This window comes from Mus musculus, chromosome 13 (genome assembly GCF_000001635.26).
Source record: "Mus musculus strain C57BL/6J chromosome 13, GRCm38.p6 C57BL/6J".
In the NCBI taxonomy this organism is placed as follows: Eukaryota; Metazoa; Chordata; class Mammalia; order Rodentia; family Muridae; genus Mus; species Mus musculus.
This window is the reverse complement of record NC_000079.6, coordinates 49,197,565-49,257,398: the sequence shown is the minus strand read 5'-3', so window position 1 is coordinate 49,257,398 and position 59,834 is coordinate 49,197,565. Positions and strand designations below refer to the sequence as shown.

Sequence of the window (59,834 nt, the reverse complement as noted above, 5' to 3'; positions counted from 1 at the left end):
CTGGACGCAGCGTCTGTCTTTTCCCTCTCACAGAGGATGACCCTGCTGCTCTCTGGAACAGACTCTGCAACACAGGTTCAGGCTCAAGGAATTTATTTGGACTGCAGTCAAGGGAGGTGACAAGCAAGACAATGAGGACAAATGCTGATACAGGGTGTATTGTGTAAAGTATTGATGGTGCCCCTGATCCCTGTCATCCCAGAACCTCAGATGAGGTCATTGCTGTGATTTGTGAGGGGCTTCAGCGAGATCCAGGACACGTGGGGATACTTTGACCAAAGTGGCAAAAAGACGAAGTTTATTACAGAGCCCAAATCCTAGCATATCTCATGGGACCAGCAGGAAAAAGAGCATTTGGGACCTGTATCTTTGCTGGGGCCCACAGTGCTGCTGAGGTGAGTCTCCTGAAACACTAGCTGGGCTCACCTGAAGATGACATAGGGCTGAGGGCCAGGGGCTTGAGTTCCATTTGTGTCTTCTTTCACTTTTGAGACAAAGGAATGACTAAGGCAACTTAAAAAGAGGAAGGGTTTGCTTTGACACAGGATCTGAGGGTATGGCCTGTCAGAGCAGGGAAGTCATGGCAGCAGTGATGAATGTTGGTGCTCAGGCCACATTCTTCTTTTCATTGAGTTCAGCATCCCAGGCCTTGGGCTGGTGTTTTTCTCACTTGGGGTGGGTCTTTCCTGTTCTGAAAACTCCTGCACAGACACATTCAGAGGGGTCTCAATGGTGACTCTTTATCTAGTCAATAATAGGGACAATGGACCATCATAGCTGTCAGGGCCTCAGGGTCAGAGGCAAAAGGCTGAAGGTCTAAAGGAGGAACTGAGGAAGGATACCTCGAGAGATGCAGGTCCCACTGTATGAGCCTGAGACAGGCATGCATGAACGGCTGGGCTGTATCACAGTGAGGGTTTTCAGGATCAACAGAAACTGGGGAGACCCAGGTAGAACCATTCCCCAAAGTCTTCAGAGTGTGACCAAGCAGAAACCTCTGTTTTAGACTGGTAGCTCTAAGTTGGCAGTTGTCAATCTATCGGTCACGACGCCTTTGCAAGTCAAACGACTCGATCGGAGGGGTCACCTAAGACCATCATAAAGCACAGATGTTTACATTATGATTTCCACCTATGAGGTAGCAGCAACATAACGTTGTGATTGGGGTAACGACAGCGTGAGGCACTGCATGAGGGTCACAGAGTTAGGAAGGTTAAGAACCACTGTTCTGAGTGCAGAGAGTAAGCACCTGTGAGCCTAGGCTTGTCAAGTTTGGTACCCTGCACAGAAGGGTTACAAAAGGCTGCTGCTGATTGTGTGATAGGTACACATGTAGGGGTGGGGAAGGAAGGGGGGGTTTGTGGGGGGGAGGTTGCTGTCACAGGTGCTGGAGAGTGTGTAGGTAGCTTGGGAGTTGGATATCGTTGGAGGCTAGGAGAGTTTTGAGGGATGCTATAATGTGGAAATCGTTAACTGCCCCAAAAGTTCACTTATTGAAGGTCCAGTCCTTAGTATGATGATAGAGGTGAGACCTTTAAGAGGTAGATCATAGCAGGAGGTCCTGGGTGTCTCGGAGGTCCTTGGAAAAAAGTGTGAGATCCTAGTCAGACGTGACCTCCTCCCATGAACACACTTACTGTCAGTCTCTCTCAGAGCTGAGCTGATGCTGATGTCACATCCTTGAACCTCCAGAATAGAGAGTGGAGTGAACCTCCCTTCTTTGTGAAATTCACCTGCTTTGTGTGCTTCTTTTTTTGTTTGTTTGTTTGTTTGTTTGTTTTTTCAAGACAGGGTTTTTCTGTATAGCCCTGGCTGTCCTGCAACTCACTCTGTAGACCAGGCTGGCCTCGAACTCAGAAATTTACCTGCCTCTGCCTCCCAAGTGCTGGGATTAAAGGCGTGCCCCACCACTGCCTGGCGATTTGTGTGCTTCTTTAGAGCAAAGCAAAATGCACTAATACAAGCGCTTTAGAGAATCCTAGAGCTACGCACGGCTTTAATGTGGCTTGAACTAGAGGTTCTGCATAAGTCTCTGGTATGTGAATATTTAGTCCCCAGTTGGTGGCTGCTTGTGGAGGATTAAGAAGTGCCTTAGTTAGGGTTTCCATTGCTGTGAAGAGACACAGAAACCAAAGCAATTGTTACAAAGGACAACATTTAACTGGGGCTGGCTTATAGGTTCAGAGGTTCAGTCCATTATCACCGTGTGGGGAGCATGGCAGCATCCAGGTAGATGTGGCCCTGGAGAAGGAGCTGAGAGTTCCACTTATTGTTCCAAAAGCAAACAGGAGAATACTGACATCCTGAGGCAGCTAGAAGGAAGCTCTCTCAAAGTCCAGCCCCACAATGACACACTTCTTCCAACAAGGCAACACCTCCTAACAGTGCATCTCCTCAGGCCAAGAGGTGGTGTGGATGTAGCCTTGCTGCTGGAAGTATGGCACTTGGAGATTTCTAAAGACATTCCTATTCCCATTGTCCCTCTCCTGCTCGTGGATCAAGATGTGAGCTCTCAGTTGCTGCTGCCACTTCTGCCTTTGCACCACCATCATGGACTCAACTACAAGCCCAAGGAGACGCTTCCTTTTGTAAGTTGCCCTGGTCAGGGTGTTTTGTCACCATGACAGAACAACATGTTAGAGACTTAATGACAGTGTTAACAGTGCCGAGGTGATACCTTAAATTCTACTATTCAGGAGGCAGAGTTGAAATAAGCCCCTCCCTTTCTGCTGTGTGATTTCTTAACTACTTTTCAAAGCAAGCAGAAGGTTCCTGTCAGACCCAAGCATCTGAGTATGTTCTAGCTCCAGAACCATGAAAATGTCATCACTGTTTATAAATTACCTGGCTTGTGTTATTCTGTTATAGTAACACTAAATGGATTAAGACAAATACAAATTGCCAAAATTACTTTTGAAAGTGTTCAATATCTCTAAGCCATCAGGAAAATTAACTACTCCGAGATACCTCCTCACACTAATTAGAATGGTCATCATCAATAAATCTGACACAAATTTTGGAGAGGATTTGGAGAGAAATTAATTTTTATTCACTGCTGGTAAGGTGCTAATTAGTACATCTATGGTGTTAATCAGTTTGGAGATTTCTCAAAACATTAAAAAGTGAACTAGCATAAAACCCAGCTATTCTACTCCTGAGCATATACCCAGGAAACTCCATACCTTATCATAGGAATATTTGCACCTCGTGTGTATTGCAAACAGTTGGAATCAACCTGACTGTCCATCAAAAGATTAACATATAATGATAATCTGTTAATGAATGAAAAGAAGAAATAAAAAGGATAGCAAGGACATGACTGCTCCTAGGTATGGTGGAGGGGAAAGGTTATTGTAGCTATATGGGAGAGCACAGCCAGAGGCAGGCACATCTGGGGGAGTCCAGAGCGGTCATGACCAGACTGAGCAAGGCCATATGTGGAGGAGGGAAGGGGAAGGGAGAGGGGAACCAGCAGCCCGGTGTTCCAAAGGTATCAAAAGAATAGAGGGAAAGGACCAAGTAACCAAAACGGTTGATTATATAGGGAAGAGAAGCTAGGGGGGGAAGCGGCCCAGACCCTAGGCTAGAGAGTGTAGGGTGAGAGGCATGGTATGCCAGCCAGAAGGGTCCAGGAACAAGGACTGAGGGATGTAGGAGAACCAGGCAGCAGGGTTCACTTTGAGATGTTAAATAGGGACCTCAGCCATTTACCCTGGGTTTGAAAGTAGTTAAGGTACTACTTATAAAACGGTGGAATCCTATTCAGCTGTAATAAAAACGAAATCACAATTTTTTTTCAGGAAAAGGGGCTGATGTATTAAGCATGGTTACACAATTTCAGAAAGAAAAACGTGTGTTCTCCTTCATACGCAGAACCTAGCCAATATGAGTGTATGTAAACAAATGTACATGTAGGTCCAGTACAACATGAAGAAAAGAGAACAAGAAAGGCTAGGCATTAGAGGTGAGGAGGGACTACTGTGGATAAGAGAAACGACATTTGCTTTGATGGAAGGTGGGTATATAAAATAATATTCAATACTGAAAGTCTAAAATCCAGTGCAATGCTACAGAGCTTCAGAATTGGCTGGTCTAACTGTATAGAAACTTGTTGAGTTGAGTCTTTGAGTCTGGGTAATTTTAAGATGTGCTTTCTTTTCCTACTTTTTAATAATTATGTGTAAGGTTTTTTTTGTTGTTGTTTTTTTAAGGCTTAAAAAGTGATTCTGGTAGAAATGTGGGCATTTATTTTAAGGTTTCGCTGGTGAGGATTCAAAAAAGAGAAGTAGAGAAAGCTCTTGGCTGCACTGGCCTTGAAGAGAACGTTAGCAGAAATGCTGAGATGCGCGGCGCCTGCAGCGTCCTGGCAGGGATGTAACGGGCACCGATTACAGCGAAAGGGCTTTTCTAGAGTGGTGGAAAGCTGGGATGAGCTGTCTTACAGTGTAGGTGGAACGGAGAACCCATCAGCAGTGATGTTGGACATGAACCAAGGAAAGCTTGCTTCAGGCAGGCCGTGGATGATTCAGCCGAGGTTCTCCTGGGTGCTTGTAGTAATCACTGAGCAGTGATGTGTGGCAAAACTTCATGGGGAGACACAACACACACATCTACTCACCCCAGATAGCGAGCCTGTGACAGACCAAAAAATATGGATACCACTAAAGGCCAACGTAGTGAACCAATGAGTTTTATTGGGGTGAGAGGTTACTTATAGGAGCAGAAATAACTCAAAGTCAGCTGCTTCCCCAAAGGCCACCCCAGCATGGGTGACAGCTCACAAAGCTGAGAACCTAGAGTTCACTGCAGGGGCTTCAATAAGTTGGAGAGGGTCCTTTCCAAGCAACACTGATCTAAACTTCTTCCAAGCCTCTCTGTTAGTGTCTGCTTCTTCCAGGTAGCTGGTCTCCTTTGCAGTTTACCTTCCTCTCATCTGAGAAGGACTCTCAACTTTCATTGCTTACTCTGGGAGGGAGGGACCTAGTGAATCTGGTCAGTTTCACGGACTTCCTGAAGCTATTTTGAGTTGTTTACCCACTTGAAGAGCTTCCCTCCAAGGATGAAATGAGTCAATCTCAGAAGAAACTGTTACACAAGAGAAGAGAGAGGCTTTGAAGTAAGGGGTGGTTGGGCATGACTGTATCCTGTCCAGTTTGCTAATATTAGGAAATGTATTGTTGAGAGTGTTTGACTGGGCAGTATTGGCTCCTCACTTTAATCCCAGCAGGCAGGAGACAGAGGCAGGTGGATCTCAGTGAGTTTGAGGCCAGCCTAGTCCGCAGAGTGTGTTCAGGACAACCAGGGCTACAGAGAAAAACCCTTGGGGGTGTGAGGAAAGAAACAAAGTAAACCGGGGTTGAGGGGGACCACAATGTTTAAAGTGTTGCTGGGCATTATTTATTGAATAAATTGGGATGTGGTCCATGGGTAATGGTTCATCTCAGATCTGAAAACAGAGAGGGGATCCAGAAATATCTGGGGGTGGAAGCTCTTGCCAGATGGTATCCACGAGCTACTGAGGACACCGACAGGTTTTCTGAGACCATCACACCAGGAGAAACATGGATAGCGTGGACTGGAAGGCATTGATGGGTGAAGTGAAAGACCTTGGAGGGCTACAAGGCAAGCTAGAGAAAGCAGGCTCATGGCTGCTCCCAAGGCCCCAATGAACAGAGTCTTACTGTGGGCTCAAGAGACAGAGCATCAAGCCACAGGGGATTATATTTTAAGTTCCTAATAGAATTTGCTACTGGGGTTCAGATTTGCTTTGGGCCAAATCACCTCTCCAAACACCGAAGATAATTAATATAAGAAGAGTAAAATGTCATTTCGGAATGTTACTTCGGAAGATCTGAAATGAACTGTGTTGTTCAGGGCTGACACTCACCTGTGCTTCAGGCCTCGATACAGTGGGAAATCTTTAAGCAACTTTCAGGGGGCAGAGCCTCACTACTTAGAGGATAGTGGTACACTTTCCCCCACAGGCCCTAGCCTGGAGGAGTCAAAAATCCCTCCCCTTCTAGGGGAGGGACTTATAGGCCCCTCCCTTCACTGAGATACATTGTCTTCTGTGGTGTTACTATTACTAGTCCTGTGCCTATGTTCCTGTTATGAAACTCACTGGTCCACAACAAAGAAAACAAAAAAGAATCCTTACACTAAGTTGGCTAGCCACAAACTATCCTTTTCACTGAGACTTGGAGAAAGAGACAGGAGCCCCCAAAGGAGTGGAGCCTTACCCAGGGTCCCAAAAGGCCAAGCCCAGCCCAGAGAGAGTCAGAATTGAAACACAGGAACCCCACAGTTGCTAAGAACCAAGCAGCTGCTGCGGGTCTAGCATGTGTGAGGGCATCATGGGGGAGGGAGGGCAGGACTGTCATGCTTGTCTGGAGACAACCTGGCCCTAGAGGCCAGCCCTTCTCAGTAGGTGGGTGCTAGGTATCAAAGAAGCTTAACAGGCCCCTGAGTATTAAGCCTCTGGTGACCCTTGAGCTACCAGGTCACCTTCTTACCTCCCAGCTTATCTGGGAGCAGCCTCCAGCGAATGAAAACCCAAGGCTGCCTCTGGAAAGCTGTGCTTAGGGGGAAACTCTTCAGATCACTATAACGAGGCTAATCCTTACAACCAAGTGACCTTGGACCAGACTGACCCTTCTCTCAGCCTTGGTTTCCCTGTCTGTAGAATGAGTGCCATCTCATAACTTGCTTGCTTTCTTCCCTCCCAGTTTTTGTTTTGTTTTGTTTCTGGCTTTAGTGTTGGTTTTGGTTTTTGAGACAAGGTCTCCAGTACAGGCTGGTCTAGATAGAACTTCTGATGCTCTTGGCTCCACCTCCCAAGTGTTGGTCACAGGCACGGATCACCATGATCAACTAGCCTACATCTTCTCTGACAAGTACAGAGCACAGTGGCTTTGGGGATGTTTGAGATTGTTTACGAGTACGACGCTTTGAGAAATATCTGTTATGGAGAACTGGAGAGGTGGGTCAGCAATTAAGCGCACTTGCTTCTCTCTTGCAGAGACCCGGAGTCTGGTTCCCACCATGCACATCAGACAGCTCACAACTGCCAGTAACGCCAGCTTTCCGAGGGTCTGGTGTCTCTACAGACATTCTCACTTCCTCCCTCCTCCTCCTCCTCCTCCTCCTCCTCCTCCTTCCTCTCCTCCTCCTCCTTCTTCTCTTCCTCCTCCTCCTCCTCCTCTTTCTCCTTCTCTTCTTCCTCCTCACATATTTGTTTCCTGGTTTTAAGATTTTAATTTAGCATGTGTGTGTGTGTGTGTGTGTGTGTGTGTGTGTGTGTGTGTGTGTGTGTGAAGGCAGGGGATTACTCCGTGGTTCTCTCTTTCCACACACAGGTTGCCAGGCCTACAGAGCAAGCACCTTTACCCACTGGGCCATCTTGCTGATCCTATTTTCTGCTTTCTGATTAGACAATACACTTACTCATTGTTGCAAAGTCAGAAAATACAGGAAAGAGAGTAGAAAGTCCAGAATAAAGAATGCCTGTAACCTCACTGCCCAGTGGCAGTGAGGCGTGAGGGGGAGGAGCCAGCTTCCTGACAGTTTTCCCTGTGCCCTGTTGTATCCTTGGCTCTTGAACTGGCCTGGCAGGTGTCAGGTGCTCAGTAGTCACCCCCATGGCACACACACACACACACACACACACACACACACCCTCAAAGGGTTCTCAAGCCATCATTTCTGAACCCGAGGTGGGTGGAGGTGGGTGCTAGTTGTTGATGAGCTGACTCACCCTGGATGGTAGAACTGCAAAGTGGTCAGATCCCAGGCATATAACCAACTCCTCTCCTCCCCTCTAACCTACCATCAGGAAGTTAATCCTTGTGCTTTCCCATGGACAGCTCTTTTTTTTTTGGGGGGGGGGGGAGGGAGTTTTTTTCGAGGCAGGGTTTCTCTGTGTAGCCCTGGCTGTCCTGGCACTCACTTTGTAGACCAGGCTGGCCTGAAACTCAGAAATCTGCCTGCCTCTGCCTCTGCCTCCCAAATGCTGGGATTAAAGGCGTGCGCCACCACCGCCCCGGCGCCCTGTACAGCTCTTATCTGAACCTTTTACCCATCGACAATGGAATGTTAGGGCTTGAGTCATTGTGAAAGGTTTTGGGGGTGAAATTCTCATTTTTTTTTTCTATTGAGTAGAGACTAAAGAACCAAGAAAACAAGAGCTGGAAGGATAGCTCAGCAGTAAAGAGCACCTGCTGTTCTTGCATGTGATCTGAGTTTGGTTTCCAGCACCCACATGGTGACACACAGCCAACCACTGGCATGCAGAAGGCACACATACATGCAGGCCAACCGTTCATGCATAAAAGTAAAATAAATCTAAAGAAAAAAAGGATGCTCCCTGGAGACTTTGAAGAGCTCTGGCCCCACCTCCTGTATGATGAGACAACGTGGATCTGTGGTTCTGTGGAGTTCTATCTGTAGTGCTTTGTTCTGTAAGCCTAGGAAACATCCCCACCCTAAATAACTGTTGGTCAGCGCTGCTGAACATTGGGGGAGGGGGAGGGGGAGGGGGAGGGGGGAGGGGCGGCACTGAGCCACACGATGGTGGTAGGTGCCTCCCCCCCCCCACGTCCTTCACAGCTTCTACCCACAAATCAAGGACACTTTAAATCCCTCTAAGTCCCATCCCTGAGCCTCCAGGCAGCTGCTCTCCACTGGCAGACAGGGATCTCTGGCTATGTGGCCAGGAATTCTGATATCTCAGAGTATGGTGGGGGTGGGGTAGGAGAGGGGTTGGTATCACAGTGGGGTCTGTGGATGGACCTGCCTTTCACGATGCAGCAGACCGGACATAAGCTTGATTTCAACTTTAGGACATTAAAGAAAGTCACATCACGCGTGACTCGCAAGTTCAAGTGAAAAGGAGACATTAGGGGGTGCTACCAACCCTGACTCCAGAAGAGAATGAGGAGGCTGTCACTCTCCAAGGTCACCTGCCTGGCCCTAGAGTCCAAAGGTGAGTCGGGAGAGGAAGGGTGTGCAGAAAGACGGCTCTAGCTCAAAGGCTTACTTCGAGGCGATCAGCCTGGAGGCTCCCCATTCTCTGCCCCTCCAGGTGTCCAATCCCACTTCTGCCACCCAGTGCAAGGGGTTGGCGGGACCGGACTAAAGTTCAACTCTAGCGTCTTGGAGGGCGCGACCTGGGTGTGGCTAGAGACAGCCACGCCTTCCAACGACCCGCCCCTCAATTAAGTCCCGCCCCCACCTCCGCAAGCTCCACAGAACACTGCGGAGCGCTCAGGATGCGCCGAACGTCTGCGACCCTTCGGGGCCGAGCGAGGCCGCGGTGGCGTGCTGGGAACACAACGCCTGTCCCAGTGAACCAGACAGGTGAGGGCTAGGGCCGCAGTTCTCAGTGCCCTCTTCACCGACGGAGAAGTAGAGGGGCGAGGGGCTGCTGTGCTGGGGACCCTGTCCAGGAAGGGGGCGTGCATCGCACTGCCAGGGCCTTCTCGAGAACGAACTTTCTTCTTGACTTCCCGCCGATCCAGCGGGCGACCCCAACTGAGCCGAAACGGGGCGGCGAGCGGCCCGAAACCAGGCGGCGGGCACCTCTTAGCGTTTGCACGGATTCGGCGACGGTCGCCCCGCGCAGTCCCAGGTGCCTGCGGAAGTCGGAGCCGGCTTCACCTGGCGGGGTGTGCGGCCCGGGGTTGGAGGGAGTCATGGAAATGTCTTCTGGGTTGCAGAGAGTTGTTATCATCTTTGTTGATTACTCCAGCCACACTTTACCAAAGGGAAAGTGAGCCTGTGATAGAGGAGATGGGAGGTTATCCAGCAACCAGGACCCGGGCTGCATCTAGGCTGTCAAAGGTCAGAGGTCTCCGGGAGGAGGGAAAATGGTTGTTAAGTGTGCCGAAGAGGGTTCTACACTTGATCTTAGCCAAAAGGGCGAGAAGCGATGCTGATGTCAGCTTTGCTAACTCTTAGAAACACCACCAAAACCACATTCCTCCCAAGAGCTCAGTCCTGCGCATCCAGGAGGTTTCCTGCCTCTGTGGAGGGCTTAGCTGCATTGCACTGGAGGAAGCTGAGGATCTGTAGGCACATTGCCCTCACCCTAGAGCAGTGCTTCTCAACCGTCATAATGCTGCGACCCTTTAATACGGTTCCTCGTGCTGTGGTAACCCCCAACCATAAATTTATTTCCATTGCTGCTTCATAACTGTAATCCTGCTAGTTATGAATCCTATTGCAAATAACTGTGTTTTCTAACGGTCTTAGGAGATCCCTGTGAAAGGGTCGACTGACCCCCAGGTTGAGAAACCTTTAGTGGGTTTGATCCGTTTGATACCATCCCATCGTGCCAGCCCATTGCTGGCCCCACAGGTGTGGCTAGTTTTAGCTTTCTAATTGTTACTCCACAGGAGCGCCTTTGTGTTAGAAGAGGCTAACTCTGGGCCTGGTACTGCTGGGGGGAAGGGGGGACATGCTTGTGAGTACCTTCTGCATAGTAGTCTGGAGGAGTAGGTGTCACCAGCTAGAAGTGGATGGCCTTGCCTAAGGTTATCCCTTGGGGTGGCCTTGGGGCCCTGCTTAATTTGCAAACAAAAGGCTATTTGCATCGGAATCTCTGGAGAAAGTCTGAGAGTCCAGTGTCTCAGTTGTCCCTTGCCCTACCTGGCATCAGGAGGAATCCACATCCTCACAGTGTGTCCTTGGCACCCAGTTTCTAAGCATGTCCCAGGCTCCTTGTTGTAGTTCTGGTTGTAGTCCTCTCTTACTAGGGATGAGTCCCTACCCCAGTGTCTCAGTTCCCTTAGGAGATGCTAGGTGAGTGCGGTATTCCTGCCCCAAGGCTGTGGACAGGATTCCCAGAGTATAGGAGAGCCTCTTGATTAGAAGAGTCTGTGGGGCTTCCTTAGCCTGTTTAACAGGCCAGGAAGGGAAGGGAAAAGAAGGCCTGAAGCTGTGTGGAGATAGTTTGGTGTTGTCAGAAGATAATTGAGAGATTAAAAAAAATGGGGATGTGTAGTTCCCACAGTCTGTAGAATGGGCCCATTACTGAACATTCTGGTGGTCTGTGTTCTCCTGTGGGTAGGACTCCGGGCAGGACTAAGTGTGTTGTCATCTTTCCCCCCACCCCTCACTCAGCCCGGGTCTCCTATCTAGACTGGATAGAGGGTTTGGCTCTGCTCCCAGGGCAGCTCCTGAACTCCTTAGTCTGGGAGGTTTTCCAGGAACACAGGGTTCCAGTGGCTGGAGGCCACCTCCTGCTAACCCCAGAAGGGACCTTGAAAAGTACAAGAAGAGAGGCTCAGTGAATAAGTGCAGGTGGGCCTTTTGAAGGGTGTTCTCAGCTTCATCCCTGTAGCCTGCTGTGCCCATTACTACATAAGAGCAACTGAGGCCCAGTGCTAGCCGGTGTGAATCAGCATGGCGCTCCTCTCCCCTTGCCTTATGCACCCCCAGAAGATTCAGAGATACATTTGCCTTGGCTGGAGTAGCCTCTGTTCTGCCACGGAAAGAGAACACAGTCTATGGTCTGGACCCCAGCCTGGATGGCCCATGGTTTCAGGGGCATAGGAAGATGGGCTCAGAGAGAACAGATGACTTCCCTGAGGGCACAAAGCCAGGCTACGGGCCTTACATACTCGGGATTAGGACCACATGTTGTCCTCGCTGCTGGTGTCCAGGGCTCCTGCGGTTAGAGTGTCTGTGTACAAATAACTCAGTCATCTTTAAGAAGTTTGAATCCCATCTCCTCCCCGCCCCCCCCCCCCAGCTCCCCTTGATTCACATTTGGAGAGATGCAGACCCAGAGCAAAAATTATGTAAGGACCCACAGGCAGGTGCGAACACCAGCCTGGCTACCAAAGTCCCAGTAAGGCTCCGCCCACAGGCCTGCCTTCCCTTTCTCTGAACCCATACAACCTCTGCCAGTAAAAGGGAATGTATTTAAAAGGTCAGGGTGAGGGGCCCATGGGCCTCAGAAAGGACAGAAGATGCTGTCCCTGCCTGTGGTCCAAGGTTCCAGATAAAAGATTAACAAACAAGACACTTTCCCAAGGCATCCAGCTGGCCTCGAGGACTGGGGGAGGAGGATGGTGCTCCTCCCAGATCTATCGAAATGCACCTCAGGGTGAAGGGTCTGGGAACAGAGCTTCTTACTGCAGGTGGACTGGGTTGAGATGTCAGGGAGACAGGCTACAGACCCTCATGGGCTGGGCAGGTGGCCTTGCTGTGTCCGTCTGTCCTTCGTTTCATCCCCTAAGCCTGGAGGACCAGGCTGGATGGTGTGTGATTTTCCTGTGAGCATTAATCCCATTCGATTTTCTTTTTCTGTTGCTTTCACTCTCTTAAAGATTTACTTCCACAAAAACAAACAAACAAACAAACAAACAAACAAAGAGTGGTTCCCAGGGTTACCAAAGTAATATTTGTACCAGAGGGTGCAGGGTCAGATGCTGGACACAGCGAAGGACTGGGAGATATGCAGTGTCCAGTGTCCAGAGGCAGTGCACAGAGAGGGTTCAATGCCACTTGCTGTCAGCTTAGCCGAGTGCCTTCCTGGGAACTTGGGGTGTCTTCTAGCTCAGTTAGGAAGTAGAGTGTGCCTGCTGGGTCTGGGTCTGGAGGGACATTCTCAGCAGTGGAGGGGCAGATGGGGCTTGATTCTTAGATGCCAGGCGCAGGGAGAGTCTGTGAGGTGCCCAGGAGGAGAGCTGTGGGTCTGTAGCTCCAGTTGGGGAGGGAGGTTCTCTCTGGGAAGTACCTGTTTGTTCATTCCTTTATTTTTTGAAACAGGGTTTCTCTGTGAGGTCCTAGCTGTCCTGGAACTCACTCTGTAGACCAGGCTAGCCTCTAACTCAGAGATCCACCTGCCTCTACCTCCCGGGTGCTGGGTTTAAAGTTGTGTGCCTTGAAGAGGTCTCCTTGTGTGGCTCATGTTGGCCTCGAATTATCTTGCTTCACCCTCCTGAGTATCTGCTCCAGTACACCCAGGGGTTGCAGGCTTCATAAACTTGGACAGCATGGCTCTGCCTGTCCAGTGCTTTTGGTACACTTATTAACAGGCCATCTGAGGCTGAGGAAGCCTGGGGGCCCACCGTAGTGTTTGCCTTGACCAGGACTATGGACCTCAAGCTTCCTCCTCTAGAAGATGTATTCATCCCAGAGTAGAATTTACTGGCCTTGCAGGCCCAGGGATAGACACGGATGGGGTCTGGGGATGGAGGTTCCTTGTGCTGTGAATTTGGAGGAGAGAGAGACAGACAGACTGTGAGTGTGTGTGTGTGTGTGTGTGTGTGTGTGTGTGTGTGTGTGTGTATGCGTATGCGTATGCATGCATGTGCATATGTAAAGTAGTGCCAGCCTGGCCTGGAGTATTTGAGAGATACTGCTCAAAGCCCTACCTGAAGGATGTAGTTCAGTTGGTGGAGTACTTGCCTGGCATGCATCACCCTAGATTCCAATCCCTGGCATGGTATAGACCTACTGTGGTGGCACACAGTAATCTGCTCACTGAGAAGGTGGAGACAGGAGGATTAGGAGTTGATTCAAAGTAGTCTAGAGTACATGAGACACTGGTTCAAGGTCTACCAAGGCAGTAATTCTGTGAATCAGCCTTGCCTCTGTATCTCTACCACACAGCCCACCCTCCCTGTGACCCAGTAAGGCAGAATACCCATTTTGCAGATGGGGAAGTCTGAAGTCAGTGTGAAATGTGGGTTGAAACTTGCTGCTGGATCCGATCCAGGAGCCCATGTGTTTATCTCCGCTCTCATATGGGGCAAGTATAGGGAAGTTTTGGGGCTTGGGCTGGAAAGATCAAGCCACTCCAAGCCAGGGCCACTCTCTCTGTGCTTCCTTTAGCTCAGGTTAAAGGAAGTTGGACCTCCCTGGCCAGAAGTCCCCTTGAGTAACACAAGGAGGAAGGGCTCGCTCCCATTGTCCACCTCTGTCCTTGTAATGGAAGAACAGTAGTTGGTCTGGCAGCTGGGGCTCTACACCCTGTGAGTCTTCTAGAGAGCTGGCTAGAAATGCCACGTTTGTGACTGGGATGGCAATTGAAGCCCCTTGGTCCCAAGTCTCTCCCAGTCTACCTAACCAGGCCATGCTTTCTACCCTGACAACTTCCATATCTGCCCAGGAGCTGCCAGCCCTCTGTTGGGCTTGCACTAGAAGTAATCCATGCTTTTATTTAGCTCTTTAACAAAAGCTCCTGGGCTTCTGACACCCAGGTAGCAGGGCTGGCTGGTCCTCTTTCCTTGGAGATTGTCAATGGCTTCATCCTTTAGCCCCCCCCCCCCCCCCCCCAGTTAGGAGGCCCAAAGACAGGGCAGGAAATCTGCCTTTTAAGATTCGTGACTGGCTGCCTGTGAGGTGTACCAAGGCCTTACAGTCTCTAGCTGAGGACAAAGCACCCCCCCCCAGCAGAGCCCTCCCCAAAGCACCGGATGTGGTTGTTGACAGACATAGCGTGAACCAAGTGGGGACGTCTTGGTGCCCCACCCGCTCTGCTGCTAAGATGTATTTAGGGGAAGTGGACGACGGTGGTTTCCTTGCTGAGCCACAGGCCTTTCATCCAGTCCTCTCGAAATGCTGCCTGGAGTTCCATTTGCAGGAGATGAGACAAGCTCAGGGTAAGGAGGCCCCAGGTGATAAGGGCAACTGTCAGTCTAGCCTGGGCTGGATCCACAGCCTGGGCTGGCCCAACCTGGGTGCACAGAGGCTTCAGTCTGTCACAGCCATTCTATGTGGCACATATTTGTGCTGCTGGCCACCTATACCAGCCAGGAGGACCCTTTGTGAGGATATGCTAGTGTAGTAAAGCACTGTGCAGGTGACAGAGGTGGGTGTTGCTGCCCCCTGCCCTCCTCCCTGTCTATCTGCTACCAGACTGGTTGCAGGTGGTGAGGGTGAGCCTCCGCTCTGCTAGCTCAGCTGTAGAAGAATGCAGAAGTTGTCACTCTAAATTGAGGACTGGGAAGTGTTGGCTGCCTGGCATCCTGGGGAAGAGCCGAAAGGCTGGCCTGTGTCTGCCCAGCCATGTCTACCACAGCTCTAAAGTCCCATCCACTTCCCTGGCCAGGGGGATAGTGTATTTCCATAGTCCACAATACTGCAAAGGCAAGCGGGAATGTGGAGTCTGATTGATCTGTAAGGTCAGCTTCCTCCGTCCAACCCTGATGTTTATGGAGACAGAGCTGTTGCTCCATGAAGAGAGATGAGACTCTGAGATGGCCAGAGGTAGTGTGGCACATGCCTTTAGACCCAGCACTTGGGAGTTTGAGGCTAGTCTGGTCTACAGAGTGAGTTCCAGGACAGCCAAGGCTCCACAGAGAAACCCTGTCTCAAAAAAACAGACTTCAAAATATGGCTGTCAGCTAGTACCCACAGCTAGTGAGTCACTAAGGTTGCCGGTCTTCATGCTTTCATGACAAGCATTTTACTGACTGAGCCAGCATCTCCCTGGCCCTTCTGCATCTCATCTCTGTTTAAGGACAACATTGCTGTCCCTGCTTCCTAGTGTTTTGCTATAATTTGGGGATGTGCATTAGCACTTTTTGGGGGGTGGGGTGGGGTACCTTGATGGGTGAATCTCTGCTTCTTGCTGGAGATGTGTTTTCCACATTCTTGCCGTTCTACCAGGCTCTGTTACAGGGATGGAGGTAATGGCATCGTCGTGTGCTCTGAGTAGCCCTCACACTCACCGGGCTTTATCCAAGAAGGCTTGGCTATCACCACAACCTGGGGAGTCACTTTTCTACCCCAAGGGATACTGGCTTTCATCATTATCAGAAGTTGTTGTACCGTGTTAGGATGGAACCCAGAGCCTTAGTACATGTTAGGCCAGTGCTGTACCACAGAGGAATACCCCCATCACAATTTTTTCTTTTAATCTCAGCCACCTTGGGGCTGGCGAGGTGACTCCAGGGTTAACAGCACTTGCAGATGGGTCACACTTTCGATCCCAGTGCTTGGGAGGCAGGTACTGCTGGTTTCTGTGGGTGCCAACAACAAAAGAGCACTTGCTACTCGTGGTAGAGAACCTGCACTTCTTTCCCAGAATCCTTCAGGTGGTTCACCACAGCCTATAACCTAGCTCTAGGGAATCAGCCCCTTCTGGCCTCTGAGAGCGCCTGCACCCACGCACACACACAGGCACACTTACATATACTCATTATTTAAGAAATAAAGCTCTTAGCCAGCTTGCTGAGGGAAAGATCAGCTGCCATTCGGGTCTCTTGGCTTGCTGTGTGGTAAGCATGTTTTTCTGGCTACTGGCTGTTGTGTCTCTTGTATTCCTTGCTTACGCATGAGCTCAATTTAAAAAGTAAATTATATGTTTAACTCGCATTGGTAAGATCTCTTTGCAAATCAAAGAGATTGGAGGTTTGTTTACTTTCTAGATACCTATTTTTTTCCTAATTTTGTCCATCTGAGTTAGTGTTTATCTTTCAGTTATTAAGAGGTAACAAATGATCAATTTTCAAGTTTCTCTTTCTCCCTCCTCCCTCCCCCCTCCCTCCCTCTGTCCCTGCTCTCTCTCTGCTGCCTTTGGATCGATGCTTGGCTAATCTTTGTATATTGCCATCTACTGTTTTAACACAGTCCTCAGACCGTATACATTTACAGACCATGTAGAGCTGGTTAGCGCCCACCTCTGGTGGGCTTCCTGGGGTTGGGGGTGGCTGTGGCAGTGGCCTCTCTGCCCTCTGCTGACCACACCCCAGCCTCACAGCCTCTTCTCTGTCCAGGCACCTGTGCTCAGCTCCATCCCCCGCCTCAAGGCACCTTGCAAGTCGTCCGTGGAGATGGCACATCTCTGGGGACTGTGCTCATATTCCACTGCCCCTCTGGCCACCAGATGGTGGGGTCTGGCCTCCTCACTTGTGCCTGGAATGGGAGCACCGTTGACTGGTCTTCAGGAAGCCCTGTGTGCAAAGGTAGGCCCCTCCTCCTTCCTGAGCTGCCCCAGCTCAGCTGCTGGTGAGGTGGGAGATGGGGGCCTCCAGATACTGTCACATCAAAGGTCATTGGTCCAGTCTCAGGCTAGCCCACATTGACGGTTCTCTTCCCACTGTTGGTTGCTCTCACATCGGAGTACAGATGCAGTCCTGGCTTCAACCTCTTGCTGCTGCCCTGGCCCCTGACTGGTCACTAGTACCATCTAAGCTGGTGCTTTGTCATCTGTGAAATGGGGAAACAAACCTACTTACTTCCTTATCCACCCTCTTTTCCTTCATGAAGGCCTTAGGCAAACCCTAATGGGTGTTCTAGGTGCCAAGAATTCTAGGAATTAGGAGTACAGAGGCTCCTTGTGCCAGCCCTGGATCCCCTGTCTCAGGGAAGACTCATATTCTAGTTGTCTGGTTGTATGTATAGAACCTGTCTTGACTGTCCAGTGCCTCGTGTGGCCTTTTCCTAAGCGAAGGCTGGTATATATTACATTAGTGCTTAGATTCAAAATAGCTTGGTGCTTGCATGTGTATATACTGCAGTACTTCCCAGAGCCTCTACCTTCCTGTGTCAGCTCAATTTCTTGAGATAAGGGTGTCTATAAGAATAAGTTCTGAGAGACTGAGAACCCAAAATGGCAGGACCAACCCGTCAAGGACATAACCCAGGTGGTATTTGGATGTCCCAAGAATGAGCCTTATGGAGTTAGGAGTCCCCTGGGGGCAAAGGTGCACCCTTACATCTTGTGGATGCTTCTTAGCTGTGCCCCCATCTCACAGCCTGTCATCCACCATTGGCTGGAGCATGTCTTGTTTCTGAGGGCTGGAGTCTAAGCTCTAGATGGTCAGTATGCAATCAGGGAGCTGAAAATGGCCCAGGGACCTGGACTGTATAGCCTGTGGGAATATTTTGTATATCCATGCTCGTTTGAATTGCAATCTTGGGGGCTGGAGAGATGGCTCAGTGGTTAAGAGCACTGGCTGCTCTTCCAGAGGTCCTGAGTTCAATTCCCAGCAACCACATGGTGGCTCACAACCATCTGTAATAGGGATCTGATGCCCTCTTCTGGTGTGTCTGAAGACAGCAACAGTATACGTGCATACATGAAATATAAAAGTAAATCTTGAATTACAAACTTGGGGTCTTTTTCAAAGAATATTCCTGAGAATCTAATGGAACATGTTCACAGTGACAGCTGAGGTCACACAGCTGAGCCTGTGCAAGGTTAGCCCCGTCCATCATTCTGGCTTCTTTTAGGAAGGTGAGCTGAGAAGGGTTTGCCTGTACGGGCCTTGTGAAAACTGATGGTGCCTCTGCTAGCACACCCTGTCAAACCCGCTGACATGTTCGCTTCTTGACAATATCTTCCCTGATAAATCCCTTTAAATATATTCTTTCCAAATTGTTACCTTAGCCACCAGAGCCTGAATGACTTCCCCCAAAATGGACCCTCCTGTGGGCCCCACCCTAATGGCCTGGGCCTAGCAGGTCAGGATCAGCTGTGCCAGGAGCTGTGGTTTTTTTCCCTTGCAGCTGTGCCACCGCATGAGACCTTCGGCTTTAAGGTGGCAGTGATCGCCTCCATTGTGAGCTGTGCCATCATCCTGCTCATGTCCATGGCCTTCCTCACCTGCTGCCTCCTCAAGTGTGTGCAGAAAAATGAGCGGCGGCGTGCTGACAGGTACAGTGGCCTCATGTCCTTCCAGAAGCTGTGCCTGGCTGTGAGGTTGCTCATCACATCTTGTCAGGTACCCTGGGGCAGCGTCTGAGCGTCCCACAGCTCCATCTCTCCTCATGCATATGTTGTTCCTGGGATTCTGAGGCATATAGCTGGGCCGTGAAGGTGTGCGTGAACATGCACGAATGCATGCAAGTATGACGGTGGAAGTCACAGAACAACCTTGGGTGTCCACCAGGAATACTGTCTCCACCTCTTGTCTGTGTGAGACAGTGCTGGGATTATGCTCACATGGTGTGTCCAGCTTTTTACACGAGTTCTGGGAATTGGAACTCATGTTCTCATGTTTCCCCCACTCCACCACGTCCCTGTCCACATACGGGGAACACTTAGTGGACCTGCATACGCATATGCCAGTCTGTTGTGTTGGTGGCATTTGGAGCTGCCACAGATGGGTGACCCTACCCATCATGTGAGCATCACTACCCTCGCAGATGTGGACCTAGGATTCCAGATGTGCATCCCTGCACCTGTACACCACACATCTGGCAGTAATTGACACCTCTTTCTTATTGTTTTGTTGTGTTAAAACGCACATATAAATTGACCATGTTATTCACTGTCAAGAGAATTGAGACAGGTGAGAAGGCTCAGTGGGTAAAAAGGGCCCACTGTCAAGTCTGATGACTCCCATTCTGTTCCTGGAACCCACACAGTGGAAGGCGAGAACTGACTCCCACAAGTTGTCCTCTGACCACCACAGTATCCTGTGATGCACGTGCCCCCCTACCGCAAAATAAAAATGAAATTAAAAAAATTAAAAACCCGCATTTGCTCTCCAGCACTACAAAAATAAATGAATAAGCAAACTTTTTTTTTTTTTTTTAAGGAGTGCCATTTGTTCTGTGGCACTCACAGCAAGCGGAGCTCAGCAGTCAGCTGCTCATGCTAGAACCTTCCACACCTGTCTGCTAAGCTGCTTTTCATTGACAGTGACACGCTCTTCCCTGTCCCTGGCTGCTAACATCAGAACAGCACAGGTGTCCCGTTCTCACACCTATAGTGTCCTGCTGCCGGTCAGTGGGCCACCGCCACCCAGAGCCAAGATGGGCTGTGTAGAGGTGTTTCTGCATGTCCACAGCTGTTGGGAGACCCTTCATCCTGAGCTCTCTCCTCCAGGACGGCACAACTCTGGTACCAGCTGAGAGGCGAGGACCTGGAGACGGTACAAGCTGCCTACTTGGGCCTCAAGGGACACAACCACAATAACAGCAGCAGCGTCGGTGGTGGCAATGGTGGCCCCAGTGGTGGTGGCGGCAAGCCAGGAATTCAGCACAGCCAGGCCCATGACAACCACAGCTTCACCACGTAGGTTACCCTAGTCCTAAGGTGGGGGTGAGCCAGGGGTACAGAGGCCCCAGAGACCCTTTTCCAGACCAAGCTCTGCCAGGTCCTGGGACACTGGCCACCTTACATTCTGGGGACCCTGGTGAACCTACTTCTCCGGTGCCTCAGCTCCCAACCCCAAAGCTGTTCCAGTACTTTAGCTCTCCCATTTGCCTTATCTAGTTTAAACTCAGTGGGATAGGAACTGGCAGAGACCCTGTGCCTCCTACTGTGTTGTCTGCTATGCCAGAGTTACCTCTCTCTTACCTGCCTCTCCCCCTTCCCTCTCCCCCTCCCCCTCCCCCTCCCTCTCCCTCCCTCTCCCTCTCTCCCTCCCCATCCCTCTCCCTCTCTCTCCCTCTCTCCCCCTCCCTCCCCCTCTCCCTCTCTCCTTCTCTCCCTCTCTCCCTCTCTCCCTCTCCCCCTCTCTCCCTCTCCCCCTCTCATCCTCTCCCCCTCTCATCCTCTCCCCCTCTCCCTCTCTCCTTCTCTTCCTCCCTCTCTCCCTCTCTCCCTCTCTCCCTCTCTCCTCCTCTTTCTTTCTGCCTCTCTTTCCCTCCCCCCCCCCCAGCTCTCCACATTCCCTCACTCTCTCCTAGCCCCAGTTAGGCGTCAGCTATGGCTCTTTCTCTCTTGATGCATTCTATCTTTTTCCTGAACTAGTAAAAGCACAGTCCTTCTTTGTGTGTCTGTGTGTTTGTCTGTCTGTCTCTAATAGGGTCTCATGTAGCCCAGGCTGACCTCAGGCTTGCTACACAGCCAAGGATGTCCTTGGACTCCTGACTCACCCACCTCTACCTTCCAAGTGCTGGGGTTGCTAGATGGCATACTTCATCTGTGCAATGCTAGGGACTGAATCCAGGGCGTTGTGCATGCTGAATGAGCATCTTGTCAACTGAGCTGTAGCTTCAGGCCCAGGACATGCCTTTTCTGGCTACCTTGATGTAAGAGAGAGTAGAAGACACTTCCAGGGTTGCTGCAGGTGTTAATGTGCCTGATTTTGTGCTCAGTGTCAGGTTTTGGGGCTCTTTAAATGGAGACAGGCTTCTGTCCTTCATGCTAAGGATTAGGCTGAAGGTTTCATGTTCTGGCTGAAGACATACAGCCTGATACCCTGTCTGAATTAGGGTTTCTGTTACTGTGGTGAAACACCATCATCAAAAGCAAGATGTGGAAGAAGGGGTTTATTTGGCTTACACTTTCACATCACCATCTGTCATTGAAGGAAGTCAGGACAAGAACAGGAGGCAGGAGGCAGAAGCTGATGCAGAGGCCATGGAGGAGTGCTGCTTGCTGGCTTGCTCAGCTTGCTTTCTTATAGAACCCAGAACCACTAGCTCAGGAATGGCCCCACCCACAACGAGCTGGGCCTTCCTGTATCAATTACTAATTAAGAAATACTTTACAGCCTGATCTTCTGGAGGAGTCTTCTCAATTGAAGTTTCTTCCTTTCAGATAATTCTAGCTTATGTCAAGTTGATATAAAACTAACTATCAAAAGCCCAGCATGGTGGCTCACACCTTTGATCCCAGAACTTGGGAGACAAAGGCGAGCAGATATCTGAGTTTGAGGCCAGCCAGGTCTACACAGTACAAAGGGAGTTCCAAGACAACTAAGGGGCTGTACAGAGAAACCCTCTTGAAAAACAGAACAAAACAAAAGACCTAACTAGTACAAACCCATTGTCTCTTTGGTGCCCCCCACCTCACTCCACACTGAGCTGTGAATTCTTATCATGGGTCTTCTGTCGAGGCTTCTACCAGTTACTTCTCTGTTGCTGTGATTAAAAACACCACGATCAGGTCTGGAGAGATGGCTCAGAGGTTAGGAGCACTGGCTGCTCTTTCAGAGGTCCAGAGTTCAATTCCCAGCAACCACATGGTGGCTCATAACCATCTGTAATGAGATCTGGCACCCTCTTCTGGCCTGCAGGCATACATGCAGACAGAATGCTATATCTATAATAAATCAAAAAAGAAAAAAGAAAAACAAAACAATGACAACAACAAAAAAGCCAGTTGTAATGGCACATGCCGATAGGATTTGCTGAAGGAGGCAGAGGCAGAAGGATCATGAGTTTGAGGCCAGCCTGGGCTACATATGGGCTGGAAGGACGGCTTAGAGGTTGAGAGCACTGACTGCTCTTTCAGAGAGGTTCTGAGTTCAATTCCCAGCAACCACATAATGGCTCACAACCATCTTTAATGGGATCCGATGCCCTCTTCTGGTGTGTCTGAAGACAGCTACAGTGTACTCATATGCATAAAAAAAATAAAAAATAAATCTTAAAAACACACACACACACACAATCAAAAGCGGCTTATTTTGATGCCAGAGGCAGCTACAGTAAGCTGAGAGACTACTTCTCAACTTCATATGGCAAGCAGAGAGCAGATTGGAAGTGGAGAGAGGCTGTAAATCCACCCCTAGTTGTGTGCTTCCTCCAGGAAGGCTGCATCTCCAAAAGTACCATAACCCCCACACAGCGCCACCAAGTGGGCACTAAGTGTTCAAACACATGAACGGGTGGGGAACATTTCGTATTCAGATCAGAGCAGCTGTTCTTGATCTGTGGGTCATGACACCTTTTGAGGGTCATTTTAGCCCTTTCACAGGGTCAGAAAACACAGATATTTATATTTCAACTCATAACAGTAGCAAAATTACAGTTAAGAAGTAGCAATGAAAATAATGTTATGGTTGGGGTCACCACAGCATGAGGGACTGTCTTAAAGAGTCACAGCATCGACGGGTGGTGGTGGCGCACGCCTTTAATCCCAGCACTTGGGAGGCAGAGGCAGGCGGACTTCTGAGTTCGAGGCCAGCCTGGTCTACAAAGTGAGTTCCAGGACAGCCAGAGTTACACAGAGAGACCCTGTCTCGAAAAAGAGAGTCACAGCGTCAGGAAGCATGAGACCCACTTCACTAGAGTCACAGACTGCCAGAGACAAGTCTGTGGTCTCTGAGCAGATGAGTCCCATAGGTCCATTTACTTATCGGGGTATGAGAGGACTCTGACCATGGGCTAAGAGTCCAAAGAGATCCTCCTGGATCTGATGCAACTTGAGGGTTTCCAGGCAGTGTATTGACTTGAGATTCTGGTGTCTTGCGGAGTAGCCACAGTATGCTCTAGCTCTTTCTTTGTTCATTTCACTGATAATGGTTCACAATGAACTCATGTTATTTTTGAGAGAAAAAGAATAGTTCTTTGAGTCAGGGCCTCATGTAGCCTAAGCGATCCTCAGACTCACTACGTGGCTGATTATATACCTCGAACTCAGGATTCATCTGTTTCTACCTCCCAAGTGCAGGGATTATAGACATTTGGCACCATGCCCAGCAAGAAAGTGTTGTAAATGTCCTGGAGAGCCACCCTCTGCCCCTCCTCAGCCCTTCGCTTTCTTTGGCTCTGGTGGCTTATTTGGCAGTAGGAGCCTTGCATGGCTGCACTCAGCCCCTTCTGATGTACTTTGAACTTGGGCTTATGTGCATTCTGGGCCAGTTTGATGCTGTTCTTTGTCCTACTTGCTCACCTCAGGCAGCAGAGCCCCTGCTCCTCCCTGTGGGGTCTCTGCTGCTCCATACCTTATCTGCCTTGACTGCAGAAATCAAGAGGGACTTGAACCCTCTACTGTTTAGATATCCTGAAGCCAGGCCTGTGGCTCTGCCCTGGGCTCATTTGGGAGCTCAGTGAATGCTGACCATCGTTGTTATAACTGCGTCTGTCCTTGTGTACGAGAGGAAACTGAGGCATGGAGATGAGCACCTGATTGGCTCCGTGTCACATATGACATAACAGGTCGGATGGTTTCAAAGAAAGTGTCCATTTTCCTGTGTCATCGAATCCTGTAGGAAACTGGCTCTGCCTTTAGCGTTCTGCCTGATGACAAGTCCTGCTTACCATGGTGACCTGAGGGCTTTGAGTCTTATCCTTGATTGTTTTTGTTTGACTGACTTCAGGTTTTGCTATGTTTCCCAGGCTGTTTTGGAATTCCTGCACTTAAGGAATCCTCCTGCTTCAGCGTCCTGGGTTACTGGAGCTACAGATGTGTACCTGGCTGTATTTTCTTTATTAGGTAGCATCTTTGGGCTGATTCTAGGAGTGGATTGTTTAAGTCAAGTAGATTGATTTTATGTCCCTCAGTTCCTCTCAAGTTCTACCAATTCTTATGAGGAATGTCCTTTCCAAAGGAGGCCACAGAACTGTGTATGGAATTGTGTTTACCTTCCTGTTATGTGAAAGAACTTTTCCTGGGGAGATACAATGCACATGTCTCATCCCAGATAGGGATCCCACAAAGTACAGATAGCACCAAGGTCCAACTTGGTGAACCAATGTACCAAGGCCCACATGGGTGACAGCTCACAAAAGTTGGGAACTTGGAACACACTGCACAGCCAGCAGGCAGCTCAGCAGGTTGTAGAATGTCCCTTCCAAGTGACTCAAGCTGGTCTAAACCTCTTCCAGGCAAGCTGGTCTGGTCTCAGCATCATCTTTGCAGCTCAGCTTTCTTGTCTGATGTGGAACTTTAAGCTTTGATTGTTTACTTTGGCAGGGGCGGGCCTAGTGGATCTGTCAGTTTCAGGGACTTCCTGAAGCTCTTTTGAATTGTTTGCCTTCCTGCTTAAGGAGCTAACCTGCAGGATAGGATGTTTCAGTTTCCAAGGAGACTCTTCCAGAACACTCTCCTGGGGAGTGGGAGAGCTCTAGGTGACTTGGATGCTCTGTTCCGAGGGGATTACCACAAGGAGGATGATGATGGTTTGATGGCCACTCTGAGAGTCAGCTCTAGTTGGTATGGCTCAAAAGGCAGGAAGTAGGGAGTGATGAGGAGATGGATGAGCTCAAGTCTGACTAGCCCAGGTGGAGGTGCATAGCCCTGCGCTTTAAAGCCCCTGGCCTTGGGTTCCCAGGAAGAAGGGTGCTCTAAACCTGGGGGACATCTGCCACTCTAGCAAGGGCCACACTGCCTGGTTCTTGAGCCTGCCCTCTGAATCTTGCTGTTAGTACATAATCCTAACCTAAATTCTTCCAGATGCTTCTTGTCTTCCTAAGTTGAAGGTACTGAGTTGGTCCCATTTCTTGTAAGGTTAAAAAAACTTGTGCTAGCTGGCGATGGTGGCACACACCTGTTGTCCTAGCACTCTGGAAGCAAGAGGATCTCTGTGGGTTGAAGCCATCCTGGTTTACTTAATCTAGCCACAGGTCAGCCAGAGTCACATAGAGAGACGCTGTCTCAAAACAAAACATGTGCCAAGGACTGGGTCTATGTTACATGATGGCTCAGGCAGCAGAGGGCTTGGCTAGCATACTTGAAGCCCTGGGTTCAATTCCCAATACTGTGGAAACTGCTTGGTGCCCCATGCCTGTAATCCTAGCACTTACTCCTTATTTCATTCACATGCTCACAAAAACTACTATGCCATGGCTTAATTTCTGCTACCTGTAGTTTTCCTCATAGGGGAGGGGTGGAGGGACCGTTGATCTGCAAGTGTGTCCAGGAGGTAATGCTGGAAGTGACTGCTCAGGAGAGTCCATCTGCAGGAGGAGAGAGAGACAGCACTTCAGGAGAGGGGCATATGTGTGAAGAGGCAGGTAGCTAGGCAATCTGAAGAGAGCAGAGGCCTGGAGTCTAGAAGCCAGAGATTGGACCAAGATCAGCAGGTAGTCAGGGCCAGCTCATCAGCCTGCAGAATTGGTTTGTGAGGGAGCTGAAGGGAATTGGGAGTATAGAAGAGAGAAGGTAGGTAGCCCAGCCTCCAAAGGGGCCATATCTAGGAGAGGAGGTGACATCTTTTCCTGCCTGGGACATCCCCAGGCCCTGGCCAGGCAGCTGGGTTCCTATGGTTCTCGCAGACACTGAACCATCCCTAGCAAGTTCCTTTTCTCTGGGAGCTAGCCTGAGAGAGCTGAGATCCAGGAAGACCCTGGGGCAGGGCTTGGGGGTGTGACACTTCTCACAGGGGATGGCGGCTTGGGCGGTGGTCTAGCCTGAGTCCATTAAGGCCTTGGGTGAGCCCAGAAAGACCCATCACTATCTTTCCCCCCAGCTTATGCCTCTTCTTCCCACAGAGACCCTGGTGACATCAGAGAGCAGGCTGGTGTGACCCACAGTGTGGACAAAGACCCTTGGACTTTCAGGATGGGAACTCCGGGCCCTGGTGGCTGCTCCAGCTCGCCAGGCACCTACGTGATGGTCCACGCGTTGAACTCTGCAGGGCTGGCCCCTGGAAATCCTGGGAGGCCCAAAGTGTACCTTCCAGGGTGACCCCACTAGCCAGAGGTCTGCAAGTCAACGTTTGCCCAGCTGGACATGGGCCAGGGCAGTCACCTCCAGGCATAGGGGGCCATCGGGAGCCTAGCTGACATTAAAGGCTGGGGCCCCAGTGGGGAGCAGTCTTTTCTAGAGGTCTCCTCTGTGGCTGTTACAGGACCTGCTCAATGAACTGCTACTGGGGTGATGTCCCGAAGAAGTCACCACAACCAGGGTTTTTTTAGAGAGATTGAGACATTTTAAACAGATATAGTTTTACATAGTAGACTATGAAAATATTAATAAAGTACTTTCAGCAAAACAGGTAGCCACCTTATCATCTTCTGGGGCATGGACGCCCCGCCTGGAAGCCAGGACCCCCAGAACTTCATCTGTCAACTGTGGTGAGAGAAATGGATGTGTTTTCTTTGCATAAAAACATAAAGTGGGGTTGGAAGTGCACCTCGGTTGGCAGAATGCTTGTGTATCTTGCAGAACAAGGCTTCAATCCCCAGCACCGTACAAACCTATAATCCCAGTGCTTGGAAGGTAGCAGGAGGAGGAGGAGGATATGAATTTCAGGGTCATCCTGGGCTATGGGAAACCCTGTCGAAATAAATGAATTATAAACTCACTTTAAGGTAGAAACCACTGTCCCAGTTGGCCATCCCATCAAATCCTCGAATCCAGTTGTTATAAAACCAGTCACATATTATCACCCCATGGAGCCCTGAGCTTGTTGGAGAGATGGGAGTCACTGAGCTCTGGTTACTCACAGGTCTGTGTTTGCTGCTGGCAGTCAGTGGAGACCTTCTGAAGCCTTAGTGGGAATAGTCTGCCTTCCACAGCCCCCCACCCCACCCCAGTATCTGCATAGCCTGGAGGCTGATTTCCAAGGTGAGATGGGATGTGAGTTCCAGATGGGAGCTGTTGCTTTACAGTCTTTTGCCTTGAAAGTCTCTTCCCCCCCCCCCATATTCTATTCATCAGGAAACCCCAGCTGGGCTTCACTGGTGTGGGAAAGCAGAAGTGGCAGACATATTTTAAAGCCATCTGTTGGGTTTACAATCATAGTCCTAGCCACTCGTGAGGCTAAGGTAAAAAGATCACTTTTGAGCTGGAGGCTAGCCTACATAGCAAGACACCCCTCCCCCCCATCTCAAACAAACGAAAAAACCCAACCTAAACCCCACCGCAGCTCAGTGGTAGAACCCTTACCTAACATCATGTGGCTGGGAGTTCAATCTCCAAGTCAAAGCTATCACAGTCATCTGGAAGCCAGCAACTTGTCAAATCAGATCTATAAACGCCAGCCCTGCCAGGCATGATGACACATTCTATTAATCCCAGCACGCAGGAGGCAGACCAGCCTGCTCTACATAGTTCCAGGATAGCCAGAGCTATGTAGAAAGAAACTGAGGTCCCAAAAAGCCATGCCACGACCAGGGTTCTTTTAAAGAGACTCTGAGACATTTTAAGCAGATATAGTTTTGCACACTAGAATATGAAAATATTTTTAAATATTTATTTATTTTATGTGAGTGCACTGTTGCTTTCTTCAGACACACCAGAAGGAGGCATTAGATACCATTAAAGATGGTTGTAAGCCAGCATGTGGTTGCTGGGAATTGAACTCAGAACCTCTGGAAGAGCAGCCAGTGCTCTTAACCGCTGAGCCATCTCTCCAGCCCTGAAAATATATTTTTTAAAGATTTATTTATTTCTATGTATGTGAGCACATTGTGGTTCTCCTCGGACACACTAGAGGAAGGCATCGGATCCTATTACAGATGGTTGTGAGTCACCATGTGGTTGCTGGGAATTGAACTCAGGACCTCTGGAAGAAGAGCCAGTGTTCTTAACCACTGAGCCATCTCTCCAGCCCAGAATATGAAATTATTAAAAGTACTTTCAGCAATACAGGTAGCCACCTCACCATCCTCTGGGGCTGTAATCCCAGCAACTCGCCACAAGTCAGAGGCAAGGCAGAGCATGGCAAGTGCAAGCCTAGCGTGATTTACATAGTAAGACTGTCTTTTAAAATATAAAAATGAAAACTAAAAACAGACCCTAACTTGTTGGCCTCAGACCTCACTCTGAAGGGAATGATTGGTTCCAGCGAGCTATGTATGTGTGCACACAATGCATTCCTGGTTGGAGATGCCTCATAATTTACATCATTTAAGATGAATTTTGAGTTCACTGTATCTTAGACTCCGGGGTTCTCTCTCACTTCAGAGTCCCAAGTTTGTCTTGGCCAATGAAGAGTATATCTCCTGCAGTGCAGTGAGATATTTCTGTGTGTAAACCTGTTTGCCACAGAGCCTGGTAGCTCAATCCTCCAGAGCCACATAGGGGAAAGAAAAGTCAACTCCTGCAGGTTACCTTCTGACTTTACATGTACACCATAGCACATGCGTATCCCATCCATCCCTTAGAAGGAGGGCTAGAGAGACAGGCCAGCAATTAAGAGTGAACACTGCTCTCAGAGAGGATCCCTGCTTGGTGCCTGCCTCATAACCCTCTGTAGCTCCAGCTTCATGGAATCCAAAGTCCTTTTCTGGTTTTGGTGGGCACTTGAACTCACGTGCACACACCCATGATGTTTAAAAAATTATACATGCGTGTAGCTCCCACAATTTGGGATATGGCCTGTCTCTGGCCATTGAGAAAAGTTAACTTTGTCCCGTCTCCTTCTGGAGGTATGAAAGACATGTTGACCCATGAGTAAGAGCCCGGAGAAGTAGGCAAGAGAAAGCTGGCACAGCTGCCCTTAGACTCAGATATTCCTTGCCTAGTGACGCCATGGTTATAATTTTTTCACATAAACAACCATATACCTGATAGAATGAATGTGTATGTATGTGTGTGTGTGTATATATATATATGCATGTATATGTATATACACCTACACACACACGCATATATACATACCCATACCAGCTAAAAAAGACACTGGGTATTTTACATTCTCAGGTATTACGTGGACACCATTGTCCCGATGCCCTTGTGTTCTGCAGATTTCCAGGGTCAGAGGTCAAGGGTAGTGGCATGTAGGCAGGCAGGCTCAGTGCAATATTCTGTAGGCCCTATGGCTTCAGCCCCAGGTCAGGTCTGCTTTGCCATAGTGCATCTAGATACTGGTCCCAAACAGCTCAATTTCCCCAGAACTTCAGTCTATCAACCAGGGTTTGGATGGACAGCAAAAGGCTCTGGGTTCTTCTAAGGAACCACTGGTTCATGACCTCTGGTGGCAATCAAGATGGCAGAGGCTAGACACCCCACAATTTGGTGAATAAAATGTTTTTTTTAATATTTAGTTATTTTTATCTGTATGAGTGTTTTGTGTGAATACCATACATGTGCCTGGTGCCCACAGAAATCAGACAGGGGCACTGGATCTCCTGGGGTGGAGCTTACAGACAGTTGTGAACCATGCCAGGAACTAAGGAAGGTTCTCTGCAAGAGCAGCAGGTACTTTAACTGACAAGCTGTTCCTCTGGCCCCAGCCTCTCTTAACGTTCAGTTTGAGGCACTGTCTCATTATGTGGTTGGCTAGTCTTGTATTCATAGCCTCCTGCCTCCGTTTCCCTAATAGCTGAGATGATCATTGCAAGTCACCATGGACCCTGTACTATATTGGTCTTTAGTTTGTGAGATGGGGGGTCTTACTGCCTTGCCCAGGATAGCCTCCAGTTTGTGGGCTCAAGAGATTACCCTACTTCAGTCTATAAAGTAGCAGGGACCACCTTTACTTGTGCACCACACCAACACAGTTTGCCCAGCTCCTACGCCTCTGTCGTAGTCAGGGGTTCTATTCCTGCACAAAACATCATGACCAAGAAGCCAATTGGAGAGGCAAGGGTTTATTCAGCTTACACTTTCCTATTACTGTTCATCATCAAAGGAAATCAGGACTGACTGGAACTCAAGCAAGTCAGGAAGCAGGAGCTGATAGGGAGGCCATGGAGGGATGCTGCTTACTGGCTTGCTTCCCCTGGCTTTTTCAGCTTGCTTTCTTGTGGAGCCCAGGACCACCAGCCCAGGAATGGCACCACCCACAATGGGCCCTCCCACCCTTGATCACTAATTGAGAAAATGCCTTACAGCTGGATCTCATGAAGGCATTTCCTCAAGGGAGGCTCTTTGCTCTGTGATAACTCCAGCTTGTGTCAAGTTGACACAAAACCAGCCAGTACAACCCCTAACCCTCTTTTTGAGACTTTGTTTTCATGAAGCCCAGATATCCCTAAATTGATTACCCTGAACTAACAACCTTCCTGTCTCTACATTCCAAGTGCTACAATTATAGGCACACGCTATCACATCCAGTTTATGTATTTCTAGGGATCAGAACCGGGGTCCCTTCTAGGAAGACGCTCTCTAATGAACCACATCCTCAGTTCTCTGGTTCCCTAACAAGGCTGAAAAGTATTCCAACATTTCCTGTGCCACATTCGGTTGCTGCTATCATCCACTAGCAGACCCGTGAGTGGATTCAACCTCTCGGTTACGACATGTGATGCTGCCACATCACATGTGTGGCCATGTTTCTTTTGAGACTCAACTTTCTGTTCTTTTGTTTATCTTTATCTAGAGAATTGACAAACCAGGACAGAGCTCTGTAAGCCCACCCTAACCCCAAGACACCATCCCTCAAACTTCGAGTTCACAACTGCGCGGCCTGCACATCCTTACGTGATCTTTGAGTGGCTTCCTGATATGACTCCTATTGCTGGACCCCTTGCTTCAACTCCAGCTACACTGGACACCTCACAGATGCAGAGGCCACTCTTGGATCCAGCATGTACTGTAGAACACTTCCCCAGTTATCCCATAGCACCTCGCTTCAGCCAGCTCAGTGCTCTGACACAGCCCAGTGGGGGAGCACTTGTGAGTCTGCACAAGGCCCTGTGTTGTAAACTCAGTACTGTGTATGCATGCACGGACAAGAATCACTTATCTCTGTTGTTTTGTAGGTGTATAAACTGAGGATAGGACCACTCTGTGGTACAGTTAAAGGGAAGAAGGATGCTATTGTAGATTTGCGAGAGAGCAGCCAGAGGCATCTGGAAGAGTCCAGAGCAGAAGAGAAATAAGTAGACTGAATGTGGCCAGCAGACTGGACCTGGCCAAGGCTATCTGGGAGAGAGGGGAGAATACCAGGGAGAGAGGGTGGGGAGAGAGAAGCCTGTGAGCTGAAAGGAGTTGAGTAGGGTAGGTCATGGGAAGGATGCTCACTAGGATGCTAGCCTGGACTTTGAAATGTGTAAAAAGTAGGTGCGGTACTCTGCCTGGCGGCCAGCAGGAGTGTTGATATGCTAATAGGCACCACAGACAGCCCTCTGTTCCTTCTGCCCGGGGTAAGGGAAGTGGCTCCTTCTGGTAGATGGGAACCAGCTTCAAGTTCCTCCATCAGAAATCTTCCCAGAGTCCAGGGGGAGCCCGCTGGACTGCCTTTTGGAGTTTCTATATATGATATATAGATCTATAGGTATATGACAGATGTTTTCAGCACCATGAGAGGTACTGAGCCTGTGATTATGATAATGGTAGCCAGAGTTTTATTAAGGCTAGATTAATAGCTTAGCAGAGCTACATTAATACATTAAACTCTGAACTTTTGATGTCTTACTACCATGAATCATCTTTAAGTCTCTTTTTAAAACATACCTTAAATCACTTTCTGGGACCTTTACCACTTGCATTTACATCCGTAAATCACTTCCTTAGACATCCACAACTCATATTTACATACCTGTTTCACTTCCTGAGACTCTCATAACTTAAACTTTAAACCCCCCCCCCTTTTTTTCCATTCAATCATTTAACCACAAGACATGGGTAGTTGATGATCGAGAGTAGTCACTGAAATGCAAGTTCCTTTAATAAAGGAATTGTTAAAAAATAAAACTTTAGTAATAGTAGAATGGTAGCTTGAGTTTGGTTTTACACTGAAACCTGTTTTTCTATGTAACACCCGTCAGCAAGGTAAACCTGTCCATGAGCCTGCCTTTCTCAGGAGACCTAGTAGTAGCTCTAGAAACAGCAAGGCCTGAATTTTACAAATGAGAGTTTTACATATAGACAAGGCAGCTGCAGTGTGGGGCATTGGGCTGTTCACAGACAGCCTGGTCCCCAGTCGAACAAAGGTCTGGAACCCTGGTGACCCAGTGGGTGGTGATTTCCACCTGCAGGGGAGATCGGCCAGGCCTCCTGGGTCCCCCGGTTCCGTCATGTAGCTACAGCCTCCCACAGCCCCCCACAGAGAGGCATGTGGCCATCAGTCACATAGAAGCAGAACCAAGCCCTCCCACTTGCAAATAAGATTTCCACAAAGCTCTCAGATCAAACCAATCAGAAGTACCTGTTGTCAGAACCTTACCCACCCCAAAACTGTATATACGAATCCTAATCCGGAAGGATTAAAGGTGTGCAAGAGCTGCTCCGTCATCCAAGCCTTTTGTCCTAAGAGCTGTCACTTGGGAAGAGCTCTGATCTCCGGAAGTGCCACCTGAAGCTCCACTGCACTCCTCACTTGCTAGTCCGCCTCTCATAGGAGTAAACAAGTAACCTGGAAGGCAGGCAGAGACGGAGGTGGAGCCAACGGCAGCAGCAGAAGCGTTGGAAGACTTCCCATCCCTGCCTGTACTTGCTTGGCTTCGCTGGAACTCTCTCGCACCAGGCGGGGCCAGAGATCTCCGTGTAAGCCCCTGGTACACAGATCCACACTGCAACCTTGGCATGAGGAGCAGTCTGGCAGAGGTCTGCTAAGCTGATGAAGCTACAGCTTGCTATCAACACCATCATAGAGATGTGAGAAGGATAAGTTTGACTATAATCCAAATGGTCTCTGTATCATTTAAAATGACAGAGACTTACCCTCTACCTAGACAGCCAGCCATGGATTGTCCAGGGTGATCTTGATGGCTCTGTCCCGGGCAGAGGCCATCAGTCTTGAACTGTTACACAGGATAGCATTAAGTCCTCTGGTTACACACAGGCTAGCATCAGCCTTCAGATGCCAGACCTAGAAGAGCTGAGAGATTTTTCTCTGGAGGAGGAACTTGGGAAAACTGACTTATTTTTATAACGCAGGGTTAGACAATCAACTCAACATGTCCACAGTTGGTCTAGGGCTCTTGCAGCAGACTAAACATGGGGCTGACCCAACATTCAATATCAGCACCGTTGAAGTAAACTCCAGTCCATTGCTGCCCATCTTCTTTAGAAATAACCTCAGCTCCTGCTACCAGAGGTTGGTATTTCTACCTATCAGGGGAAGCCTTTTTCATTAAACACCTTGAAGGCCATATTCAGCAGATCTCTCTGGGGAGCTTAAGGGACAACATCTAATGGATTAAGTGTACCTGGTTTTAAACAAACACTTATTTGTTTTTAGTTACCTTCTTCAGGCTTAACCTTGCCAGTATATACATACAGAAGGCTAAAATTTTTCCCTTAGCAGGACAACAAGCATAGTTCTGAGCACGTTAAAGAATTTCATCATGTATAAGGTGACTGACCATCGACTTGCATGTCTCATTACCTTTAACAGTTTACAACACGTTAGTAGCTTTTATAAGATTAGGATTTTATAGTTTTATTCTTGTTAAGTTTGAACCTTCAAATTTTTGAATAAGATCCTTTAGCATAAAAATAAAGCTTTAAGCCACATGTACTCCACCAGCAGGCTGGGAAACTGACTTCCTGATCTTTTAGAGGTGTAACCATTACAGAATATCACATATTCTTGTATGACTCACTTTATCCAAATAGCTAAAACCTAACAAAGTTAGCGAAGTCAAAGAGGTCAGACACATCTTCAGCTCAGTTTCTGCTAGCCTGAATAGACCTTAGGAATTCATAAACCTTAATTATCAAACATATCATTCATCAAACATATGTTGTTTCTTACCTGAAATTTTCTAGAAGCCTGGTGTTGGACACAGTTAGCAGAGTCATGAAGTGGATAGACATCCATCTTGAGTCACTTTCTGTTCACCTGAGGAGACATTTATAACCTGAGGAATTCATAAACCTTAATCAAACACTTGTAGCTAGGAAGTTCTATTTTCCAAATACAAGAATTGAATCTAAGTAACATATGCAGTATGCCGTAGCAAATTAAGATTGCCTATGTATAGATTTTTTAAAAAATCTATGGACACTTTTTGTTACAAGTTTTAAGCTGACTTGTTACGGATTTTACAGATTTTAAAATCCTAGCCATGGCGGGGAGCATTTAAATTAAATCCCAGCATTTAGGAGGCAGAGGCAGAGGCAGGAGGATTTCTGGGTTCGAGGCCAGCCTGGTCTACAGAGTGAGTTCCAGGACAGCCAGGGCTACACAGAGAAACCCTGTCTCAAAAAACAAACAAACAAAAAAGTCCTAGCCATGGCTAGAGATAAAGTAAGTTCTTAGAGAGAGGAGAGGGAGAGAGAGAGAGAGAGAGAGAGAGAGAGAGAGAGAGAGAGAGAGAGAGAGCTGGCAAGACAGCAACCAAGGGCAGAATAGGGGGAGGGGTGGCAAAAGAGAGCAAGCTCCAGGAGTGAACTGAGGATATGTGGGGAGGGGGCTTAAGGATAGGAAAGAGAAGAGTGTCCTGGTGACAAGAATTCCTATCTGGGATGTCCTCAACCAGACCAAGAGTCTTGTCAGAGAGGAGTGTCCCAAATCACAAAGGAGAGGCACCCCTTTCCGTAGGATGGATGCTCAGTAGGATGAAAGACGCTGCCTGGTGCATCAGTGTAACTTCTGTAGCATGAGGAAGCTCCAGAAGCTGACAGAGACAGAGCAGGTGACTCCAAAGTGACACCAGGAGAGAGAAGGTGGAGAGAAGCAGCAGCTGAAGAGGTGAACTCTAAAATTTGGAGTTCAGTATGGCAGGCAGAAGAAGCCAGCAGAAGCAAACTACCTGTAACTTAGGAGAGCCAAATCAGCTGCTTAGTTCAGTTAGGAGAGGGTGAAAAGGGGTCCATTTGTGCTCCTCCCAGGTCTTGATACCATGAGTATCAACTGACATGACTGTTCCAAGGTATGGTGAAGGGAAAGGTTTTTATTGTCGATTTGAGAGAGAACAGCCAGAGACATCTGGAAGAGTCCAGAGCAGAGAGAATGAAGTAGACTGAATGTGATCAGCAGACTGGACCTGGCCAGGGAGAGAGGCAGGAGCTGAGGAGTGGGAGAGGGTGAAGGAGAGAGAGAGAGAGACAGAGAGACAGAGAGACAGAGAGACAGAGAGACAGAGAGACAGAGAGACAGAGAGAGACAGAGACAGAGAGAGACAGAGAGAGACAGAGAGAGAGAGACAGAGAGAGAGAGAGAGAGAGAAAGACAGAGAGAGAGACAGAGAGACAGAGAGAGAGACAGAGAGATAGACAGAGAAACAGAAAAAGAGAAACAGAGAGAGAGAAACAGAGAGAGAGAGAACATAGTGAAAGATAGCTGTTATAAGGTGAATGAGGGGCTGGAGAGATGGCTCAGCGGTTAAGAGCATTGACTGCTCTTCCAGAGGTCCTGAGTTCAATTCCTAGCAACCACATGGTGGCTCACAACCATCTGTAATGGAGATTTGATGCCTTCTTCTGGTGCATCTGAAGACAGCGATAGTATACACCCATATACATAAAATAAATAAATGTAAAAATAAAAATAAAAAATAAGATGAATGAGTAGCTGTGGGTAGAGAACTTGTGAGCTGAAGCAAGCTGAGAAGGGTAGGTCATGGGAAGGATGCTAGCTAAGATGGACTCTGAAATGTGTAAAAGGTACTTGTGATACTCTGGCAAGCCTGTGGCCAGCAGGAGCTTTGATATGCTAATCAGAGGTGCCTTTTGCCAGAGGTAAGGGAAATGACTTCTTTTGGTAGATAGGATCCATCTTCTCAAGTTCCTCCACTAGAAATCCTGTAGTCCAGACTGAGCGTTCTGGGATGACTTTTGGAGTTTGGAGAAAAGGAGTTGCCTTTGGGGGCTGGAGAAATGGCTCAGAACGTTAAGAGCCCTGACTGCTCTTCTGGAGGTTCAATTCCCAGCACGCACGTGGTAGCTCACAACTATTTATAATGAGATCTGGTGCCCTCTTCTGGTCTGCAAACACACATGCAGGCAGACCGCTATAAAAGAAAAAGGAAGGGAAGGGAAAGGAAAGGAAAGGAAGGGAAAGGGAAAGGGAAAGGGAAAGGGAAAGGGAAAGGGAAAGGGAAAGGGAAAGGGAAAGGGAAAGGGAAAGGGAAAGGGAAAGGGAAAGGGAAAGGGAAAGGGAAAGGGAAGGGAAGGAAAGGAAAGGAAAGGAAAGGAAAGGAGAGTTCCCTAACAGTGGGGTCAGAGTTCAGGCCCAAGGTCTCATGATGCCATAGTCAAATGTCAGCTGGCTAGGTAGTCTCATCTGAAGCCTCAACTGGGGCTAAAGATCCACTTCCAAGCTGACTCCCTCACCAGAGTTGGTACTGGTTGGTGGCTGGGACCCAAGGACTTCTTGTTCAACCTTACAACTGCAGCTGCTTCTCCAAAGAATATACCCCCCTCCAAATGATCCTGCCTGCCTGAAAAGTCATACAATCTCCCCCAAGCTACACATGTGTCACATGGACGATCCTGGTTCCTTGTGGAGGGAAGCCACACATTATTATGACCATACCACAAGGCTCGGCGGAGCCATCTTGCATGCTGACAACCTCTTGAAGCATTTTCTGCCTCTTGCTCTGACTCAACGTCATAGCAATCATTAGCACCTACACAGAGGTGTGTCTGTGACCTCGCATTTGTGTGTGTGTGTGTGTGTGTGTGTGTGTGTGTGTGTGTGTAGAGGGGAAGGGTGGTCCTTGTGATCTGGTTCTGGCTTCAGCATTTAGGAGATATTTATTGAATAAATTAAGAGATAAATGAATGGGTGGTGTCCTCTGGCCACATGAGAATGTAGAGGATGTCCTATCTTTTGCATAAAGGCCCTCTCGAGCCACCATTGCCTGTTCATATGGTCATGTTCACCTTCAGCCATGCAGACCACCCATACCCAAGGATCATGTACCCTACCTCCAGCTTGGGGACACTTTGTCTAGCTTCATCCTCTCAGAAAGGCCCAATAGCCCTGTCATACAGTATGTGTTCTTATCTTTCTGTCCCAAACCTCAGTTATACACTGTATTGTTAATATACATTCATTAAATGACTACTGAACAAATGCTAGCCATGTGGTGTGTATAGGGAATCATCCTCAGGAGGTGACAGTGCTCTGGAGTTGGGAGCACGGTGTCATGTGAGATGGTCTCAGAGATCACACGAGGTGGTAATATCGGGGCTGAGACCAAGCCCACAGTAGAGAGGACGTTCAGTGGGGATCTCAGAGGAACAGTATGGGAAGGAAGCCCAGACGCACGAAGGCCTGGAAAAGACAGGAACCACTGGAGAAACAGGAAGGACATAACCCCCAGGTAGCAGTCCACCTTACAGTCATAGCTCCTGTGGCTGCCATGTAAAGTGCAGCTGTGGGGACAGGAGAGGAAAAGAAGCCAGTGAGGAAGTAGCTGCCACCATCCAGGTTAGAAATGAAACGGCGACCACAGAGGTGGGAAATGGGCTGGATATCTGGAAGAGAGAGCTAACAGATGAGGAAGGGGCACGGAAGGGGCTAGGTATAAGGAGGGGGTGGTGAAAAGTGGGGCTGGCTTCACTTTTCTGGTACAAATTACCCTAAAGAGAATGAGCGTCTCTGTGCAACTTTTAAAGTTTCTTGCTCTCATACAGCAGACTCTCCTCAAAATCACTCTTCCTGCCCCAGCTCTCCGAGTTCTGGGATCATGCTTATTTTCTGATATTTGTCATGGTTACAGAATGGGACTGCCAGGATGAGATCTTGACACTGACTCTTGCTTGACCAAACTTTAGTTGGGTTCCTAGGCTAACTACATCTCCTTGTTAAGTTTAGATTGAACAAACGCCCCCCTGTGTGAGATTACCACCCTCCCTCTATATAGGATGGAGTTCCTCCTCCACACTGTCTTCCTATGCGTCTGACCACCTTGGCCTGCCCTCAGCAAGACTACGGGAGGTCACCGTCTCAGCCTGCTTTCTCTGGCTGTAACTGTTTACCGCAGATGAGATAGCTGGTGTTCATGTCTGGGTAGCTTAGTTTACATATTGGGAGCATGGAGCCAGTGTCTTCAAGACATCTGACAAGGGTCTTTCTGCTGGACAGCTCAGTGGAGGACATAGTGAGAAGCAGTAAGCTTTCCTTCATTACAAAGCCATTCCTCATACCCCACTAATCCCCTAATCCATTAGTTCACAGATGGATGAATCCATTGGTGAGGGCAGAGCCTTAATCACCTCCTGTCAGTCTAACCTGGTCACACCTCATTTGTGGATTAAACCGAATGTGTTTGAGCCGTGAAACTCAAACCCTCACAGTTAGGCTAGCCAGAATCTCCCTTACACTTTGTGTGTTTGTGTGTGTGCATACTTGAGTGTGCACAAGATGTGGCTGGTGCGTGTAGAGACCAGAATTTGCAGTTCGGATTTTTATATGGGTACGGTGGATTTGAACTCAGTTCTTCAAGACTTGTGGAGCAGGCAGACTTATCTCCCCAGTCCCATCACTCTAGATGTTGCCTTCCTTTTTATTTTGTGATACAGTCTCATCTCTCCCAGCTAACCTTAAACAATGTAGCCAAGGAAAACTTTGAATTTCTCCTCTACCTGCCTCTGCCTCCTGAATACTTGGATCACAGGTTTGTGCTGCCATGACTAGTTTATTTGGTGTTGGAGTTCTATCTAACCCAGAGCTTCATATACGTTAGGCGAGCAAGTAAGCACTCCACCAACTAAGTCTCTCAGTTTTGTATCTGCCAGGCCTCCACACACCTATTCCTTGGCTATAAACCCCATACTGCTTTTACTATATTCAAAATAGAGCCAGGTTATCTTCTGAGCCTAGCTTTTATTCTTTCCCTTTACTACAATGGTCATAAGTACTGGTCCAACAGGCTGTGACTTCTGACCAGCTCAATTGTCTATGCCAGTGAAGGCTCCCAGCTGCTTTGCAGGAGGTGGGGTCCAACATCAGCTGGCCTTTCCACATTCAAATGTCAACAGGTCCTGCCAGCAGGCAAGCAGCAACCTGTGCCCCTTAGGGAAGAGGAGGAATACCCAGGGCCTATCCCTAGATCTGGGGTCTACCTTGCATCTCTTGTAGATCCTGGAGTGGACATTGGGTGTGTTTTGTAGCCCCGTGTGTCCCTGTAGCTGTCCTGTCTCAGACTAAGGTCTTCTCTCCCTGCAGGCTTGAGGTAGGGGGAAGGGGACTCCTATATGGTCTAGGATGTAGAATCTCTGTGAACTTGAGTGTTGTCCTTGGATCAAATGTTGCACAGACTCTGGAGTGCCAAGAAGCAGGTAGCCTGCAGTTGGGAGGCTACCTCAGACTGCTAAAGGGGGTGAGGGCCTCAGTTTCTCTCATGGGACCAAGTAAGGTCCTCAGGTTCAGAGGAAGATACAAAGGTGGAATGCTGGCCTTCCTGATGAGGAGTCTGGCAAGGGATGCCTAAAAATGCATGATTCAGGAAGTCCTCAGTCTCACCCCACTGCTAGAACACAGTGATGGGTGTGCAATAATTGGAGCCCTTCAGAATGGTCCCAATGGGGTCTGTGCAGGGTTCCTGCAAGATGTAGCCCTTGGATCTAGCCCAGACTGGCCCAGGCACACATGTAGGTCAGGTACATAGTACCTATACCCTGCTCTGGAACAAAGTCTGTCCATGCTGTCTGTCCCCTCTGCAGGCACAGATTAGTGCTGAGGACAGCTGCCTGCTGACTCTGCATTTGCCTGGCCGGTGGGGAACCTGAGCAAACCTCGCTTTCTGCAGTTTTTAGCAAGGGGCAGGAATGTATTGATCAATACCACTGGGTCCAAGAGTTTGGAGCTCTAAGTGACCTTGTAAGTCAATCTCCAGATTCCTTTCGAGCCTCTCACTCCCAAGATGAGAGGTTGCAGCACTGGGGAGGACAGAGACAGACACGGAGGGCTCAGGGACCCAGGGGGTTCCTGGACTGTCCGGGAAGTGCATCCAGACCTGGGGCCTCCATTCCTGGTCTTGGTCCTGGTCTGGTTCCAATATCTCAAGTTACAGCTCTAAAGTGTGCCAGACTAGCCGCACCAGCGGAGAAGCAAAATCTGGTGCCTGCTGCCATTGCTGGCTGTGAGGGTCCTGCCTCCCCGACCCTCGCAGATCTCCATTTCCTAGCTGGGCCTGGGCTTGGGGCCTTCCTGTGGTTGGTACCAGAGCTTGAAGAGCCAGGCCTATGTACAACAGAAGGGAAACAAGTTGGGAGGCAGAAAGATTTATCACCTGAGGCCACACATTTTACAGTTAGGAAAATTGAGGCTCGGTCAGACTACATGACTTCCTTAACTAGGCGGCAATGCCAGCCATTTGTCCTCTGTGTAAATGGGGGACTTGGTAGAACGAGGACCCACTAAGTTCTCTGTTAAGTCTCAATTCATCACTGTCCGGTCGAGGCCCTGTGGACTTCCGTTCGGTCCCTGGTTGCCAATGAACTCCCACCAGCCTTTTATGCCAGACTTGACCTCCTATGTGACCTTGGGTAATTCTCGTCTCTTTTAAGACTCGGTTTCTTCATCCAGGAGATGGGAGTGGGGTGGCCAGAGCGTAGCAGCAGAAAATTGAACTGAGAAGTTCACAATAACCTCCTAACCTCCGCAAAAAGCAGGCACAAGACCGGGAGGAGGGGCAGGGCATAGGCGAAGGGACGCCGACCCGGGTAGCTATTGGAGAGGCTGTGAATGGGGCGAGCCTTGAGCCGGGACGTGGCTTGAGTTCTCTGGTCCAGACAAGGACTTGGGTACTGAGTTTCTCCGCTAGGTCACTTATGCTAGCTGGAGCGGGACTCCCGGCGTCGCTACAGGAGAAGCTCCTCAGGGGCCGAGCTCTCTGCTGCGCGTAGTATAGAGTTAGGGAAGTTGTTTAGAGCCCGAGCCGCCCCACGGCTGACGCGTCTCCAGTGCGAAGTACAGAAAGGGGCGTGGCTAATCGGAGGGAGGGGCTTGGGGGCTAAGATGTCGTCGCTGGGCGGGACCTATAGGGAAGAGGCGGGGCTTAGGGCCAGGCCTGCGGGCGGCGGTCACCGGAGCCCTCGCGCCGGGCGGCGGACAGCCGAGGACGACGGGGCGGCGCCGTGTCCTCCGCCATGACAGGTGGGCGCGGGTCCAGGAGGGCGACGGGAGCCGTGTGACCTTGGCGTCAGCTGGCGCCGGCGACGCGGGCGTAAGAGGCGCGCGGCGGCGGGGTGTCCCGGGCTCTGCGCGACGGGCCGGGGGCGCCAGGGGTCTCGGGTGCTGAGTGGGGGGCCGTCGCGGGTCGAGGAGGAAGAGCAGCAGGTGAGCGCTCTCCCGGTGCACTGCACCGGCTGCGCCTGCGGAACGGGCGGTGTCCCGGGACGGGATGGATCTGAGAGAGGGAAATGGTGCTCCTCGCCAGTCTGCTGAGACTTTAGAGCGCCGCTTGCACACAACCCCCTTGGAGGCGGGACCGGCGCTGCAAACCTGGGTAGCTTGTAGTACCAGGGAGACGCCCGTGTTTCCCGCTCTAGATGGGTCTAGAGAATTCGGACCCAACAACTGGATCCCTCTTCTCCAGGATGGCTTGGTTGCCCCAGCCCAACCCTTTTGCTCTGGGGACTCACCCACTTTATTCCTGATCCCAGAGGGACACAGTGACATTGCTGTGCTAAGTTCTCTCGGTAAAAGATCCGATGAGAGGATGAGTCAGCGAGGGACCCCTGCTGCCTTAGAGCCTAGGGAACGTGATAGCTACCAGATGCACTTTTTTTCTGGGAGTCTCTTGTACTTCATATGGCAGAGTTCACCTGGGATAGCCCAGAGAGATGAGGTAACCCCAGAAATCCCAGGGGTCTCTAAACTGGAGTCAGCGTTGGGCATGCACAAAAATAAGACCTCATAGGTTGCAACCTGGTGACTTCTAGAACAGGTTAGAGGAGACCCCATCTTCCAGGCCCTTCTTGTTTGGAGCTGCAATTTCTGAGCATTATGTGTAGAGCCCCTAATATACACTCTTGTTCAGAATAGCCATTTGGGGGCAGAAGGAATATTCTCATGTCTGTGTAGGAATGGGAAGATAAAATCTCAGGTTGGGTAAGTGCCCCCAGACCACCCTGCTGGTCAGTGGTAGGAGCAGAATGGGAGCCTTGGCCTCAGCCTCTGGTTTCCCAGATCCTCTAGTAAGTTCATCAGGATGTGTGGGACAGATCTCGCCTGTGCTGGCCTCCAAGGGCCCATTGTAGAGACAGGATACCCATGGAAAATGAGACATCCCACCTCCAGGAGAACAGGTAGTTGTGGGGGTGGAGAACTTTTAGCTGGAAGGACACAGGCAGGCCTTGATTGTGGCAATAATACGCTTTCCTCTCTGCAGTCTACTTGCTGGCGCTTTGACACTTCTAAGCATCCCACCTTTTTCTAGTGGGAGATGGAGACTGAAAAGCAGAAGTCTGAGAGGGTTGGATGGGCAGCCCTGGGGCGACAGATCCCTTGTTCATTCTTGGCTCAGTGCCCTGGTGCACCAGCTGAGGGTCTGCCATACACATTAGTCTTTGTTGCCTCTGAGTGTGAGTGTGAGTGTGTGTGTGTGTGTGTGTGTGTGAGAGAGAGAGAGAGAGAGAGAGAGAGAGAGAAAGTGTGTGTGTTTGGTGGTGATAGATACTGAGAGTTGTGTCTTCACAGAATAGGCAGTATAGTATGGAGCGAGTGATCTAAGCCAAACCAAGTACTATGACAAGAACTTATGGGAGTGGTTCAGAGGGGAGTCGATGCTCAAGTTCTGGACCCCAGGAGAATTGTGAATTCTTGGAAGGGGGCTAAATAAACTGGGCATAAATCAATCACATCTTCCCAGCCTGCTGCATGGGTCCTGGCTCTAGTGAGCTGCAGACAGAAGGCTCTGGGACCCTAGGAGCAGAGTAAGGGCAGGTGGGACCAGCTGCTTCAGGGTCCCAAATGCCAGAGTGAGGACTTAGGTCTGGGCTGCTGAAGTTGAAGATGAGGTGACAGAGCCAAGTTTCTGGTACGAGCTGGCAGGGAGGGAAGTTACAGGGAAAGGCTCATGGATTCTGCACAGAATGATCTCTTCTTTATCTAGTAAAGGCATTCCTGGCCTTGTTTACCGGAGCCTGGTATCCAGGCAGAGCCTTGCCCGAGTCTCCATTATACCCAGTGGCTGCCTCTATGTGGTTGCATGAACAGCTTATAAAAGCCACAGGAAGCACAGGAAGTACACTGCCCTAAAGCTGCTGCTGGCTTAGCCCTGGGCTGGGCCACCCAAGGCAGGTGACTCAGGGCTCCTGTGACTCATGGCTTGTGGGCAGCAGAGGTCCATCTTGGCTAGTGGCACTCAGGGTAGGAGGAGGCCGCTATGAGGCACTGGCCACTATCCACCAGCAGATCTCGCCTTGCCTTTGGACCTTGGACTGGAGCCCACTCAGAATTCTTCAGTAAATGCCTACTGTGTGTGCATCCTTGTACACCCTGGCACGATGTGGAGTGAGACAGCCTTGGCCTGCTCCTGTCTGGAAGAGAGCAGACCCCAGAATTCTCGGTGATTCATATGTAAATGACAGAAGGAGAATGTCAACTGGCAGCCCCAGCTTGGCTGTTACCTCCAGGCTGATGGCAGGCTTATAACCTTAGTGTGCCTTCATTTTCCTCTCTGAAAGTGGGGCAGTTGCAGAGCCGGTAGGAGGATGGAGGTTTAGGTAGGTATAAATAGAACCACAAAATGTCTGCCCTGTGGACTGTTCTGTGAGTTAGCTCAGTGAACTCTTCAATGAGATGCTGCAGGCACTGGAGCACCTGGCAATGTGGCAAGTCACTGGGTATCCCTGGGCTGTTGGTAAGTCTGTCTCCTAAACACACTCTCAGGGGCCTGGGCCAGTATTCCAAGTTCCCAGCTGCCAAGGTGAGGAGGTGCGGATGGCTTCGGATAGGGATGGAATAGCCAAAGAGCCAGAGTGTGGGCCTAGAGGGAGCAATGGCTTTCAACCAGGACAGCCCTATCCTTATTCTCTTGAGAGTAGCTTCCTGGGCCAAGGATGGGGTCTTTGATGAATGCAGCTCCCACTGTCACACCATGAACTCCTGGAAGACACCCCCAAGTTCTTACCATAGGCTAGGCATGTTGATAGGCCATGCCCACCTGGGTTGGGCAGGACCTCACAAAGCCACCTTCAGAGGTGGGATGCTGCAGGAGTGAGAAGTCAGACCAGTCAGGAGGAAGTTGCAGGGGAGCAGAGATGTGAGAGAGGTAGCCTGTTGATTCCATACCCTGGGATGAAGCCAGGGACAGGTCTGGCATGGTGACTGACCCTGTTTGTAAAAACCCAATATACCTTTAATCCCAGCACTCGGGAGGCAGAGGCAGGTGGATTTCTGTGTTCGAGGACAGCCTGGTCTACAAAGTGAGTTCCAGGACAGCCAGGGCAATACAGAGAAACCCTGTCTCAAAAAACCAAAACCAACCAAACAAACAAAACCCAATCTACTTTATAGAGGTCTAATTTAAACAGAAGCAGATATGTACACTTGCTTTTAGATTTATTTTTCTGCCTATGAGTATTTTGCATACTTGTGTGTATGTGTACCATGTGTGTGCCTGGTGCCAAGAAGGTCAGAAGAAGCCATCAGATAGCCTGGAACTGGAGCTGTAGACCATGTTCTCCCCAAGAGCAGCATATGCTCTTAACCACTGAGCCGTTCCTCCAGTCCCTGCACTTACTTTAAAGAATGGTTTAATATATTCACACACACACACACACACACACACAGAGAGAGAGAGAGAGAGAGAGAGAGAGAGAGACAGACAGACAGAAAGACAGAAAGACAAATACGCGCACGCGCGCGCACACACACACAGAGACAGACAGACAAATACACACACAGACAGACACACAGAGAGAGACAGACAGACAAATCTACACAGACAGACAGACAAATCCACAAACAGACAGACAGACAGACAGACAGATACACACACAGAAGCCTACAGATGTGTAAGCTTAGTTAGGCAGCATCCAGATGTTTCTGTGACTCAGGAAGATCCTATTGGGCTCCTTCTCAGCTCAGCTCTGCTTTCTGTGACTCCCTCCTCCTGCTCCACTTTTCACACAAACATCAACAATAGAGTTTTCCAAATAAGTTTTCTTAATAGACTTATCTGTCTCGTTTACTTGAGTCAAAGTCTTTCTTTGTTGTCCAGGCTGCCTCGGCTTCTCCAGTAACTAGGACTGCAGGCATTCACTGCCTGGCTCTGGGCTTTATTTTGGGGACTGTTGACTGAAGAGTGAGGAAATGGACGCCCCTCCCCTCCCTCAGATCCACTTATTATCATTAGCTGAAGCCCAGAACCCTAGTGTTCCCTGCTTGTGCTGGACATTCCGTGGGCTTTGACAAATAGTGTATGCCATCATACAGAAAACTGCCTAACACTCCCCTGTGGCCTGCTTATCCCTCCCTCCCTCCCTCTTCATTCCTGGCAACCTCTGATTTCATTGTCTCCTCCATAGTGCCTTTTCTGCAGCCTGGTGTAATTGGAGCCATAAGGTCTGGGGACTTCTCAGACAAGCTCTTTCTCTGAGCAAAGTGTGCTTAAGGATCCTCCACATCATTCCGTGTTGCTAATTTATTTATCCCTTGCACATCATTCCGTGCTGCTAATTTATTTATCCTTTGCAGTGCTAAGGACTGAACTGAAGCCCTTGTGCGTGCTAGGCAAGCGCTCTACCACTGAATCATATCTTTACATTTTTTATTTTATTTTGACATAGAGCCTCACTAAATATCCTAAGCAGGCCTTGAAGTTGGAGGTCCTTCTGTCTCAGCCTAGCTCATCTTTCTCCCCACATCTTGTGATGTGATGTGATGTGATGTGATGTGATGTGATGTGATGTGATGTGATGTGATGTGTGTGTGCATGTGTGTGTATGTGCATGTGTGTGTGTATATATGTGTGTGCACATGTATATGTGTGCATGTGTGTGTGTGTGCATGTGTGTGTGTGTGTGTGTGTAAGTCAGAGGACAACCTGAGGCAGTCCTCACCTTCTATCTTGTTTGAGTTTGTCTCTCTTCTGTTGCTCACTGCTATGTATGCCAGGCTAGATGGCACAGGAGCTGCTGGGCATTCTCCAGTCTCCAGCTTCACTTTTGAGGCAGGGTCCAAGAGTTCACCAGTTCAGCTAGCCTCCCTGTCTAGTGAGCTCTGGGGATCTGCCTGTGTTAACCTCCTCGGTGCTGGAATTACAGGTAAACGCCAACAATTCTGAGGTTCTGGGTTCTGAAGAATTTAACTCTGGTCCCCACATCTGTGTAGCTCCAAGCCCAGCAGAGTCATCTTCTTCCTGGCTTCTTGTTTGCTTGTCTTGTCTTTTGTGTGTGTGTGTGTGTGTGTGTGTGTGTGTGTGTGTGTGTTTGGTCTCACATTATTTAGCCTAGACTAGCCTTGAACTCATAATCCTCCTGCCTCAGCATTCCGTAATGCCAAAACTACAGATGTCCTTCACCATACCTGGCCACCCTCTGTCATCTCTGATGTTAGCAGTTTGAGCCATTTTTTGTCAGTCTAGCTAAACTCTGTTGACCTTTTCAGTGAATAAACTTCGGTTTTGTTGCTCTTCTTCTTTTACAAACCTGATTCTCCCCAGTGTAGTTGGTGCTATTCTCTCCTCCCGTTAGCTTTGTGTTTGGCTTTCTAGTGTTCTCCCTCCTCCCCTTACAATTTGGCTGAGGTGTAATGCTAGGCTTTTTTTTTTTTTTAAGATAAGGTTTCGCTATGCACCACTAGGCAACTCCAGCTAGCTTAGAGTCTCTCTAGATTAAGGTGGCCTCAAACCCATAGCAATCTCTCTCTTTCTGTCTCCAGAGTGGTAGGATTGAAGCATGTGCCACGCTTGGCCCAAGCTCTCTCATTTGAAATGCACGCATTTATGGCTGGTGTTTCTCCCTCTCGGAGGCACAATTGCCGTCCCTTAGGTTTGGTGAGTTTGTTTCTTATTTATCCCAATGTTGTTTTCAATTTATTTTGTGGTTTCATTTCGACCTATTAGTAATTGAATTCCCACAGCTTTGTGAACTCTGATGGTATTGATCGCTCACTTCATGTCACATGATCGGAAAACAGCATTTGATTTAAATGCTTTTAAATATACAAGGACTTTATTATTATTATTATTAATCATTTCATTCATTTACATCTCAAATGATATCCCACTTCCTGGTTACTCCTCCACAAACCGCCCCATCCCACATCCACCCTTTCCCGCTACCGTTTGCCTCTATGAGGGTGCTTCCTCACCCACCCATCCTCTCCCACCCCACTGCTCCAGCATCCCCCTACACTGGGGCATCAAACATCCACAGGACCAAGGGCCTCCCCTCTCATTGTTAACAGGCAAGGGCATCCTCTGCTACATATGTTTCTGAAGTCCTGGATCCCTCCCTGTACACTCTTTGGTTGGTGGTCTGGTCTCTGGGAGCACTGGGTGGTCCGGCCAGCTGATGTTGTTCTTCCTATGGGCTTACAACCCCCCCTCCGCTCCTCCAGTCCTTCCTCCAGCTCCCCAAGGGGGCCTCTGAGCTCAGTCTGATGGTTGGCTCCAAGCATCTACATCTGCATTGGTCGGTTGCTGGCCGGACCTCCCAAGGAGCAACCACAACAGGTTCCTATCAGCAAGCGCCTCTTGACCACAGCAACAGTGTAGGGTTTGGTGTCTGCAGACGGGATGGATCCCCAGGTGGGGCAGTCCCCGGATGACCCTTCCTTCAGTCTCTGCTCCATTTCTTTTGTCCCTTTTCTTCCTTTGGACAGAAGCATTTCTGGGTTAAAAATCTTTGAGATGGGTGGGTGAGGACTTACTGTGTGGCCTGGGATCTGCCTGTTCTGTGGTCTAGAGTAAGTGCGGTGTGCACTTGGGAAAAGTGTGGCTTTTGTATTCCTGGGTAGCTTGTTTTGTGTGTGACTTTTAGGTACCGCTAACAGGATTGTAAGTCTTCCTTATTGATCTTATCTGGTTAACTGATGTCTAAAGCGATATATTAAGATCTCTAAATACGATAGAGCTGTGTGTTTCTCCCTTCGGTCCCACCAGTATCTCCTCATATTTGGGGCTCTGAAACTTGGTGCATATATGTTTATAATTGTTACATATTCCTGAGGAGTTAACCTTTTATTAACATATGCTGGGCTTTTTTGATCTCTTGTACCAGTTTTGACTTAAAATCTATTTTGTTTAATAGTAATACAGCCACGACCACTCTGTTTTGGTTTCTGTTTACAATCAAGTGTGTCCAACCTGACACCTGGGGGCCACCTGTGGCTGGAGGCCACTTGTGTCTCCGGACAGCTGTGAATATATCCCAATACAAAAATCAGAAACTTGCTTATAGCATTATGAGGTTGTTTTTTAACCTAATGTTTGGAGATGACAACTTCCCATGTTGAATGTCAAAAGTAGGACTTTCCCATGTGGAATGTCTTTAATTCCTTTCACTTTCAACTGACTTGTGTGTTTAGCTCTATAATGACCATCTTGTAAGTGTTTAAGGCCATTCTGCTAATCTTTGTCCTTTGATGAAAGAGTTGAATCTATTTATTTACATTTAAAGTAATTGTTGATAATGGAAGATTTATCTCTACTATTTGTGTTTTGTGGGTCTTTTAGCTTTTTCAACCCTCATTTCTACCTTTACTGATATCCTTTGTAATTTTTTTTGTGGTAACATTTTGATTCTCTTATTGATTTTGTGTATATTCTATAGATATCTTCTTTGTAGTTAACATGAAAATTATAGATGCACCCTCCAGAGAGACCGCTGTCCTTCCAGCGGGTGTGGGCTTCCTGTGGTCAGCACCAAGGGTGCCATCTTTGGTCCCTCTCGAGGCTGTGCCGGCTCACCTCATGCTGTCCACATGTGTTCCAGATCAGACCTACTGTGACCGGCTGGTACAGGACACTCCTTTCCTGACGGGACAGGGTCGCCTGAGCGAGCAACAAGTGGACAGGATCATCCTCCAGCTGAACCGTTACTACCCACAGATCCTTACCAACAAGGAGGCTGAAAAGGTGCCGCGGGGTGAACAGGACCAGGGGCCGCCTTGGGAGCTTGCGGGAGTCACACCTGGGCTGGGGCCAGTCCATGTGGTCTCAAATCATCAGATCTTTATGCCTCAGTCTCAGATGTCCTTGTGGTAGCTGGTCCCTTCCAGAGTTGTGAGAAGGTTTCAGGAGGTGATACACAGTGTCTTAGTTAGGGTTTCTACTGCTGCGATAAAACACCATGACCAAAGCAATTTGAGGAGGAAAGGTCTTATTTAGCATATGTTTCCATATCCATAGCCTATCACTGAAGGAAGTCAGGACAACAAGGCAGGAATCTGGAGGCAGGAGCTGATGCAGAGGCCATGGAGGGTGCTGCTTACTGGCTTCCTCATCATGACTGCTCAGTCTGCTTCCTTCCTTCCTTCCTTCCTTCCTTCCTTCCTTCCTTCCTTCCTTCCTTCCTTTCTTTCTTTTTCTTGTTTTTCGAGACAGGGTTTCTCTGTGTAGCCCCAGCTATTCTAGAACTCACTCTGTAGACCAGGCTGGCCTCGAACTCAGAAATCTGCCTGCCTCTGTCTCTCAAGTGCTGGGATTAAAGTCATGCACCACCACTGCCCGGCTTTTTTTTTTTCCCAAAGATTTATTTATTATTATATGTAAGTACACTGTAGCTATCTTTACATACAACAGAAGAGGGCATCAGATCTCATTATGGATGAGTTGTGAGCCACTATGTGGTTGCTGGGATTTGAACTCAGGACCTTTGGATGAGCAGTCAGTACTCTTAACCACTGAGCCTTCTCTCTATCCTGTCAGTCTGCTTTCTTACAGAACCCAGGTCCACCAGCCCGGGGCTGGTACCACCCACAGTGGCCTGGGCCCTCCCCTGTCAGTGCCCTACAGGTCTGCCTACAGCCTAATCTTATAGAGGCATTTTCTCAGTTGGGGTTCCTTCCTCTCAGATGACTCTAGCCTGTGTCGAGTTGATATAAAATTAGCCATCACCCATGACAACACACAACAACATGAGAATAGGAGGGAACCGAGGAAGGAGGGACCACAAGTCTGGACCTGGAGCTGGGCATGCGGTTCAGCTGGTAAAATGATTTCTGTGAATACGAGGACTTGAGTTTGCATCCCTGAACCTGTAACCCTAGCAGACAGAGACAGGCAGAGCCCCGGGGTTTGCTAGACAAACAGTTTAGCCAAAATGGTGAACTCCGGGTTCAGTGAGAGACTCTAACTTAAAAAAGTAAGGTATAGAGCCATTGAAGAAAGCATCCTTACACAACCTTTGGCCTCTGCATGTACCCACACAGGCATGCACCCATTACCCTCTCCCCAACACACGCACACTCCTTCTTCCTTGTGTTTGTAAGGCCAAGAGGTCCAGCCTATATTAGGTGGGCAGTGGAGGCTGACCCCACCCACAGCCAAGCTTGAGGGTGGCTGGTCCCACTGAGAGCTTCAGGACCTTATCTGTGACACAAGCATGCTATTCCACTTGGCTCAGAGACTGGGGTCTGGCCTGGCCCACCTGAACCAGGTGAACACATTCGTTCTGGACCATTCCCAGTTCTCACCTACAGCCCTACAAATAGCTGAAGTCATCACCCCATTTTACAGAGGGGGCAACCAAGGCCTCAGGTGTCACAGCTACAGACACCAAAATGGTTCTGCCAGAGATGGCATTTCAGATGCAGTCCCTGGGCTTTGTGTCACCAGGCTAATCCTACTTTGGCTCTCCAGGCCCCAAAAGGGGACCCTGAGAAGCCCTAGGTTTGGGGACAAGGGATGAAATTTGGGCCTGACCCCCACACAAGTTTCAGTACATACCCCTGGCATCTTACCAAGACTGGAGGAACTGAATAGGACAGTGAATGCCAGAGACCCACTAGCCCTTTGGGGGCTATCCCTTCTCGTAAACACCAGTGATTCCCTTTCTGGGAGGTTGTCTCAAACCAGGCAGAGTTGGGCTGGACAACTCAGACACTTACAGTGTGAGCCACCCAGTGGTTTTAAAAAGTGACAGGCTCAAATTCATCTCATTGTGGCACATAAGCGGCAGAGGTTCCTACGCAAAAGTGGGGAAGTCCCTTCTTACAGGCCAGGCAGGCTTCTGTTATCGGTGGTCAGTTTTCAGCTGTCACCACCAGGGGGCAGCACCAGACCACAGCCTCCTGGTTCTGGGCTTGGTGCCAAGTGGTCTGCCCACTGACCTTCACAACCACATCAGAAGAAAGTGTTCTTGTCTCAGTTGGCCTTTGAAATACTAGACTCACGTCCCTACAATCTGAGAAATAATAGCAACTGTCACGTACGCCGTCATCCGTGCTCTGTAACAACCCCACCACGTGGGATTGTTTCCCCTTTACAAGAACTGACTCACAGAGGGTTGCAGTGATTCACTAAGGCCGCATGGGGAGAAACCACATTGAGTCTCATTACTTAGGGTGATGTCCCCCACACCCTGCTTTCTCCATGACCTCTCCCAGCCCGTTGCCCTGGAGACACAGTATTAGCCAAGACTTAGCCTGCAACTGACTGCTGCAGTGTTGGGCATATATCAATGGGTGGTATGAGGGGTTGGGAGGGTTCTGAGGTCTGTGGCTCTGAAGCTGGGGTCCCGAGCGCTCTGCCTCACAGCTGTCCCCGCCAGCCTACCCTTTCTTCTGCCCCCAGTTCCGGAACCCCAAGGCATCCCTGCGCGTACGGCTCTGTGACCTCCTGAGCCATCTACAGCAGCGTGGGGAACGGCACTGTCAGGAATTTTACCGAGCTCTGTACATCCATGCCCAGCCCCTGCACAGCCACCTGCCCAGCCGCTACTCTCCTCGTAAGTCCTGCCCCTTATCCCTACCTACAGCGTTCCACACTTACCAAGGACCGCACCAGGTCAACTGTTGGCAGCGTGGAGGTCCTCAGTGCCTCAGATGCCCAGGCTGGGCATCTCTTCCCTTCTCTGTCCCCTCTTGGAGATCGCCCAGGGAGAATAGCACAGGCTGGCATATTGGCCTGCCTCTCCCTCTGTCCTCCTCCCTCTCTGACGCTCTCCTCCCCATGCCAGCTTTCACATAGAAGCCACCGTCCCATGTATTCAGTCTGTCTCCCGTTGTGTGCTGTGGCTGTGTCTTCATTTCGAAGTTCATAGCAACTTCATTCTTACATCCCCGTGCTCCTTGGCCATCTCAGCGAAGTGTGACCAAGCCCACAGCAGACCCCAAGTCCATCTGCCTTTTGTATCCTCCAGTCTGTCCATGTGGGGATTTTGTAGAGCATCTTTGGGTATAGATGTGGATGGTAGGCAGGTAAGAGAGATTATGATCTCTGAGCCCTAGGTGATATGTAGGTCCCAAAGGTTTGGGGGGGTCACTGGAGCTGCTGGGAACCTGGATTTCAGCAGGGCTGGTGTGGTGGCTCAATTCAAGGTTCTCTGCTTGGGAAACTGGGAAGAGGTGCTACTGTACCAGACAAAAAGATGAGGTGACTCTGCCCATGAGCTCGGCTGGGACTCTAGGCTGGGGTCTCTGACCCCAAGGAACCTTCCGCAGACCTCACAGGACACTGAAGGACAGAGTGAATAGGCTCCCTCTCCCCTCCACTGAAAGCATGTCACTGGGTTCTTTAGAACCCTGCTGGGGCCAAGCCACATCCCTACTGGAACCTTTTAGGGTTCCTAGGTGCCCTGGAGCCTGTGTGGCACATCATATGCCTGCTAACCCCATGGGGACATCTAGGGAAGAGTTCTTGATAGTGGATATTTGTCCTGCCTTTGATGACTTATGGCAAACAAGACACACTGGCCTACTCCACACCTGTGATGTCATAGAAACTGGACCAAAGGAAATCCAAATCTATGCAGTGTCCTCTGTAGAGCTGACCTCACTCTACCATCTACTGGTCCTGCCCACGGCACCCAGTGCAGTGGCCACGAGTGAGCCCAGCACCTTCAGGAGTCAGAGAGCCTTGGGTTTCCCTGGGAACAACCCAACTCTCAGCTCAACCCTCTACTAACCACGCTCTGTAATTTTGTTTCCAGAAAACTCAGATTGCAGAGAGCTGGACTGGGGCATCGAGAGCCGTGAGCTGAGTGACAGGGGTAACGCCCCCCGCCACCTCCTTTCTTTTTCCCTTTTCCCTCAGGGCTCTGTCTGTGTCCCAAGGGCTTTCTATTAGGGGACAAGCCCCCTGTAGTGCTCACCCACTGGTCCAGGCCACTCATACTCCTTTCTCCCCAGGACCCATGAGCTTCCTGGCAGGCCTGGGCCTGGCAGCGGGCCTGGCCCTCCTCCTCTACTGCTGCCCTCCAGGTGAGTGCAAGCCCCTAAGCAAATGATGGGGACCAGAGAGTGACAGCTTATCAGCATAGTGCACAGCCAGCAGAGTTGAGAGTCAGCCCTGCCTTGTTTGCCATCTTGGGGTTATCTCTCCTGATGAGACTTGATCTCCCGACCTGTGGTATCATAGCCCTTACAAGCCCAACTCCACTGAAGCCTGAAGCTTGCAGCCAGCCTTGCCACCTCTAACTCCCCTCTTCTATGATGGCTGAGTTTGCCATCTGGGAAGGCCTTTGGGGATAGGACGGTGTGGGCTTATATACTGAAGGCCTGAGGATCACCCAGGGCTTATGGGCTCTGAGGTCAGAGCTCCCCCACCCCCTACCTGCTTCAATCCAAGGTCACAGCCCCCCACCCCACCCCACCACCCCCACCCACTTCAGTCCAGAGGCATCCAGGACAAAGCCCCCTTCATGGCTGCCCCATGGATTGCCACTCCTCCCCTTGTCTTCCAGACCCCAAAGTGCTGCCCGGAACCCGGCGCGTCCTTGCCTTCTCACCTGTCATCATTGACCGGCATGTCAGCCGCTACCTGCTGGCTTTCCTGGCAGATGACCTCGGAGGACTCTGATGAACCCAGATCCCGGGCCTTACCTGCTGCTTAACCAAAGAGTCCCCTGGCTGCCCATCGTGGGGCCTGTATTTCTTTTTCTAAATACTTATTTTTCATTATTTATAATTTCTACGAGAACACATCACCTTCACTCTGTAAGGTGCTTAATATTAAATGTTCCAGCTGCACCTGCCTGTCGAATGTCTTCTCCTTGGGGTGTCTGTCTGTCAGTCTGCCTGGGTCCCTGCCCTCTACCTGGTAGTCACTGTCCCGTCACCAAGTCTCAGCTCCTCCATACTGTGTTGGGCCACCACGCTCTGGAAAGTAAAGTCCTAGTGGAGTGAGCCCTTGAACCCAGATCCTAGCTAGTATCAAGTGTGGAAATGGGATCAGGGCTGTCAAAGATGGGCTGGGCGTGGCTGGGAACCCGGCCTCAGCCATGTGCAGCATGGTGAGAAACGCAGTCCTTGTCATTGACCCACAAGGGCCACCCTGCCCAGGTGGGAGGGCATCTAGACAGAACAAGCAGTTCATAGACCCGTCTAGACCCTTTAGAGATGGAAAAAAGTCATGGTACCTTTGAGGTTCTCTGCCCTAGTTCTTCACACTCCTTTCTGGGACCTCATCCCGAGTCCTAGATTCAGGGTCTCTGTCTAGTTCCCTTGACTGAGGAGTTATATCCATCCTGTGTAGGATCTGTGCTGGGAAGATGATCGAAGCTGACAGCTGGGTGCTCTGCCTTTGGCTCCCATCGCTGACTTCTCCTCTCCAGGGTCCCCCTGCCTTACGCTGTATGCATTACACTGACCAGAGCTAAGATGGGGAGGACCCTCTAGCCCTCCACTGCTACTCCATGCCTTGGATCCCATAACTACCCTCATCTTATAGATGAGAAAATGGGTCAGAGCCAAGGCCAACATGAAGGTATCCCATGATCCCTTGGTGCACAACACAATGAGCTGTTCTCAACACATTAGGGCACACACACCTTTATCCACATAACCACTAAGATTCCTTCCCTGAGGGGGGTGTAAGCAACATCAGTTCCTTCTCCTGAGCTTCCCCCAAACAGGGTTCTACATTGGAGTTCACTTTGGAGAGCTAATGAGTTGGTCGGACTGATTTATAGGGGAAAGGGTGAGGAGTTGTGGGCAGGAGCATGGGGTGGGGGTGGAGGTATTAAATCAGCCACTCTGTGGGGAGGAGGAAGGATTGTAGGAACCAGAGGGGTCAAGGATACAACAAGAAAACCTACAAAATCAACTAACCTGGGCCCATAAGGGCTCACAGAGACCAACCAGATAGCATGCATGGGACTGCTGACCTAGGCCCTCTGCACATATGTAACAGCTATGTAGCTTGGTCTTCAGGTGGTGGGACTCCTCACAGCAGGAACAGGGGCCGTCTCTGACTCTGTCGCCTGCCTTTGGAGCCCTTTCCCCCTACTGGGCAGCCTCATCTAGCCTCGATAGGAGAGGATGCACCTAGACTTACTGGAACTTTATATTCAAGGTTGCCTGATATCCATGAGAGACCTGCCCTTTTTCTGGAGAGAAAGGGAGTGGATGGGGGCAAAAGGGGGAAAGACTGGGAGGAGAGGAGGAAGGGGGAACCGGTCAGGATATAAAGTAAATATATTAAAATTTTTTTAAAAAATTAAAAAAGAATTTATTCTTCACTTAAAAAAAATCAGGCACACTGGAAGAAGGTCTGTACCCAGCATGGATGACCCCACCCACCCACTCCCTGTGGACACTTAGATAGTACCTCCTTCTAGAACTTTTCCATCTATGCACTCAAGCCCCTCTCCTAGATCCTGTGACCATCTGCAATTAGGCAGAATTGCACATATTTGGTTGGGAAGGGTGGCTGTTTACTCAAGGGAGGGCACAGTGACCCCTCCCACCCCTTCCTTTGTTGAGGAAAGTCAGTCAACAAGCCCAGCTGTGCGATCTTTTGGAGCAGACCCAGCCAAATTACCGAAGATGGTCAGTTTGGCTTAGAAAGTCATCCTGTAGGGCAGCACACATACAAACATCCACATGTGTGCACAGTACTTTGGATGTACGTCCATGCTCATGCTGTGTCATGTACATGTTCACTCACGTGTATGCCACATGTGCGGGTACACAGGTCCATTTGCACACACATTCACACGTACAAGACACCAGACACAGGATATGCGTCAGGACACCTGATGGGCTTGGGTCAGGGTGTCTGTTAGGCTCTGGCCAGGGTGCCTGGGGAGTTTGTTCTTGAGTGTCTCCCCCACCAGTTCCTCCACATCAGCCTTTTTTTGAGGAAACGTAACATCGTGAACTTGCGAAGTCATCATGAGTCTGTTTTCACCAAGTTTCCGGAGTCAACGCGTGCTTGAGCTTGGAAAGTACCAGGGCAGGCTCAAACTGAGATGACCCAAACGTGAGAGGAGTTGGGCACGGTATTGGGCCCCCAGGGAGGGATTCCATTCAAGTCGTGGGCTCACAGAACACGTGAGAGCAGCAAACATAAGGAGAGGGTTCTGGTTACCAACCTACCTATTGGCTGACCTAGACCCTTAGGCTGGGGCTCTGAACGTATATAGTGTGCATGCTCCATTCTGCGCCATTGGTGAACTGCAGGCAAAGGTGAAAGAAGGCTGCTCCTTCCTTCCTTCCTTCCTTCCTTCCTTCCTTCCTTCCTTCCTTCCTTCCTTTCTTTCTTTCTCTCTTGTTTTGTTTTGTTTTTTGAGACAGGGTTTCGTCCTGGAACTCACTCTGCAGACCAGGCTGTCCTCGAACTCAGAGATCCACTTGCCTCTGCCTCCCGAGTGCCGGGATTAAACTCGTTTGCCACCACCAGTGCGGAAGGCTGTTTCTTCAATGCCTTCCCATCTGGCAGGACACACCGCACCCAGTGAGAACGGGTGGCTTTGGCCCCTAGTGACCATGTCACTGCCCCACCTCAGAGCTAGTGTCTAAGCCTCATCAGTTTCCACTCCTCTAACACAGGAGCCCTATCCTGGGCACCCACTCGTGACCAAACCCCTGCTAAAGAACCATGACCACAGACAGTTGTGTGAACTGACCACTTTGTTGGAGGGTCGCCCAATATGTGACACAGTAAAGGTGACAGACACCTGGTGGAAGTGACAGACACATGTGTCAATTATATGGACAGGGCTCAACTTGGCCCTAGAACATGAAGAAGGGTGTTGGGGGGTGGCGGGGGGCGGCACGAAAAGCCTAGCTTTGTCAGTCAAAGGCTGGGAATGCCTAGGATGGTGGCTGAGAAGATCCTGGGTCTGGTCCCCATTTGACACCATTGCATATACCCCTTCTTTAGAGATGCCTCAAAGACCTGTGAGCCCTGGTCCTCTGGGCTGTATGGGAGGGTATCGTCCTAATGTAGGCCTGCCCAGCCTCCTAGGCCAATGACTTTTTCCTTCTACACCGAGGCCCTCAGCCTGCCAAGCCCTGTCCAGGCTGTCCCTGGATGCCCCTCCAAGAGTGTCCCAACCACTTGAGCTCCATTCCATAGCTGGACTCAAAGCCAGTGGCTGAAGGCTTCAACATCTTGGACATTAGCTGCTGCCTGCTGCTGGGTTGGTTCTCCACAGGACTTCTCCCCTAAGCCGAATCCTGTGGAGGAGGCAGTAAAGGAACTCCCTGTTTGGACCTCAGTATCTCCATCAGGCTAACCCTGCCCTTCCTTCTAGCCATCCTGTCACCTGATGTTTGTGACCTGAATGAGTTAAGTCCATAAGAAGCAAGGGGCACCCCTGGCCACTTGCTCACTGGTGCCCCTTGTAAAACAGGTCAGTTGGGGTCTCATGCTAGCACACCACAGCGGCAGAGGTTCCTGTAAGGAATAAGCCACTCCCTTGGTGGGCATCCTTTGTCATCTATCCTCCACACATCCTTCTGGTCCTGGGTAAGATGTCCCTGATTCCTTGAGGCTGTCTTGGACACTCAAGTGAAAACAGGGTCTGCTCTTGGGGTGGTGTTCGCAGAAGGCAAGAGGATGGTGGGGGTAGTGCAGAAGGGAGACGCTCTCCCACCACAAGGAGTCTGAGGTGAAGGGGCCAGCGGAGGGGGTTCTGGAGTAGAATGGATACAGTGTGGTGGAGTGCTGAGCAAGCACACGGGTCAGGAGGGACACAGGGAACATGAGGGCGGAACCCCGAAATGCATCCGCATCTTGCACAACCCAAGCTGATGATTTGGGGGTGTTCTGACTCTGCTCCTGTGTAGTGTCATTTTTCCAGTTACTGTTGGGTCAGCATCTGCGGGCTGGGCCACCTTCCTTTTGCAGATGGCTTGAGGGACCCCGCCAAGGTCCCCTAGCCATAAGCCCAATCAGCCACAGTCCATGGCTCTTTCTGGTGGATCCTGGGCGTATGTCCTCTTTCAGACCAGATGAGGATCTGGGACAAGTGGACCTGTTGTGCTTTCTATAGACGTTGACACCTGAAAGGTCCTCACGGAGATGGAGAACCGAGGGACGCTGTTTTGTTCCCTCGCTGCTCAGTTCTCAGGCTCTCATCTACACAGCAGGTGAGGGAATGGGGTCGCAGTTTAGAAAGCAGGGGGGTATGCATGGCCTGGTGTAGCTTGGAGAGGCACTAATTAAATCATTACAGACACACCCCCCCCCCGGTTTTGTTTGTTTTTGTATTTTGAGACAGGATCTGGTCTCACTCCGTAGTCCAGGCTGGCCTTGAACTCACAGAGATCTGCCTGCCTCTGCCTCCCAAGCACTGGGATTAAAAGTGTGCTCCACCGTGACCAGATTCTCGTCAATCCTAATCTGATAACAAATCATGATCCTGGTACTATCTCGCTGAGGGTCCAGGGCACCAAGGTGCTGAGCAAGGTTGCGTTTCAAGGATCCTCACATCCCCTTTTGCAGTTGACCCGGCAGGTGCCATGGGTGTGAGGGAGGGGTTAACCTGGCTGGAGAGTGGGTGGTGGCAGAAGGCAGTGAGCTAGAGTGCAGAGAGCAACAGCCAGGGGTCCTTCCTGGAGTCCCTCCCAAATTAGTGGCACTGGAGTCAATGTTTTCCCAAAATTAACTATCTGGGAAGAGACAACAGAAAGTCATGAAAGACAGGAAATGGAGTTGTCTCCCAATGAAGTCAGGAGGGAGGAGAGAAGGCATGTGGGAAATTGGAGAGGAAGTAGGCTGAGCGTGACAGGTGTGGGGAGAAGGGAGCACCTGTTGTCCAACTATACAGGAACACCTCAGCACGTCAAATAGGTCCTCCCCCCAGCAGAGCCCCGCTGCCCACAGGGGATCTTAAAGGACACACGTGGAGAGGATAGAAACGCTGCAGGTTCATCCTATAAAATTAGCAATGCTCAGACACAGCCAGTGTTTGCCACAGGCTGGACCAGGCAGTTGTGGGTAGAGGGCTGGGCCAAACCAAAGCTTCATCCCTAAGAGAAGCAAGGGAGCTGGGGAGAAGCTCAGCTGTGCAAACATGACGGCCTGATCCCCAGCACCTCCAGAAAAAGCTTGGCATGGCAGTGTGGGGAGGTGGAGGCAGGAGGATTGCTGGAGCTTGCTGGCCAGCCAGTCTCGCAGAATCAGTG

General features: G+C 49.7%; 2 protein-coding genes and 1 long non-coding RNA gene across 8 annotated transcripts; 2 read left to right on the top strand and 1 right to left on the bottom strand.

The window, feature by feature from the left end:
* Positions 1 to 8,692: 8,692 nt before the first annotated feature.
* On the top strand, positions 8,693 to 26,888 carry Susd3 (sushi domain containing 3). Of its 4 annotated transcripts, none has more exons than NM_028340.2 (5): positions 8,693 to 8,980; positions 16,728 to 16,916; positions 18,463 to 18,610; positions 19,787 to 19,975; positions 26,068 to 26,710. In NM_028340.2, the coding sequence occupies exons 1-5, from the start codon at positions 8,929 to 8,931 to the stop codon at positions 26,261 to 26,263; spliced, it is 774 nt and encodes a 257-aa protein (NP_082616.1). In that variant the 5' UTR covers positions 8,693 to 8,928; the 3' UTR covers positions 26,264 to 26,710. The 4 variants fall into 4 exon arrangements, with proteins under 4 accessions (NP_082616.1, NP_079767.2, NP_001347701.1 ...); NM_025491.4 differs by lacking the exon at positions 8,693 to 8,980 and adding an exon at positions 9,105 to 9,354; XM_006516940.4 differs by lacking the exon at positions 8,693 to 8,980 and adding an exon at positions 14,471 to 14,609 and having other exon boundaries at positions 26,068 to 26,888.
* Positions 26,768 to 32,899, bottom strand: Gm52024. The gene is made up of 3 exons (XR_003950517.1): positions 32,638 to 32,899; positions 27,467 to 27,563; positions 26,768 to 26,854 (listed from the first exon to the last, which is right to left on the bottom strand). It is a non-coding gene; the product is annotated as a predicted gene, 52024 (long non-coding RNA).
* An 8,431-nt stretch (positions 32,900 to 41,330) lies between these two features.
* On the top strand, positions 41,331 to 54,449 carry Card19 (caspase recruitment domain family, member 19). Of its 3 annotated transcripts, NM_026738.2 has the most exons (6): positions 41,373 to 41,462; positions 49,253 to 49,395; positions 52,054 to 52,207; positions 53,411 to 53,470; positions 53,610 to 53,681; positions 54,164 to 54,448. In NM_026738.2, exons 1-6 carry the CDS (start codon positions 41,456 to 41,458, stop codon positions 54,277 to 54,279), a joined length of 552 nt encoding a protein of 183 aa, NP_081014.1. In that variant the 5' UTR covers positions 41,373 to 41,455; the 3' UTR covers positions 54,280 to 54,448. The 3 variants fall into 3 exon arrangements, 2 of the variants coding, with proteins under 2 accessions (XP_006517018.1, NP_081014.1); XR_003950472.1 differs by lacking the exon at positions 53,411 to 53,470 and having other exon boundaries at positions 41,331 to 41,462; positions 53,515 to 53,681; positions 54,164 to 54,449; XM_006516955.4 differs by lacking the exon at positions 53,411 to 53,470 and having other exon boundaries at positions 41,331 to 41,462; positions 54,164 to 54,449.
* Positions 54,450 to 59,834: the final 5,385 nt, after the last annotated feature.

Coding starts and splice junctions, on each gene's coding strand:
- Susd3 (XM_006516940.4), top strand. CDS start 14,495: ATGTATTTAGGGGAAGTGGACGACGGTGGTTTCCTTGCTGAGCCACAG. Junction 14,610..16,727: donor GGAGATGAGACAAGCTCAGG/GTAAGGAGGCCC, acceptor TTCTCTGTCCAG/GCACCTGTGCTCAGCTCCAT. Junction 19,976..26,067: donor GACAACCACAGCTTCACCAC/GTAGGTTACCCT, acceptor TTCTTCCCACAG/AGACCCTGGTGACATCAGAG.
- Card19 (NM_026738.2), top strand. Junction 52,208..53,410: donor GCCCAGCCGCTACTCTCCTC/GTAAGTCCTGCC, acceptor TTTTGTTTCCAG/AAAACTCAGATTGCAGAGAG. Junction 53,471..53,609: donor CCGTGAGCTGAGTGACAGGG/GTAACGCCCCCC, acceptor CTTTCTCCCCAG/GACCCATGAGCTTCCTGGCA.